The following is a 72,089-nucleotide window of genomic DNA, read 5'->3' as shown; positions in this document are numbered from 1 at the left end:
GGTGTAGTATACCTATACCTAACCTTAAATGGGACACATGTTAACCTATAAGTCACTCCTATGGCAGGCCTTGACAATCCTGAAGGCAAAGTGCTTGGTTCCATGTGAGATGGTGCTCTGGCATGAGCTGAGCCTGTCTGCAGTGGTCCGAACAACTTCCTTCTACCGTTTCCAGGTATCGTCATACCATATACTCTTAAGTGCATTATGAACCTCGCGGTTAAATGCTATCTTTGGTTTGGCTTTACCAAAACATGTCGAGTAAGATGTCATACGAATTGGAATACTAACCCCTCGCCAATTCTGGCGACGGGGTTAGCATTCCACCCTTCTAGAGGGACACGACATGTACAGTACCTGAAACCCGGGTAAAATCAGACATAGCCTCAGCTCCACAAAATGGACGCTGCCACCACCGACACAAGTCTGCCCTCCTGCTGCTGGGAGTCCTTCCAGCTTGGGAGACGTGGACAAAGGGTTTCCTGCCAGGGGAGGTGCGAGCACCACCTCAGACAGGATTTTGTGTATTGGTCAGGTAGGTCTTGAATAGAATCAGACATACCTGAGGCTCACAAGGAGCCTCGGTGCATATGCCAGTTCAAACCGGTCCTGGGGCACACCAGCCCCGGACCTGGGGCGAGCTGGACAAAGGATTGGGGGTGTAACCACCCCCCTTCCTGGTCCCACCCTTAGGGAGGGACCTAGCAGGTAGTCCGGCCCCTAGAATCCGCTTAAAGGTAGGAGCTGTGTCCTAAAACTTCAGACATCCTGGAATCAACTTACTACAAAGAAGAAGACGGGAACTTCGATGCTCTGCTGCATAGAGGACAGAAGGAAATCTCCCCTATGGTCAGGGAGTGACCATCTTGCTAACGCAAGCACCAACCAGCTACTCGACGTCTGCTTTGCCGCCCCCTCCTGCCGGAGCCCGAGCCCAGAGCCCAACAAGACCTGGACCTCCAGACCTCTCACAGCCCGATCCACAGTCCCTGCAAAGAAGGAACCCGTGGAGGCACCGAGACACGTGGAGCCAGCCATCTTGAAAGACCGACAACAAGCTGCAAGCGCGACAACAGAGGCTCCCTCCAAGTTGTGCTTTGGGTCCTGAGAAGCCCAACACCCGAGCAGCATCTGCACCAAAGGTGAGCCTCCAGCATCTCCACGATCTGCGTGGGGCCCCCCTGCACTTTGCATCTCGACGCGCCTGTCCGGTCCCTGGCTCGTTGGCTAGTGGCCATTTTGGCGACCTTGTTTGAAAACTACGATGCTGGTCTGGTTGCTCCAGACTGGCCCCTGCTTCCCTCCAAAGGAGCAGCCCCTCTGACCTTGCTGGTCCGAGTAAACAGCTTTCTTCATTCTTCATGACTTCTGCTTTTGCCAAGGCTTGTTTGCTTCCTTTGAGTCGCCAACACGACCGACAGTGAGAGCCTGCGAGGGACAGCTCGTGACCCGACTCCTGGATGTCGTCAACCTTCAGGGACCACGTGGCTGTGGAGACAAGCTACACCTCATCACCTGTTTGCACCCGACATCGCCTGGTACCTACCTGGTGCCACGCCGGTCACTGGCTAGTGACTGTGAACACTGTCCCCTCTGCTTTTAGGTCTTCTACAACTCCGATCCACCCTTGGATCCACCGCATCTCTTCTGGGCCGACCGCCTGCAACATCTTTGTCATCAGGCTCCATTGAATCGATAGACGAAACCCGACGCACTTCGAGACCTATGCACCCGCTTCCTGTGGGTGAGGTAAAGCTGGCACTCCCGTGCCCAAGTGTAGAGAAACATCTCTAGTGTCTGTGTTTTAAGTCTTAAGTTCGTAGTCCATTCAGAAGACCCTTCTAGCAGTAACTTTTGAACTTTTACGCACCCATTGAAAAACCTATGGGAGCCCGCGTGTAAATTTCCTCACTGCACACGCGACCCGTGGACCTCCTGGTCACTAACTGAAGTTAGCTCTTTGTAGGCCCAGCGATTCTAGAGGCGCTCGGCCTTTTTCCTTTCCTGTTCGTGGTATTTATACCACTATTTTAGTATATGGTTTGATCGGCCACCAGGGCCTATCCATATAAAGTGCAACTTCTGTATATTGTAATACTTTCTTGTTTAATGATTTGTGCTCCTGTGCTCATAAAGAGTCTAGGGGATACTTTGAGTAATAAATACATATATATTTTGAATATATATCTGTGTGGTGTCCTTTCATTGGTATAAAGGGGGGTTACATATGGTAAAACAGCTTGCTTAACACGCTTTAACGAGTTTAGCCTCAAAGACTGCTTAGCCTACGCTACCACTAGGGCAGCTAGTCCGAAAAGGTTGACTTACAACCACACCATAAGGGTTGCTTGGCATGGTACAAGGTGGTCACTTTAACTAGTGAACAGCATATACCAGGCCAACTTCTCACATTGGTGAGCAGCGGTTGGATTTGAGCTTGCTGTGTTTTACCTCTGTAATCTCTTTGTTACCAATTGAAAGATCATACAGGTACCTTTAGGTACATATAAAACAAGATTAGATATACTTAAGTTCTAATGAACTTAGTTGTTGTAGAGCAAAGGGAGTAGCACACCCTGACTACAACTACTAGATAGGTTTAGTAGGAAAACCCAAGTGTAGGTAGTTGCAACACATTCACCCACACTTAAGAGCAATGGCTGGGGCAGAGGGGTCCAATGTACCCATCTCTGTCGAGAGTGACCCCCAGAGGGCACCAACCATCTTTGCTACCCTAAACCAAAATGAGCTCAGGCAGTTGGCAAATATCAGGGGCCTTAAACAGCCCAGGAACCCTACCTCTGCTGAACTCAGAGAACTCTTACAAGCTGATGAAGATCAGAGAGCTCTCAAGAAAGCATCCCAGTTAGGCCCCTTAGGGACTGGAACAGGAGGCCCCCCTTCTGAAGATGCCACTGAGGTACCCCTTTCCAATAGTCACCCCTTAGATGAGAATCATACTACAGAGGATGAAAGTGATAAGGGTACTGATACAGATGGTAGTGAGGATGAAGGGAGAACTGGCCCAGTGCCAAGTGTTATACGTGGCCCAGCTAACTTAAGGCTACTGGGGACTGACAATGGGGTCACCCCATTGGATCTCCCTAGTGGACTTAACCAGGGGTTTGGGAGGCAAAGGAATCACTCAGGTGACTCTAATGCTTCTCATGCCTCTAGAGGCTCTCAAGGTCACTCCAGAAGAAGGATGACCAGCCCTCAGAGGAGGGAGCATGAGGCCAGAATGCAGGAAGCTCAGCTGAGAATCAGGAGACAGGAGCTAGAAGTAGCTCCGATGGAAGAGAAACTGAGTAAGGCTAGGCAACCTAGAGAGAGTGGGTCTATACCCACTGGTGGCAGCATTGTCCCTAAGGACAAAGATAGGGTCTTTGACAATAGGAACCTGTCCAAGGTTGTGCCCCCTACAAAAGTGGGGATGATATCCACAAGTGGATGACTGCTCTTGAGAGAGCCTGCAAAGTGCAGCAGGTTCCTGAAGACCAGTGGGCAGCAATCTTATGGCTCTCCTTTGAAGGTAGAGGCAGAGATAGACTCCTCACTGTTAGAGAGGAGGATGTCAGAAACTACAGAGCCCTGAAGAGTGTCCTAGTTGATGGGTTAGGCTTAACTACTGAACAGTACAGGTTAATGTTCAGAGACACCCAGAAGACACAGACTCAGGACTGGTCTGAATACATTGAATGTGCCACTAAGGCTTTGGAGGGTTGGTTGCTGGGAAGTAAGGTATCTGATTATACAGGATTGTACAATTTGATGATGGGAGAACAGATTTTAAATAACTGTCAGAACCAGCAACTGCATCAACACTTGGTTGACTCAGATCTGACCTCTCCCCAAGAATTGGGAAAGAAGGCAGACAAATGGGTCAGAACCAGGGTTAAGCAAAATAACCTTAACCAGGGCCCAGGGGGTGATCAGAAGAAAACAGACCAAAAGGGTGGAGATCAGAAATCCAAAGACCAGAAGTCTTCAACAGGGCCCCAAACTAGTACTAACGAGGGTGGGTCCCAACAACCTAAAGGGAAGAAGAAAGAAGGTCCAAAGAAACCCTGGTGCAAGTCTTGCAAGAATACAACTCACTGGACTAGTGATTGTAAAAAGGGTGGAGCCCCCAACACTGTTGCCCCTAAGGCACCTGCTCCCAGTACTACTGTTAGCAGTGTTGGTCCCCAGACAAAGGGTGTAGTGGGAATCACTATGGGAACTGAAGGAGATTCTGACTTAGACAGAACCCTGACACAGGCAGTCTTGATCTGTGATGGGGAAATGGATTTGTCCCTGACTGTGAGCCCCAGTAACCTGGGCAAGTACAGACAGACTCCTTTAATAAATGAAAAAGTGGCTCAAGCCTACAGGGACAAATGTGCCAGTGTCACTATGGTGACACCAGGCTTTGTGGACCCTGGACAGTACATACCAGGTGAGAATTACCTGGTGACCAATGCCAGCAATGCCACTACTTCACATAGTGCGGCTGTTGTTAACTTCTCATGGGGAGGGGTAACTGGCCTCAAAAGGGTTGTGGTTAGTGCAGACCTCCCAGTAGAATGTTTGTTGGGCAATGACCTAGAGAGTTCTCTATGGTCAGAAGTGGAGTACAGGACACATGCAGAGATGTTAGGTATATCACCACATGTCCTTGCTGTGACCAGGTCACAGGCCAAAAAGTGCCTTACTGAACCACAGGTCTTGGATCCTGGAACAATGGACCAAGCACCTACCAAGAAGAAGAACAGGAGGGTTAAGGCTGTGCCTTCCCCCCTGCCTCCAAGTGATGATCAGCCTTCCCAGGAAGATGATCTAGAGAACCCTGAAGGAACTGTTCCTGAAGAGCTTGAACCTGACCAGGTTGAGTTTCTGGGGACAGGGGGACCTTCCAGGGCTGACTTGGGGCAGGCTCAGTTATCCTGTCCATCTCTTGAACCCCTCAGACAGCTGGCTGCTGCTGAGGCTGCTGGGAATGCTCAAGGTACCCATAAAGTGTATTGGGATGATGGGCTCCTTTATTCAGAGGCTAGAGATCCAAAACCTGGTGCAACTAGGAGGTTGGTAATACCTCTGCAATTTAGGGGCTTCCTTCTTACCTTGGCCCATGATATTCCTCTAGCAGGACACTTAGGCCAGAACAAGACTTGGGACAGGCTCGTCCCTCACTTTCACTGGCCTCACATGAATGAAGATACCAAGGAGTTTTGTCGCTCCTGTGTGACCTGCCAAGCCAGTGGCAAATCAGGTGGCACAACAAAGGCCTCCCTAATACCACTACCTGTGGTGGGGGTCCCCTTTGAAAGAGTGGGAATAGATATAGTGGGTCCCATGGATCCTCCCACTGCATCTGGGCACAGATTTATACTGGTGGTAGTGGATCATGCCACCAGGTATCCAGAGGCAATTCCCCTTAGGACCACTACAGCTACTGTTGTGGCCAGGGCCCTGCTAGGAGTATTCTCCAGAGTGGGGTTTCCTAAGGAGGTGGTTTCTGACAGAGGTACCAACTTCATGTCAGGATACTTGACAGCTATGTGGAAGGAATGTGGTGTCAACTACAAGTTCACCACCCCTTATCACCCACAATGCAATGGGCTTGTTGAGAGATTCAACAAGACCCTAAAGGGTATGATCAAAGGATTACCTGAAAAGCTCAGGCGAAGATGGGACATTCTTCTACCCTGCCTTCTGTTTGCTTACAGAGAGGTCCCACAAAAAGGAGTTGGCTACAGCCCCTTTGAATTGTTGTTTGGGCACCCTGTGAGAGGCTCACTGTGTTTAGTGAAGGAAGGATGGGAGTTACCTCTCAAAAAGCCTAAACAAGACATAGTGGACGATGTAATTGGTCTCCGCTCCAGGATGGCTGAGTATATGGAGAAGGCATCCAAAAACCTTGAGGCAAGCCAGGCCTTACAGAAAGCTTGGCATGACCAAAAGGCTGTCTTGGTTGAGTATCAGCCAGGACAGAAGGTATGGGTGTTGGAGCCAGTGGCCCCAGCAGCACTCCAAGACAAATGGTCTGGACCCCATACAATCCCGGAAAAGAAGGGATAGGTTACCTACTTGGTGGACCTAGGAACTCCCAGGAGTCCCCACAGGGTACTCCATGTTAACAGGTTAAAGGCATATGTTGACAGGGCAGACATGGGCTTGCTCATGGCTACAGATGAGGGACAGGAGGAAGAGAGTGACCCTCTCCCAGACCTGTTGTCTCAGAAGCCTGAAGATGGTTCAGTTGAAGGAGTGACCCTTGGAGGCAACCTCACTGATCATCAGCAGATTGAATGTAGACAAGTTCTACAATCATTTCAGCATATGTTTTCACTGATACCTAGTCAAACTGACTGGTGTACCCATGTGGTGGACACTGGTGACAGTCTCCCTGTAAAGAACAAACTTTACAGACAACCTGACCACGTCAGGGACTGTATAAAGGCTGAGGTACACAAAATGCTGGAACTGGGTGTCATTGAGCCCTCAGAGAGCCCCTGGGCTAGCCCAGTGGTTCTGGTCCCCAAACCTCACACCAAAGATGGCAAGAGAGAGATGAGGTTCTGTGTGGATTACAGAGGACTTAATGCTGTCACTAGGACAGATGCACATCCTATTCCAAGGGCAGATGAGCTCATAGATAAACTGGCTTCTGCTAAGTTTTTGAGCACATTTGATTTGACAGCTGGCTATTGGCAAATCAGATTAGCTGATGAGTCTAAGGCCAAAACAGCATTTTCAACCCCAGGTGGGCATTATCAATTTTTGGTGATGCCCTTTGGTCTGAAGAATGCACCTCCCACCTTCCAAAGGTTGGTGAATCAAGTCCTTACTGGGTTGGATGACTTTTGTGCAGCATATCTTGATGACATTGCTGTCTTTAGCTCCACCTGGGAGGATCACCTGATCCACCTGAAGAAGGTACTTGAGGCTCTGCAAAAGGCAGGCCTCACTATCAAGGCTACTAAGTGCCAGATAGGGCAGAGTAAGGTTGTGTACTTGGGCCACCTTGTAGGTGGAGGCCAAGTTCAACCACTGGAGAGTAAGATACTATCCATCAAGGACTGGTCCCCTCCAACCACCCAGACTCAAGTTCGAGCTTTCTTGGGCTTGACTGGGTACTACAGGAAGTTTGTTAAGAACTATGGGTCCATTGTGACTCCTCTTAATGATCTGACATCCAAGAAGATGCCCAAAAAGGTTCAGTGGACAGTAAGCTGTCAAAAGGCATTTGATGACCTGAAGAAGGCCATGTGCTCTGCACCTATCCTGAAAAGTCCTGACTACTCCAAAGAGTTTATTGTCAAAACAGATGCTTCTGAGTTGGGTGTGGGAGCTGTGCTGTCACAACTTAATGTAGATGGTCAAGACCAACCCATTGCTTTTATTAGCAGAAGGTTGACCCCCAGAGAGAAGAATTGGTCAGCTATTGAGAGGGAGGCCTTTGCTGTGGTGTGGGCCCTGAAGAAGCTGAGGCCATACTTGTTTGGCACTCACTTCAAGATTCAGACCGACCATAAGCCCCTCTTGTGGCTAAATCAGATGAAGGGTGAAAACCCCAAACTGCTTAGGTGGTCCATTTCCCTACAGGGGATGGACTTTACAGTGGAGCACCGGCCAGGTACAGACCATGGGAATTCAGATGGTCTCTCCAGGTACTTCCACTTAGGACATGAAGACGAGACTGGTCAAGGCTAGTTTAATGTCCCTGCGTTTGGTGGGGGGGGTTGTGTAGGAGAGTAGGGTCTGCTATCCTATGGTCACCCCAAATTTTTGCTTTTTGCTTCACTGGTTTTTGACATATTGAGGCTGTGGGCCTGCTAATCAGACCCCCAGCCTGCTGTTCTCTCTACTAAATTGACACTATGCACTATAGGTGCATAACCAATTGGAATTGGATCACCCTGTGAGCCCCTGTACCAGTGTACACTAGGTACCAAGGGCATTGGTGTATCTAAGGCCTGCCAGGGGCTGAAGCATGTATTATGCCACCCCAGGCCTGGCCTAGCAATTTGACACAACTGGCTGATCACTCAGCTGGGGTAAGTTGGTGTAACCACCTCTTACTTAGGTGTAGTATACCTATACCTAACCTTAAATGGGACACATGTTAACCTATAAGTCACTCCTATGGCAGGCCTTGACAATCCTGAAGGCAGAGTGCTTGGTTCCATGTGAGATGGTGCTCTGGCATGAGCTGAGCCTGTCTGCAGTGGTCCGAACAACTTCCTTCTACCGTTTCCAGGTATCGTCATACCATATACTCTTAAGTGCATTATGAACCTCGCGGTTAAATGCTATCTTTGGTTTGGCTTTACCAAAACATGTCGAGTAAGATGTCATACGAATTGGAATACTAACCCCTCGCCAATTCTGGCGACGGGGTTAGCATTCCACCCTTCTAGAGGGACACGACATGTACAGTACCTGAAACCCGGGTAAAATCAGACATAGCCTCAGCTCCACAAAATGGACGCTGCCACCACCGACACAAGTCTGCCCTCCTGCTGCTGGGAGTCCTTCCAGCTTGGGAGATGTGGACAAAGAGTTTCCTGCCAGGGGAGGTGCGAGCACCACCCCAGACAGGATTTTGTGTATTGGTCAGGTAGGGCTTGAATAGAATCAGACATGCCTGAGGCTCACAAGGAGCCTCGGTGCATATGCCAGTTCAAACCGGTCCTGGGGCACACCAGCCCCGGACCTGGGGCGAGCTGGACAAAGGATTGGGGGTGTAACCACCCCCCTTCCTGGTCCCACCCTTAGGGAGGGACCTAGCAGGTAGTCCGGCCCCTAGAATCCGCTTAAAGGTAGGAGCTGTGTCCTAAGACTTCAGACATCCTGGAATCAACTTTACTACAAAGAAGAAGACGGGAACTTTGACGCTCTGCTGCACAGAGGACAGAAGGAAATCTCCCCTATGGTCAGGGAGTGACCATCTTGCTAACGCAAGCACCAACCAGCTACTCGACATCTGCTTTGCCACCGCCTCCTGCCGGAGCCCGAGCCCAGAGCCCAACAAGACCTGGACCTCCAGACCTCTCACAGCCCGATCCACAGTCCCTGCAAAGAAGGAACCCGTGGAGGCACCGAGACACGTGGAGCCATCCATCTTGAAAGACCGACGACAAGCTGCAAGCGCAACAACAGAGGCTCCCTCCAAGTTGTGCTTTGGGTCCTGAGAAGCCCAACACCCGAGCAGCATCTGCACCAAAGGTGAGCCCTCCAGCATCTCCACGATCTGCGTGGGGCCCCTCTGCACTTTGCATCTCGACGTGCCTGCTCGGTCCCTGGCCCGTTAGCTAGTGGCCATTTTGGCGACCTTGTTTGAAAACTACGACGCTGGTCTGATTGCTCCAGACTGGCCCCTGCTTCCCTCCAAAGGAGCAGCCCCTCTGACCTTGCTGGTCCGAGTAAACAGCTTTCTTCATTCTTCACAACTTCTGCTTTTGCCAAGGCTTGTTTGCTTCCTTTGAGTCGCCGACACCGCCGCCAGCGAGAACCTGCGTGGGACAGCTCGTGACCCGACTCCTGGACGTCGTCGACCTTCAGGGACCACGTGGCTGCGGAGACAAGCTACACCTCATCACCTGTTTGCACCCGACATCGCCTGGTACCTACCTGGTGCCACGCCGGTCACTGGCTAGTGACTGTGAACACTGTCCCCTCTGCTTTCAGGTCTTCTACAACTCCGATCCACCCTTGGATCCACCGCATCTCTTCTGGACCGCGCGCCTGCAGCATCTTTGTCATCAGGCTCCATTGAATCGATAGACGAAACCCGACGCACTTCGAGACCTATGCACCCGCTTCCTGTGGGTGAGGTAAAGCTGGCACTCCGGTGCCCAAGTGTAGAGAAACATCTCTAGTGTCTGTGTTTTAAGTCTTAAGTTCGTAGTCCATTCAGAAGACCCTTCTAGCAGTAACTTTTGAACTTTTACGCACCCATTGAAAACCTATGGGAGCCCGCGTGTAACTTTCCTCACTGCACACGCGACCCGTGGACCTCCTGGTCACTAACTGAAGTTAGCTCCTTGTAGGCCCAGTGATTCTAGAGGCCCTAGGCCTTTTCCCTTTCCTGTTCGTGGTACTTATACCATTATTTTAGTATATGGTTTGATCGGCCACCAGGGCCTATCCATATAAAGTGCAACTTCTGTATATTGTAATACTTTCTTGTTTAACGATTTGTGCTCCTGTGCTCATAAAGAGTCTAGGGGATACTTTGAGTAATAAATACATATATATTTTGAATATATATCTGTGTGGTGTCCTGTCATTGGTATAAAGGGGGGTTACATATGGTAAAACAGCTTGCTTAACACGCTTTAACGAGTTTAGCCTCAAAGACTGCTTAGCCTACGCTACCACTAGGGCAGCTAGTCCGAAAAGGTTGACTTACAACCACACCATAAGGGTTGCTTGGCATGGTACAAGGTGGTCACTTTAACTAGTGAACAGCATATACCAGGCCAACTTCTCACAGGGGGTATTCACAAGAACGTGTAATAACTACCGCAAGAGTAGCGTAACGCAACTTCCAATATCACAGCCCATTCCGGGAAAATAACCCTGTGTCAGTGTGGAATTCACAACAAGGCGGTTTCCCTTGCGATAGTCCGCCGACATGGCGGACAATGTCCGCGATACAACCACCACAACGGAGATAAAAACACAAACAACAACACCAAAAAATACGCAATGGGCCAAAGCGCGATGACGAAATCAGCGAATATGTCGGGACATCGTCGACAAGGTGAATGCTGTCGGAGAGCACAAGGGGACAATGGACGAGGTCAAGAGGCGATGGTATGACATCAAGTGGAAGACCAAGGAGAAACTCGCAGTCAACCAGAAGGCAGCAATGCAGACCAGAGGTGGGGGCCCAGCGCCACAGCTCGTGCCGGATGACATGGAGGAGCTGGTGTCGACAGTCATCAGTGTGGATACTGTGGCTGGAGTCGGGGAACCGGACACTGCTCGACAGGACACAACACAACCGCAACAGGGTGAGTGACCACCAGGTACTGGGGGGACGGGTGGAGATGGGCACGATGGCACACATGCACAATCAAGGACGGCACAGTACACACCCACAATGACCCTGGCACCTCGCCCAGACCCACAGACTGTCACAATGTACAATGCCATGCTGTCAGAATGTCAACCTGTACCATGCGGCTACATACATATGGACACATTGTAATACACCATCTCCCCATCATATCGCAGGGGCATCGGCAACACCTCCTGCAGAGCAGTCCCAGCCACTCTTCACTGATGATGAGGAGGACAACACCAGCATCGCCGCACAAGCCCTCCTAGACATTATTGACCTCATCCGCGACTCACCTCCAGGATCAGGGCAGCCCAGCTACATCGAGGAGACCCCACCCACCACCCAAACCACCCAGCAGAAGGCACCCACAGCCCCGGCACCCTCCCAAGTCCCCCAGGAACAACAAATGGCCATCCAACGTCGTGTGCTGGAGGGCCAGAGGGAGACAGCTGAGCAGGTGCAGGTGGGGTTCGAACTCATGGCTGCCAAACTGGACGCCATCCTTGGGTGTCTATGTCCGCCCCATGGTCTCCAACGAGCCCTGACTGACATCGCTGGAGTCATGACGCAGAGAGTAGAACACCTGTCCGCTCAGAGTGGCTCCAGTGACACCAGCCGTGAGCTGGCACACATGCAGAGGCTCATGAAGGACATGGTGCGTATGGAGGCGGAAAGGATGGCAGCCACCGCTGCACATCATTGGAATGTAGCTGGGATCTATCATGCCCTGCAGACCACCATCATGGCATTGCCGCCACAAGGCGTGGTGCTGATGAATGCTGCTGCCTCCACACCATCCACATCCCCGCCCCCTGGTGTGTCAGTGCCTCACAGTGCGGCAGACGTATCCACCCAGGCCCCTGATGTGTCAGTGGCACACAGTGCGCAGCTGGGACTGCAACACCCACAGGCGGGTCAGGGCACACATCCGGGGACGAGGACGTGGATGGGTTTGTGATCAGGAGGCACTAGCATTAATTTCCGCCACCTGGCCTGTTTCTGCTTGGTGCCGCAAATGGCCTCATGACCTTCCACTGACCCCAATACACTCCGATGCACTCACCTTGGACAGCGACATGGACTGCCAAATCCTGTACGATGACCAATGACACGGTGGACAGACTGCGGACTGTACCCTTCCTCTCCCGCAGTACATGTCATACCCGGATGGACTCTGGCTGGCCCTCCATGGGCCCATATCGTGTAGTGTGCTCGGTATTAACCTGTACCGCTCCAGCTGCATAACTGCACTGGATGTGCAAATAAACATCCAGTGACGCATCGCTGTGTCATGTCTTACATCATTCAGTTATCTATGTGTGGATGAATGTGGGGACAGTGCCTTCCCTTGCGTCAATGATGTTCATCCTGTGGGATGCGAGTCAGAGGGTGCGACATTGCATTTTGTGTACCTGGTCCCATAAAGACTACAACTGGGACACACGCATCAGTCACTTCCTTGTCGGGACATGGACTGGACCACACCCGGAGCCCACAAGTCATTGTGGCAAGCCCTGCGCTGGTCCGGCGTACGGCAGGCCAGACCACTCCGATGACGCACCAAGGGGGGCCATCATTGCAACCCGTCGCAGGCGTACTCGCTGGTGGTGTGCAGGTCACTGGTCTAGTCATCAGCATGTCACAGCCACTCCCTGAGGGCAGGTTTGCACAGACACCACCCCCATCCGGCACAGGCATCACTGGCCATCTGACTCCACCAACCTAAGGGGCCGACGACGTCACATTCCCATCTTCCAGCGGTGACTGGATGACGGCTGCACCACGCTTCTCATTCATAAAGGGCCCATGAGTTGTTGCGCACAAGATTGGTGGCATCTGAGGCCTGGTGCACGACACTGGCCTACTGCCACGTGGCGCTGACTGGGCTTGCACAGGGTTAGTGGCACCCGAGGCCTTGCGGCTGACACGGGCCTGTCACCACGTAGCACTGACTGGGCTTGCACAGGGTTAGTGGCACTCGGAGCATTGCGGCCGGCACAGGCACCCCGCCATGGGACGGTGATTTTGGGTGCACTAAGTCAGTGGCACCTTAAGCTGCTTATTGAGACATGTCCTCTGCCATGGAGTAATCAAGACCCAGTACCAAACTTGAGACTTGTTGGCCTGCGGAGCGTGGCTGCATGGTGTGGAGGGTGTCATGTCCGCGGGCCCCGGGCTTGTGGCTTGCAGTGGCATGTGGTGGGACCTCCTGTCTACGTGCCAGTGGCAGAATGTGAGCAGTGAGGCCTGGGTGTGCATGGGGAGGCATGCTCCGATGGGCAGCGGGAGGGGTTGGGGTGCCTCTGCCTAGGTGTGCATGGGCGGGCATGCCCTGATGGGTGGCTGGAGGGGTTGGGGTGCCTCTGCCTGGGTGTGCATGGACGGGCATGCTCCAATGGGCGGCGGGAGCGGTTGGGTGCCTCTGCCGGGGTGTGCATGGGCGGGCAGGCGATGTTGTCTTGTGCAGGTGTGTGTACTGTGCCAGTCATGTATCTGTACTCTGTTTCAGCTGGCGGCTCTGACTCAGATGTGTGACCTGGTGAACTGTGATACATACTTGCACATGGTTGGAGACACACCCGTGGCAGCAGGTGAGCAGTGTAGCCTGTGTGCGCAGGGGCAGCACTGTGTCTCTCTCCCCCCTCTCTTCTTCTCTCTCTACCCCTCTCTTCTTCTCTCTCTCTCTCTCTCCCCCTCTCTTCTTCTCTCTCTCTCCCCCTCTCTACTTCTCTCTCTCTCTCTCTCTCCCCCTCTCTTCTTCTCTCTCTCCCCCTCTCTTCTTCTCTCTCTCTCTCTCTCCCCCTCTCTTCTTCTCTCTCCCCTTCGCTCTCTTTCTGTCCTTTGGTGTGCGGAGGACACACCTTCTCATCATGATTTTTGTCTTTCAGGCTGGGACCTACGGATTGTCCCGAGGGGAGCGGCCATGTGTCTTCATTTAATTTCAGTGTTCATTTTAATAAAGTTTAATTTGTTGCTTCGAAAGTGAATGTGTGCTGCTCTTTTCTGTGTATGCATGTCACCAGTTGTGATTGTCAGGCGGATTATTTTGTGCATGTTTAGGTGTAGCTGATGTGGCATGTCTTTGGTCGGGGGGGTTGCCAGGGAGCAGTGGTCCTGGGGGTGGTGTCGGTAGGTGTTGTGGCCCTCTTGGGTGTCCGGGCCGCATGATGGGTGGCTCCATGGCTTCTGTTGCCCTTCGGGTGTGGCTCTGGGCTGGTCTCCCTTTTGTGGTGCAGGCTGCCGTCCGACTTTACACCAGGTCAGAGCAGGTGTAGATTTCCTGGTGCTAACGCGCCTTATCGCCTGTTTTGAGTTTTTATCGCCGATGTGGCTGGTCGTTGAGAATGTTGTGGAGTGATGTTGTTGCGGATTTGGCCACGGGAACGCCCACTCTGCATCTCATTAGCGATAGTTGCGCGGGTCCTCAGTGGCAATGTTTTTTGCGGCTACTATCGCGTGTAAACTGGTGCTGTGGGCTGTTAACACCAGCTTGTGAATGTGGCGATGGATTTATCGCAACTTTGGCTGCGATAAAGTGCTGTTGACTCGGCGATAGTTTCTTGTGAATATGCCCCTAAGTTTACAAAATAGATATGAGAAACAGCAATGCAAAATGTCCTGACACCAGTAGCGGCTGGCATCTAAGGGGAGTGGTGAGCGGGCAAATGAGTGGTGGGTAGTGAACTATCACAAGCGCGCGCCACAAATTAAAAAAATAATAATAAACACTTACCTTACACTGGCGACACAGCATCCTCCTGGCAGCACATCCTCCTCCTGCGGCAGTACGATGTTCAGGCAGGCACCAGACCACTGCATTAACCAATCCTGGCGCATCGCATCAGAGTGAGAACAGCGCAGAGATTGGCGGGAGCAGCCTCTCTTGCTGCTCCCGAGGACACTGGAGCCCTGCACCGGCTCTAACTCAGCTGTCTTAAGCCAGCTGGGTTAGAGCTTTCAAAGTGCGCATGTCTGGCTGGCCGTCGCAAGTTGGACGGCCAGAGGGGCATGCGCACTTTGAAAAGTGCTCAAGGCAGTCCATCCTTCTCCCTGCTGCTCTTACTGTGCAAGCCTCGCCCCGTCCTGACTCTTGGCTTGGGACGGGGGTGATGAAAAATAAAGTAGCAACAAAATAACTTTATTACCATTTTATTTTTCATCTAGTAGAGGCTTTTGGGGGCATTTTACTTGGCAGGGCGACGCTCCTCTTCTCTAACAGAAGAGCCACCCCTGCGTGACGCTACATAATACCACCTAGAATTATTCTTTAAACTAGCCATAAAAGTAATTATTGATATCTTTCACCGTATCTATAAAGGTACAGGATAAAACCAAATTGTTTACCGATTTTTTAATTTGTAAATCATGTGCTTGCATGACACAAGTCGTTACGAGGCAATGCATGTCCTAAACTCTGACTTTCTAAGTCACACAAAGCCACTTTGCATGGTTTGGTAAATACAAAGTAACGCAACACAGCATATAGTGCTGCCTTGCATTACTTTGCATTGAGTAGGCGTTACATGGGTGGAGCATGAGCGTTACCATACAAAAGCAAATTAACAAAATGGTGCGCCTACCCAACAGAGGCGTAAGAAGGAGAAATATCTTTATCATTCTGCAGCACACGTGGAAAGAGGAAATAGCCTCTAAGAATTGTTTTTGTGCAGGAAGGTGTCCACTCCTTCACAAAAACAATCCTGCCTGTAACGCAGGCAACCTTGCACTATTGTACCTGCATTGGCGCAAGGCAGCACACAGGGGCAAATTTACTAGGAAGTGGCAGAGAGGGAGTTAGCCACCTTGGCTTAATGCCGTTCTCTGCCACTTCTGCACCATATTTACAAGGATACGGTGCAGCCCTGAGTTTCCCCCCGCACTGGCGCTAATTTTAGCTACCTAGCGCCGACGGGTGCCTGCATTGTAGGAGAAGATTGTTTATGTGCAGGAAAGTGTCCCTTCCTGCACATAAACTATCTGAAATCGCATTTTGAAATTTCTATGTGTACTGCTTAGGCAGCACACAGGAGTTACAAAACCTCATTTTTTTTAAATTGATTGTTATGTGCAGAAAGGGTCACCTTTCTGCACATAAACAATCAGTGGCCTGTTGCTGTTTCTATGTTTGCTGCAAAACGCAAACATTTCTCCTTGTTGCACTAGTTTAAGACCAGGTTTTCACTGGTATCAATTTTGGCGCTGCCTCCTATTTACGCATCCCTTGTAAATATGGGGCAGTGTCAAAATCAATGGGTGTTTCGGTGGAATGCCCACCACAACACCCATTGCCCGCCCCTTTCACGCTAAGTATAGCGTGAAAGGGGGCATTATTTACAAGGCAGCGTTAAGCCACGTTACGTGTTTTAACTCTGCCTTGTAAATACGGTGAAGCCCATATCGCTACAGGAACGTCACTAACAGTGACGTTCCTGTGGCTATATGGGCATGTAAATGTGCCTCATAGGGCCATATTATCAAGTAATTGCGATAATGATTGCAAATCGAGCTTAGCGCATTTTTGTCTATCGCTGAATTACATCGCCGGAAAAAGCCTCATCGGATTGTTTTTGTGTAGGAATGTGCTCCTTCCTGCACGAAAACGATCCTGCCTGAAACTCAGGCACCTTTGCACTATGGTGCAAGGATGCCTGTGTTAGTGCTGAGCAGTCAAATGTTCGCCAGAGCAAAGAGAGAGCAGGAATGCGCCATCTCTTGAAAGATATGGTGCATTCGGGCCCGCTCCCTTTAACACAGTGCAGCAAGGTGTCTTGCTGCATTGCTTTGCGTGAAAAATTATAACTATGGCCCTGGATGTGCTTTTGGTAGGCATTACATGGGTGGAGCATGATCATTTCCATGCATACACCCATGGATAAAGATGCAAGCCCAGATTTACTAAAAGCCGTAATCCTGGGTTTGCACCAAGATGTTCCGCCTAACCGAGAGGCATAACAAGGAGAAATATCTTCACTTCTCCTTTTCACTTCCTCTTTTAATGTATGTCCCACATTCTGCAGCACACATCTAAAGAGGTATATTCCATTACAGGTTGTTTTTGGGCAGGAAGGTATCCCTTCTTACACAAAACAATTCTGCCCATAAAGCAGGCACCTTGCATCACAGCACAAGTGTGTCTGCGCTAGTGCTAGGCAGCCACAAGTGTGCCACTGCAGGGAGAGAGCTGAACAGTGCTATATTTTTTAAATATGGTGCTGCTCATATCTCTCCAATTCATTCAAAGCAGCACAGAAACTTGCCTTGCTGGGTTATTTTAGATCTATCAGTCGTAGGGTGGTCTTCCCCAAACATTTGCCTTACTCCTCAATTTTTTGGTTGACCTCGTTTCTGTTGACCTTAGGACCCTGTGCACTTTACCACTGCTAACCAATGCTCAAGTGTGTGTGCTTACTTCCTGAAAACATAGTAACATTGACTTACACCCAATTGGCGTATATAATTTACTTACAAGTAACCTAGTGAAGTGGTACTACATGTACCCAGGGTCTGTAAATTAAATGCTACTAGTGGGTCAGCTGCACCAATTGTTCCACACACTTAAGTAGCCTGTCAAACATGTGTCAGATCTGCCATTGCAGCCCGTGTGAGCAGTTTAAAACTGCTTTTTCAACCTGACAAGATAAACTTCTTGCCATCCCTAAACTTTCCTTTCAGTACATATCATTCACTCCTAGGGAAAGGTGCAGTGTATTTAATACATTGGACATGTATTTTCCAGTTTTACTTGTCCTTGTAGTAAAAAAGAACTCTTAAATTAGTGTTTCACTACTACACGACATACCTGTCCCACAGGATAACACTGTAATATGGTATTACATTTAATAAGTAATAACTTTTGATTGGGAGCAGAGAGGAATGTTGAGTTTGGTGTCTAAAGATTTATAATTTAAAATCCTCTTTAATGGCAGAGTTCTATTTTAAGTCACAATTCTGAAAATGGCACTTTAAGAAAGAGGCCATTTTCTTGTCCTAACTATTTGATGCCTGCAACCTGTATCCTGGGTCACATGACTAGTTGTAATAGGCAGTTGGCCATTGTGTATAACTCCCAGACAGTGGGACTAAGGGGGAATAGATGTTGGTAGGAAGGACCATCTTTGACTTGATAGGTGGGGGTGGAGCTGTCACCTACTTTACTTGCATATCACAAAGCTATGCCTCAGCACACTCACAAAGGATTTCACGCCAGTCTATTGTGCCCCAGACAAGCTGGGGCCAGAGCAGGGAGTTAGGAAATTCAAACACCTCTGGAGGTGGAAACCTTAAAAACCATCTCTTACTTCAAAGCTGGCACCAAGGATAAATATTGGACCCTCAGAACCAACTCTTCAGTACACATCTGGACCTGAGAAAGACTCAGAAGATGGACTGCTGTGCTGCTCTGCTGCAAGAATGCCTGGTCTTCTGCTGCCCTGCTACTCTGCTACCAGAGTGAAAGGACTGGACCTGCATCTTGAGCCCAGGACCACCAGAGTGACTCCAAGGGCTAGTTGGCTGTCCTGATCAGAACCCAAGGGACAGAAAAGGCTTCAAGCACCTTGACCCCAGCACCTGGACTATGTCTGCTGTGAGTCTTGCCCCCCCCCCCATGTGGTGCTACCCCAGTCCTTGACCATTGGAAGTAGGCCTGAAGGTGCTCTGCCAGCCCAACTGTGGTCTCTTGGCTAGAACCAACACAGTGCAACGCATCTCCTTGCAGCTCTGTATCAGAACCACCACTGCAAGACACATACCCGATGCAGGACTCCGCATCGCAGTTCCTCGGACTTGCCGCTGCGCAATGCATCCCAGACACATCTCCAATGTAGGACTTTGCTTCACAAACCCTCATCAATGGCATCCTTGATGCGCTTCGGGATGGGGCTCGGCTTTCTCCAACTGGCGGCTCTCCTGTATAAAGGTCCGACGGTGAGAGTGCGTACTGGCCCATATGTTTCAGAACCCATTAAGGTCGGACGCGGCACCAGACAGGGCTGCCCGCTGTCGCCTCTCCTGTTTGCGCTCGCAATGGAGCCGCTGGCGGCGACGCTTCGTAGGGACCTGGCAGACGGCATTCCGCTGGGGGATGCGGTGCACCAGGTGTCCCTTTACGCGGATGACCTCCTAGTCTTTGTTAGGGATGTGTCTTCTATCCCTGTAGACTTGGAACGAGTCTTGTCCACTTTTGAACAGCTCTCGGGACTCCGGGTGAATGCCGCCAAATCCTGCCTCTATGCATTTCGAGACGACACTCAGGACCCCGCTTACCAGCTTGGTGGGGTGCGAGTGCGGTGGCAGTCGGACACCTTTCGTTACTTAGGAGTCCAGATCTATCGCCGGCCAGAGGACCTGGTGGAGGGCAACCTGGGGCGTGCCGTGACGGCGCTTCGGACTCAGATGGCCTTCTGGAGTACGCTAGCCCTATCTGTCACTGGCCGTATAGCGCTGGTCAAGATGGTAGTGCTGCCTCGGTTGTTGTACTACTTCGCCAATCTGCCGCTGTACCTGCCGGCATCTTTCTTCGCAGGCCTCATGCGCTCCCTCCGGGATTTCGTCTGGGGAGCGGCACGCCATAGGGTTGCGTTGCCCAAGCTATGCCTTCCCGTTGGCCAGGGCGGGCTCGCAATGCCCTGTCTTGAACACTACTATTTGGCGGCGCAGTTGCAATGGATAGCCCGGTGGCTGGCGGACAGATGTCGGGAGGATACTGCAACAGCGGAGAGTCCTCCGATGGCGGTGGCGGAGCTTCTGCGGATCTTTCACCCGACGACGGGGGCTTCCCGGCCAGCACCGGCGCTGCTGGCGGTGGCGTGCAAATGCTACCGCAGAAGCCTCCGGCTCACCAGTACCAGGACCCCTTATGCCCCGGCTATGCCCCTGGAGGGTTCCCCTTGCGGCCGGGACACACTTGGGGCCGCGGAGCTGAGGGACTGGCATGCGGTGGATATCCACACATTGGAGGATCTCTACCGTGAGGGGGAATTGTTGTCATTCGCGACCCTTGCGGAGGAGACGGGACTGGCACAGGGCCAGTTCCTCCGCCATCGGGCCCTGGTAGAGACGCTCACGGGGTACTGGGGAGACCTACGGGAAGAGCCGGAACAACACTTGGTGATGCAGTACCTCCATGTCTCGGGCCGCGGGGGACACCTGATCAGGTGGTTTGCTGCGGCACTGCGCGCGCATGCTGTGCCGGGTCTGGGTGCACTGCGCGAGAAATGGGAGGGAGACCTCGCCCGCCCCATGACAGACAAGGAATGGGACAGGGTGTTGCAGGGGCCGAGGAGGGTACCTCGAAATATGAGATTTCGTCAAATACAATTCTTCGTCTTGCATAGGGCCTACCTAACGCCTGCCGCCATTAATAGGTATTTCCACCGTGTGGATGCCAGCTGCCCCCGTTGTGCGGAAGCTGATGCTGATCTGCTTCACATGCTGTGGGGCTGCCCGGAACTGAGTACATACTGGCAGGCGATACACGGGATACTCCGTCGGTGTACGGGACGGGAGATCCCTCCTGAGTGGCCTACTTACCTGTTGCACCTCTTTCATAGGTCACCCCCGGTCAAGGTAGCATCTCGTTTTATAGACCTGGGGGTCATAGTGGCAAAGCGACTCATCACTAAACGCTGGAAAGCAGACGCTGCGCCACAAGTACGGGCGTGGCGCGGCTCTTTTCTAGTCTGGGCCAAGGCGGAGGAGGTGGCACTTCGGAGAGAGGAGACGCTGGGTCTCCGGATGACACCGATCGCATCCCAATGGGGAGAGATGCTGCAGGTCCTGCTACAATCTGATGGGGTGACTCTGGCTGGGGTCGAGGGTGAGCTGCAGGACCCGGGTTAGCTGCGGGGAGGTGGTCCGATCTGACGGGGTGCCGCAGCGCTGGGGCTGATTTGCTTGGATTCTGGCATTCCTGCGCGTCGCAGCCCGGATGTTCCTACACATGACGTTCCTGGGGTGGGAGCCGGGGGGGGGACTCGACGGGAGGGGGGGTTTGAGGGAGAAGGACGCCTGGAATTGAGACAGGAGAGCTGCTGTTAGATGTTGTTTTCGTTGTTCTGTGGCAAGCAGGCCAGTTCCCCAGTTGCAGTATGGGTGCGCAAGGCTGTTTGATTATTGATCTGGGGGTACACTGGGCAGCACGCGTCTATAGTGAATAAGGCGGTGACTTGCTACTCTCAACTGACACAGTGACTGCAACAACACGCGTGATGGTAGTGGTCATTACAGACTCACGGGTCACAACTTTAGCCCATACTGATTGCTCCTCAATTGGCGTAAAGTGTTATGCTTATATGTGGCATACTACGAGTCCTTACTGTGTATCAGCTGTAATTATGCTTTTTGCCATTCTGCACTGCATTGTATAATCTTCTTGCTGCAAACTTTAAAATTCAATAAACAGATTTCTAAATAAAATCAATGGCATCCTTGATGATGACTCCGGACCTAGCATCGCATGCCCTGTTGGCGGCTTCATGGGAACCACTGATGCGCGATGCATCTCCGATGCAGAATCTTGCATCACAGCTTGCAACTTCTTTGGAACTGCAGCTGTGCAACGCACCCTCTTCCCAGGACTTAGCAGCACTCTGCAACCAGGATTTCAGGTACTTTGTTGATTGGGCCTATCTTGGGGGTATATCATCAAGGCCATGTGATAATTATCGCTCAGCGCTCTTAGCGCGAGGATAATTATCGCTGGTCAACTCAGAATTTTATTGTGGAGATAGCGTGCTAACAGCAACGCTTATCTCCAAAGCAATAAAATTCAGAGCGCAAGCTGGCAATTGTGCGATTATCGCTGGAAATACAGCGATAATCGCACAAGGTTTGGCGAAAGTTTGCTGATAGGGCAAGGCATACTTAGCCATGATATCCACCTTACATAGGATATCGTGGCTAAGACAGTTTTGAAGCAGGCGTAAGGAAAGTAGCGATAACAGAGGTTATCGCTACTTTGCTTGTCGCTCTGCAGGTTAGCGTGCCCATTGATAATTGGAGAAATGTCGCTTAGCGACATTTCTCCAGTTATGTCAGGGCAGGAACGCCCACTTTGCATCTCATTAGAGATGCAAAGATGGGCGTTGGTGGAAAGGGCGATAATGCAAAGATTCACGCGATAGCGTGACCTTGCAGATTAGACGATAAAAATATTGCTGCTTTCCGTCCGAAAACGGACGCTAAAGCGGTGATAATTTTATCTCCGGGGCTTGATGATATGCCCCTTGGTCCCTGAATTTGGCCCACTTTCCATCGCGGTCAGCCTGAACTTGTGACTTTGTGCCGGTCTGACATAACCAGATAACCACAATTGGTGTTTTGTGCGTCTAAACACTGTACTTAAATCTTTAAAATTGCATATCTTTGGTTCTACTAATTACATTTTTGTCGTTTTGGTGTCAAATTATTATTATTTGTTTTTACTAACTTTTTTTATTGGAAACAAGGCATGACTTATGAATAGTCAATTTACACACAGATCAGCAATAGTGTTATATTGCGAGTGGTACATTATCTCGAAATAAAAGTGACCTTTTCCAATCGAACATAATTAGGTCCCACTGATAATATCCTCTCCCGATCTTGGAGGTTCTCATATCCCACTTTGTTGGAAACCGGGCAACCGGGTTAGCAGTCACCAGGTTCCCAGCACAATGGTAGCTTGGCTCGAGCGGTTGGGGGTCAGGCACCGTGTTAAGCGTACGTCACACCCTCACAATAACCATGCGTTCATCCGTTCCAAAAACGACACTACACCGTAAAAATGATGCAAATCAAGTTGAAAATATATATGTCTTTATCTTATTTTCTCTTAGTTGCAGGTTTCATTACATAAATACAAGACAATAAGGTTTTCCTTAAAAGAGCAGGTCAAATAAATAATACTACATTGGAATTTCAATAAATAGGTTCAGGTCCTCATTAAGCAAAGAATAAATAGATGTGCAATAAATACAGATGGCAAATAAATACAGTCAGACAATAAATATAGTGCAGGATAAATTAGTGGATGACAATAAATAAAGCACCTTCAATAAATAAGGTAAAACAATCAATGACAGTTACAGTTCAAAACATTTTCATGAGGTCACTTGGTCTTACTTTGCCCATCCACAACTTCAGGACACTTGGATGGCATGGGGGTACCCCACCTAGATTGGTCAAGGCTGGGGCCTAAGCTGAGGCAGAACAAGAGTAATCTAAAGATCTGGCCCTCCAAACCACACAACTCTTTATGTAGGTCACTGTACCAGTCTCAGTTCACCCCTGGCACTCTCAGGCTGGTTCTAACACCCCTCTAGCCCCTAGAATGGTCTTTTAGGGCTCCACAGGGCCTTAGACGCCCCCTCTACCACTTACTGCCCTTTTCAAGATGATCGGCTTCGCTCGGCACCGCGTCGACGCCGTGTGGCGGCTCCGGTTCGATGTCGCTGGGCGGCCTCGCCTCGATGTCGCTGGACGGTCTCGACTCGATGTCGCTGGGCGGTCTCGACTCGATGTCGCTGGGCGGTTTCGACTCGATGTCGCTGGGCGGCCTCGACACGATGTCGCTGGATGGCCTCGTCTCGATGTCGCGTTCCGGTGTCGCAGGGACTCGGACTCCCCACTTCCTGGTGTCTCCGGAGTGCGATCTCCACTCCCGACCTCCGGCGTGCTTCACCTCAGTTTCCGGCGATTCCGGTGGGCGGACTTCACTCCCCCGTCGACGCCTCACCTCGACCTCAGGTGACTCCCGACTCGACCTCCGGCGCCTCTCCACGACCTCCGTCGGCGCCCTCACTCGACCTCGGGTTACTCCTTACTCGACCTCCGGTGACTCTCCACGACCTCCGTCGGCGCCCTCACACAACCTCTGGCGGCTCCGGGTACGACGTCTGCTTTCTGTCAGCGCCGCTTCTCGACCTCAGGCCTCCAGGCTTCTCGACGTCAGGACTCCAGGAGGACACTGCTGAACAGGTCAGGAACTTGCTGTTCTTCTTCTTTAAGGCCTGTTTCAAATATTCAGTCCTTTAAGATGGTTCTTCTGTTCTTGATCCCACACAGGGCTTTAGGCTGGGCTTGGTCGGTAGGGACTAGCATCAAGGGTGGGTTTCTGAACCCCACTCCAAGCACTGGTTTCCACCCCTGTTGCCTTACTCCGACCTCCTTCTAACTCTGTCCTCTCTCTTCTCCAGTCAGTTGCCAACTGCCACTCTGAGATGGCCTCCCAACATTCTAAACTGCCTCTCCCTGTCACAGGGTTCCAGAATGTTACGGAAGGTTCTAGAAATCTCCAGTGGGTTCTGATGATGTCACAGGTGACAATGGGTGGCCACCATTTTGTGTCTCAGGCCCTCAGACAGAGGTTCCAGGGGTAGGGAAAATGGCTCCCTGACCCTGCATCAACACTAAAAAGTCTGGTGGTTCCCAAAAAGGAAAAATTATAATAGGGTTTGAGGCAAAAGTGGGACAAAATAAATAATGATGAGGAGGGACCACCCAAAGGGCTGACAGGTCTAACACGCGTCCCCCCCAGCTGAAAGTGGGGAGAGCTACCCAACCCCTTGGGAGTTCTCATCACTAAGGCGGAAATACCTTGAGAGACCGTCTGCATTGGCGTGGTCCACTCCAGGCCGATGTTCCACCTGAAAGTCCATTCCCTGTAGGGAGATAGACCACCTTAGCAACTTGGGATTCTCCCCCTTCATCTGCATCAGCCAACGAAGGGGTCTGTGGTGGGTCTGAACTAGGAAGTGCGAGCCAAACAGGTATGGCCGCAACTTTTTCAGAGCCCATACCACTGCAAAGGCTTCACGCTCTATTGCACTCCACTTCTGTTCCCTGTGAAGTAGTCTCCGGGATAGGAAGACCACGGGTTGATCCAGACCCTCTTCATTGAGTTGCGATAACACTGCCCCAATGCCATGTTCCGATGCATCCGTCTGGACAATGAACTCCTTGGAAAAATCTGGGGCCCTTAAGACCGGGGCCTCGCACATGGCTTGCTTCAGTTTCACAAAGGCCTGCTGACAAGCCTCCGTCCAGACTACCCGTCGAGGTTGTTTCTTGGACGTAAGCTCCGTGAGGGGGGCCACAATGGTCCCATACCCCTTCACGAAGCGGCGGTAATATCCTGTGAGGCCCAGAAAAGCTCGGACCTCAGTCTGAGTCTTGGGGGGTTCCCAGGCCATGATTGCCTCGATTTTTGCCTGGAGGGGTTGCACCGCTCCCCTACCCACCAAGTGTCCAAGGTACACTACCGACCCCTGCCCGATCTGGCATTTACTGGCCTTGATCGTTAAACCAGCGTGTTTCAGGGCCTGGAGAACAGCTTGCAGGTGACGCAAGTGATCCTCCCAGCTGTTACTGAAGACGGCAATGTCGTCCAGATAAGCAGCAGAGAAACTCTCCATTCCGGCGAGGATCTGGTTCACCAGACGCTGAAACGTGGCAGGTGCGTTCTTGAGCCCAAAGGGCATCACGCAGAACTGGTAGTGGCCCTTGGGCGTGGAGAAGGCTGACCTTTCCTTAGCTCCATCAGTCAGAGAGATCTGCCAGTACCCAGAAGTAAGGTCAAAGGTACTCAGATATTGGGCAGCTCCCAGCCGGTCAATCAGTTCATCCGCCCTTGGGATCGGATGAGCATCAGTCTTGGTTACTGAGTTTAGTCCCCGGTAGTCCACACAGAACCTCAGTTCCGGTTGGGCCCCCGGTGGTGCAGCTTTTGGTACTAGTACCACCGGACTGGACCAGGGGCTGCTGGAAGGTTCAATTACTCCTAGCTCCAGCATCTTAGTGACTTCACTGTGAATGCTGGCCTTCACCTTGTCTGTCATCCGGTAGATCTTTGACTTCACAGGTGGGCTTTCTCCTGTGTCCACGTCATGGACGCACAGGTGAGTCCTACCCGGAACAAGGGAGAACAACGAAGAGTACTGCCCCAGGACCTGGCGGCAGTCCTCCTGCTGTTCAGGAGTTAGGGACGGGGAGAGAATCACTCCCTCCACCAACCCATCCTTCTCTTGAGACGCAAATAAGTCGGGGAGAGGCTCGCTTTCCACGTCCTCTGCTCCGTCAGTCACCATTAACAATAGGACTTCGGGCCTCTCATGGTGGGGTTTGAGGCGGTTGGCATGCAGCACCCGTAGGGGCTGACGAGGGATCTTCAGGTCCACCAAGTAGGTAGCCTTACCCTTCTTCTCCAACACCTCAAAGGGTCCTGACCAGCGATCCTGGAGGGCGCTAAGCTCTCCTGGTTCGATCACCCACACCTTCTGGCCAGGCTCCAACTCCACCGGGTGAGCATTGTGGTCATACCACGCCTTCATCACTGCTTGGCTGGCTTCCAAGTTGTCAGAAGCTTGCTTCCACAACTTAGCCATTTGGCTCCGGAAGGCCAGCATGTAGCTCACCACGTCCTGGGGAAGCTTCCTGGGAGTTCTTTCCCATCCGTCTCTCACCAGGCTGAGAGGTCCACGCACAGGGTGCCCATACAAAAGCTCGAAGGGGCTGAAGCCCACTCCCTTTTGTGGCACTTCCCTGTAGGAAAACAATAGACAGGGTAGGAGGACGTCCCATTTCCTCCGCAGGCTTTCAGGCAGACTTCTGATCATGCCTTTCAAGGTCTTATTGAACCTCTCCACCAGACCATTGGTCTGGGGGTGGTAAGGAGTGGTGAACCGATAGGTCACTCCACACTCCTTCCACATCGCCCGCATATATGCTGACATGAAGTTGGTCCCCCTGTCGGACACAACTTCCTTGGGAAAACCCACTCGGGTAAAGATTCCCATCAGGGCCCTAGCCACAACAGGTGCAGTAATGGTCCTCAGAGGTATGGCCTCTGGGTACCGTGTGGCATGATCCACCAGAACCAGGATAAACCTGTGACCAGCTGTAGTAGGCGGATCTAACGGACCCATAATGTCGATGCCCACCCTTTCAAAGGGGGTGCTAACGACAGGAAGTGGTTCCAGGGGAGCTTTCAGCTTCACCCCTGTTTTCCCACTGGCTTGACAAGACACACACGTCCGGCAGTAGGTGTCGGACGACACTTTCCTCTGAGGCCAATAAAAGTGTGGGACAAGCCGGGCAAAGGTCTTGTCTTGCCCCAGGTGTCCTGCCAAGGGGATCTCATGATCCAATCCCAAGAGAAAGGCTCGGTAACGTTGAGGGACAACCAAGGCCCGTGACGATCCGTGCATGGGTGCCTTGGGTTCACTGTAGAGGAGGCCATCCTCCCAGTAAATGTGGTAGTTCCCCTCAACGTTCCCTTCTGCCTGGGCTTCGGCCTGTCGCCTCAGTCCCTCAAGGGTAGGACACTCCTTCTGGCCCTTGCAGAATTCCTCCCTGGTCGGCCCTCCCTCCACGTGCCACTCGGCCGAGATGGGTAGGTTCTCCAGTTTGATAACATCCCCCTCCGCGAACTCCTGGTCCACCACCTCCGGTGGCCTATCTGTCACACGGGGCGCAGATGCCGAGGCAGGCTCCTCCTGCCTTCGGTTCTTCCCTTGATCGGCAGCCGGCGGTGCCTTTGTTCCAGGCTCCCGCCTAAACGAACTCCCCCTCCGGGTAGTCGCAGACCTTGTGCTGACACAGGCCCAGTCAGGTGTACCCAGCATCTCAGCATGAGTCCGGTATTCCACCTCCTTCCAAGCATTATGCTCCATGTCATTCCCCAGCAGACAATCGACTGGCACGGCAGGGCTTACGGCAACTCGAAGTGAACCTGCAACCCCTTCCCATTCAAATGGAACCTCGGCCACCGGATAGTGGCCCATTCTGCCGTCAGCCATCGCGGCAGGGTGGAGCACATGGGGAATCACCTGCTCTGGAGACACCAGTTGGCTACGTACCATAGTCATACTGGCTCCTGTGTCTCTCAGAGCCTCCCCTCTTTGGCCGTTGATGGTGACCCATTGCCCATACTTTGTGGTATTTGCGGGCACCTGGATCTTAGGAACCATCTCCCGTTCTCCCAGGGACACTAAAGTGACACCCGCCCACTCCCTTCCCTTTCCTAAGGGCATCTCCTCCCCGAGCACTACACTAGCTACTCCGGGGGCCTTTCCTCCGATGGGAGGGGGTGGTCTTTTCGGGCACTTCACATCTCCCTTATAGTGTCCGACACCACCGCACTCGTAGCAATGAACAACCCTTGGGTGCTGACTCTGGCCAGGATTAGGGTTTCTGGGTGGGTTAGCCCTAGGGGTGAATCCCGTTCCCTTCCCTTGGAAACTATTTTGGGGGCCTTTAGAGAACTCCGTTTTCTTTTCCCCTCCCTCTTTCTTCTGGGGGGCGCCCTGTCCGGTCTTTTGAGAGTCCCCTCCAGTCCCCCTTGTGGACACTCGGGTACTAGCCCAAATGTCCGCCTCCTCAGCAAGCTTCCGGGGATTGGTCAGCTTGCTATCCACCAGGTGTTGACACAGTTCAGGGAAACATGTTTCGAGCAGGTGTTCCTTCAACATCAAATCAAACAACCCCTCGTAGTCCCTCACCTCGCTGCCTTGTATCCAACCCTCCAATGCCTTCTTTGCATAGTCCAGGAAATCCACCCAATTCTGTGTGCCCAGTTTGTGGCTACCCCGGAACTTCTGTCTGTACTTCTCGGGTTTTAGTCCAAACTTCCTCACGAGCGCCACTTTCATGGTGGGGTAGTGGGTCTGCTCACCCTGCTCCAGGGCCAATAATGTATCCCTACCAGCTGGAGGCATGTATCTATACAATCCCCCTCCCCAATATTTCTCTGGAACCCCATGGACTCTTAAAGAGACCTCATAGGCTGCTAGCCACCTGGCGATATCAGCACCCACACTATAGCTAGCTACTATGTCTTTTGGCAAATAGGGTTTGGATTCCCTGGTGATTTCTCTTTCTTCGCTGCCACCACTAGGAACAGGGTGTGCCCCGACCCGTAGGATCTGGAGATCTATCTCCCTGAGCCTCAACTCGTGAGCCATCCTCCGTTCCTCCTTTTCGTTCTCCAGCTTCGCCAAATCCCATGTGAGCTGTCTTTTCTCCCTCCGGTCAGTGAATTCTGCTTCTAATAAGCCGTTGCTAGAGACACTGCTACCCTTCCTTGAAAGTGTTCTGGGCCCCGCTACTAGGTTCCCCACCTCAGGTTGGTACAGACCAGCCCCCTCGCTGTCAGGCTCTCCATCCCTGTCCTCCTTCTCAACCTTACTTTCTTGTCGTGCCTCCCCCCAAGCCCTTAAGCTGGTCTGGAGCTCACCCTTCTTTGCACCTTGGGGACAAAACACCCCCTCTCGCTCACAAAACTCTCTGAGTTGGGCCACAGTGTAAGTTTCCACATCTTCCAATACAAACTCCATTTTGCCCACTCAGGATAGAAGACAGTTGCTTACAGAAGCTATGCAGGGGGGTACCTTTTGTAATACCTCCTCCCACCACCAGAAGTAAATTTGGAAAAAACAAAACTCAAAATTAGGAAGTCCGCTTGGAGAAAACTCCCGGTGTAGGCCTATGGACTACCCACAGTTATTGTCGAGTGGACGCAAGCACAGCTCTATCCCACCGCTGAACACCAATTTTATGTTGGAAACCGGGCAACCGGGTTAGCAGTCACCAGGTTCCCAGCACAATGGTAGCTTGGCTCGAGCGGTTGGGGGTCAGGCACCGTGTTAAGCGTACGTCACACCCTCACAATAACTATGCGTTCATCCGTTCCAAAAACGACACTACACCGTAAAAATGATGCAAATCAAGTTGAAAATATATATGTCTTTATCTTATTTTCTCTTAGTTGCAGGTTTCATTACATAAATACAAGACAATAAGGTTTTCCTTAAAAGAGCAGGTCAAATAAATAATACTACATTGGAATTTCAATAAATAGGTTCAGGTCCTCATTAGGCAAAGAATAAATAGATGTGCAATAAATACAGATGGCAAATAAATACAGTCAGACAATAAATATAGTGCAGGATAAATTAGTGGATGACAATAAATAAAGCACCTTCAATAAATAAGGTAAAACAATCAATGACAGTTACAGTTCAAAACATTTTCATGAGGTCACTTGGTCTTACTTTGCCCATCCACAACTTCAGGACACTTGGATGGCATGGGGGTACCCCACCTAGATTGGTCAAGGCTGTGGCCTAAGCTGAGGCAGAACAAGAGTAATCTAAAGATCTGGCCCTCCAAACCACACAACTCTTTATGTAGGTCACTGTACCAGTCTCAGTTCACCCCTGGCACTCTCAGGCTGGTTCTAACACCCCTCTTGCCCCTAGAATGGTCTTTTAGGGCTCCACAGGGCCTTAGACGCCCCCTCTACCACTTACTGCCCTTTTCAAGATGATCGGCTTCGCTCGGCACCGTGTCGACGCCGTGTGGCGGCTCCGGTTCGATGTCGCTGGGCGGCCTCGACTCGATGTCGCTGGACGGTCTCGACTCGATGTCGCTGGGCGGTCTCGACTCGATGTTGCTGGGCGGCCTCAACTCGATGTCGCTGGATGGCCTCGTCTCGATGTTGCCTTCCGGCGTCGCAGGGACTCGGACTCCCCACTTCCTGGTGTCTCCGGAGTGCGATCTCCACTCCCGATCTCCGGCGTGCTTCACCTCAGTTTCCGGCGACTCCGGTGGGCGGACTTCACTCCCCCGTCGACGCCTCACCTCGACCTCAGGTGACTCCCGACTCGACCTCCGGCGACTCTCCACGACCTCCGTCGGCGCCCTCACTCGACCTCGGGTTACTCCTTACTCGACCTCCGGTGACTCTCCACGACCTCCGTCGGCGCCCTCACATGACCTCTGGCGGCTCCGGGTACGACGTCTGCTTTCTGTCAGCGCCGCTTCTCGACCTCAGGCCCCAGGTCTCCAGGCTTCTCGACGTCAGGACTCCAGGAGGACACTGCTGAACAGGTCAGGAACTTGCTGTTCTTCTTCTTTAAGGCCTGTTTCAAATATTCAGTCCTTTAAGATGGTTCTTCTGTTCTTGATCCCACACAGGGCTTTAGGCTGGGCTTGGTCAGTAGGGACTAGCATCAAGGGTGGGTTTCTGGACCCCACTCCAAGCACTGGTTTCCACCCCTGCTGCCTTACTCCGACCTCCTTCTAACTCTGTCCTCTCTCTTCTCCAGTCAGTTGCCAACTGCCACTCTGAGATGGCCTCCCAACATTCTAAACTGCCTCTCCCTGTCACAGGGTTCCAGAATGTTACGGAAGGTTCTAGAAATCTCCAGTGGGTTCTGATGATGTCACAGGTGACAATGGGTGGCCACCATTTTGTGTCTCAGGCCCTCAGACAGAGATTCCAGGGGTAGGGAAAATGGCTCCCTGACCCTGCATCAACACTAAAAAGTCTGGTGGTTCCCAAAAAGGAAAAATTATAATAGGGTTTGAGGCAAAAGTGGGACAAAATAAATAATGATGAGGAGGGACCACCCAAAGGGCTGACAGGTCTAACACACTTCCACAAATCACCCACCTTAGATATACCGATGTGGTCCCAACGATCGAAGCCCTTGAGCGGATCAGCCTGCCCAATTGCTCACTGTGCCAGAGTGGGGTGACCTGTGTGAGTTTCCCCTCCCATTCCAAGCTTTTAGTAGCCACTTTCCACACATGCACCGCATGTCCAGTCGGACCAGTCAGAGCAGGGTTCAACGACCGCACATAAAGAGCCCCTTCAAAGCTGCCACCCGGGAGGAGTAATCTGTCGATCTGAAAGGCCGGGTCACCCTGCGGCCTATACACACATTGGTTGATTGCTGCGAGGTGCGATGCCCAGTAATACTTCCTTATGTCTGGAAGTCAAATGCCCCATCAAACCACCCTAGAGTGAGTTTATGTGTTGCAATACTAGGTGGCTTACCCTCCCGCAGCAAGTCCTGTATAATACAGTCGAGTTCTTTAAAGTACGACAGGGTGTGGAGTGTTTTGCAGCGCATATAAGAATCTGGAAAGGGACATCATTTTACAGAGGGCCGCGAGTCCCAGGAGGGACAACGGGAGTGATTTCCAATGTAGGACATCCGATTTGAGTCGCACTAGATGCGGCAGGAGATTACGATCGTAAAATCTGGACTGATCTTTAGAGACCCAGATCCCCAAATATTTGAAGCCATCAGTGGCTTCCGCCAATTGATAGCCCAGAGGGAGTGAAGGCCTCTTGCCATAGAGGACATATAACACGGATTTAGTCCAATTTATCGAATAACCAGCAAATCTACTGAACACCTAAAAGATGTCCAGGACCACATTGAGGGATGCATTCGGAGAGGCCAGATAGAGCAAAATATTGTCAGCTTATAGCGATATACGGTCCTACCATCCAGACGTCCATTTGAGGCCCCCTTATGACGGGATCCTTGCGGACCCACATTGCCAGAGGCTCAAGGGCCAAGGCAAAGAGAAGCGGGGAGAAGGGGCAGCCCTGTCTGGTGCCCCTGCCGAGAGGGAAAGTGGAAGATTTCCTGTTGTTGACTACTACTTGGGCGAGCGGTTGTTGGTGTAGAAGCTGAACCCAACTGATAAATTTGGGGCTACTCAATGGTATCGAATGCTGAAGCAGCATCAAGGGATACTACGACAGGGTCTTCTCTGATTGAGTCGGCACAGTACCCCATGGAGGCTGCGCAAGTTGAGGGAGGTATTTCTAGCAGGCATAAATCTCGATTGGTCCAGCAGGACCACGCGGGCAAGGACCCTAAGCAGTCGAGAGGCAAGAACCTTTGCTAGGATTTTAGCTTCTCAGTTGAGCAACGAGATGGGTCTGTAGGATGAACACTTGTTGGCCGTTTTGCCCACTTTATGAATGACATCAATATTGGCGAGCCTCTGGTCCTCATGCAGAATACCCCCCTTCTTACTTTCGCGGAACATTTCGGTGAGATAAGGTGCTGTCTTGCCCGCCGATGCTTTTCCCCTGTGTAGGTCGCGGATGGCTTTTTCGACCTCCGCAACTGTGATATCTAGGTGAAGATCAGAACGCTCCTCTTCAGTGAGTGAAGGCATTGAGATATCGCGTAACAAAGTGAGGTAGCCTCTTCCTCCGTATACGGTGTGTGGGACGTATACGGTGCCTGATAGTATTGGTCAAATGTATCCGCTATATCTTGGGGGGCAGTGAGGCGGGAGTGGGAGTTTTTTTCTAATTCTACCACAACGCGGTGAGCCTGGGCCCTGCAATCTAGCCAAGCCAACAGTTTGCCAGCTTTGTGGCCAACGTCATAAATTCTGCTGAGCGTGGCCATATAGTGCATTCTGGCAGCCTCAATTGCCAGGTCAGTGAATTCCTTGACTTTAATTCGCAGTTTCTGTCGCACCTCTTCCGAGTCATGTATCCAAAGTGCTTCCTTTAAGTGTAAGATTTCCCCCTCCAGGCGCGTGACATCTGCGCCCTTCTCTTTACGCTGACCCGAGATCTGGGCCAAAGCCACCCCAGTATAACAACCTTGTAGGCCCCCCAAAGCGTTATCATCAAGTCTATCGACCCTTCGTTCTCCTGAAAGTAAAGGTCTGTCTCACTCAAGATCTTATCCCTGATTTGTGAAGTCGTAAGATACCAAGAGTTGATCGGGGCAGTTCGGCCAACCGTGTGGTCCCCCACTTCCAGGCGACACAGAATAGGTGAATGGTCAGAGATTCCCCTGGCCAGAAGCTGTATTTCCTTTACGCTGTGGAGTTGATGTGCTAACATCAGCACATAGTCTATACGGGACATGCTACGGTGTGTGGGCCTGAGTAGAAGGTGAATTGCTGCTCAGTCCGGTGCAGTCCCCTCCAGACATCCACTAGGCCCATCACTCCCAGAAAGCTGTGGATCTGCATGCTGGAGGGCGGCAAGGCCCTCTGGGGCCATCGATCGAGGGAATCAGAGACAATAGAGTTGAAATCACCCCCAATCAACAATCTGCGTCCAGCAAATCTAAAAGGAGATCCCCAAGGTCTGTGAAGGCCTGGGTGTGCAGTCCCGGCGGGACGTAGACAGAAAGGAGATTAAGTATGTGTCCCTCCTAGGTCCCGGAGGCAGCAACTAATCTACCTAGGACCTAGGAGTCAATTGTCATGGGGAATGACTTCCGGACCAGTATACCAACTCCCCGGGAGCCAGAACCGAAAGCCGAGTGTGCCACTAGCTGAAAACCCCATCGCGACATGGCCTTGCATGCATTCCCATGCAAGTGTGTCTCTTGCAAGAGGACTACATTGGGGAGTGTTGTTAAAAAATTGGAGCACTTTGCCCCGCTCGATCTTGTCACCCAACCCATTAACATTCCACGAAAGCAGCTTGAGCCCTTGAGTCATCATACCCATCGTGCCTTATTTCGTGTTTCCTCATTTGCAGGGGGAGTCCCCGGTGAGCGCCCCCAGGAGGAGACACCTCAGTAGACCATTTCCCCTTCATAGACCGAGATACCAAAAGCATGTAACCAGTAATTGCCCTTACACTGAGCCAATCATGTGTGAAATACCTGTGAAACAAAAAACACAATACAAACAAAAACTCCCCCCTACCCTCGCAGGAACCCCAAAAACATAAAACTGAGCCCCGTCCCTGCCTCCCTGCATGCCGATATTAGAACCGCTCGAACTTGCAGCGTGCCTATCGCCCACCCCTTAAACTTGTGGGTGCGTATGTCCAGCCGGGCACCAGTCCCAGAGACTTTAGCAACTGGTAAACTTATACTTTGATAAAAAACATAAGTATTAGACTACAATTCAATATCAAAAACACAGTGTGTCCATCATGAAGGAGTCCTGGAACCACAGATCAGTAACGGTTTGACCATTAAGAGGGCCCGAACCGCATCTCAGTCATGCAGCAAGTAAATAGGTCCCCAACCCACAAATAGAATAGCTTACAGACCAGTTATTCAGACCCTCCCATCGCCTCCTCCTGCTTGCCAGGCCGGGTGCCTCCGTTGGAATCGTCCGTGGCCTTCTCGCCCCTCGCTCCCCGGGTGCGGTTGTTTTTTCCACCTGCAGTACGCCATCTGTCCAACCAGTCCCCGGCCTCCTCCAGGGTGACGAAGCCTTTCCGTTCGATTCCACCCTCAGCTTAGCCGGGAAGAGCATGGCGTATTTCCCATCCTTCTCGTGAAGTGCCTTTTTAATGTCCAGGAATCTGCGTCGCTCTCGCTGCACCTTGAGGGTAAAGTCCGGAAAAAAGGTCATTTGACTGTTCTGGAATTCAATTTGGGGTGCAGATCTAGCCGCCTGCAGATTGATGTCTCTGTCCCTGAAATTAAAAATCCTAGCCAGTAAGGGGCGCCCGGCTTTGGTCTGCCGCCCGGCACTCGGTGTACTCTTTCCACGGAGAAGAAGTTGGAGAGCCCACTTGGTTTGAGGTAAGTGGTGACCAGTTCCTCTACAAACAAGTTTGCTGCCGGCCCTTCCGCCCTTTCCGGAACCCCCAGTATGCAGATGTTGTTGCGTCTTGAGCGCCCTTCATAATCATCCAGCTGCGCTTCCAGTTTGGTAATGTGGGCCTGGTGGCCAACCATCCTGCGCTGCAGTTCAGAGGTGTCTTTGACCAAGGAGCTTGCTTTGATTTCCACATCCTTCAGTCGCGTGTTCATGGAGCGCATATCTGCCCGAATAAAGGATACTTCTGTGGATACAGAGTCAATTCGCGACTCCAACGATGTGCGAACCGTCGTGATGGCTGTGAGAATGTCTTGCAGCGTCGGTTCTCTCGACTCCTCTCCAGACAGTTGCTTCTCCAATGTGGCCGCTCCTGCTTTCGGGCTTGCCCCAGGGTCCTTGTCCCATGCAAATTTCTTCAGCTTGGCCTGGACCGCCATTTTGGTGCCGCGACCCCCAGCCATGAATAAGCCGACTTGATCAGTGTGGGATCCGGGGAGAGGAGCAAATCAGTGCTGAGCAGCTGGTGATCAATACCAATTGCCAATGGAGCTTTTCCTGCGGGGCTCTGTATGGTGCTGTGGGCTGAGGGTCATCGGGGAACAGGTGACAGCAGCAGGCCGATATGCTACACCCCCGGGGACAAGGTCTCAAACCTTCTACCCAGTTCGCAGGCTAACACCTCAGCTTTTTGTAAGTCACTGGGCGCAGCAACTTTGCAGTAGTGATGATGGCGGCCAGGCTATGCCTTCCAATGACTCTTAATTCAGCCCCCGCCGCCCGCTCAGAGCACAATCTGGCTGCTAGGCCTCTCAGCAGCCTACCTCACCACTGCAGGGGGGGGTGAACTCTTCCTCTGTGCACCTTCTGATAGCGGCCGCTCCTGCGGCTTGTGGTGGTCTCAGACTGAGGCTGCGATCGGTTAGGAAGGTAGTAAGCGGGGCCCGGGCACTGAGGGATTCCTGAAGTCACGTCCTTACCCCTGTCTTCCACCCCCAAAGGCAGACAGTGCTCAGGACCAGAACAACCAGTCCCGGGGCGCTCAATGCACTTTCCCGCTTTGGGGCCCACTAGCCGGTCCCAGGGCCACTCCTTTGAAACAGTGGGGTGGTGGGCTTCTGAGCTTCCCTGATGGGGGCGAGCGCCCTTGTCTTCAGACGTCAATTGTCCCCGGCGCTTTAGTGGGTGCCGTGATGGTCAGCTCCAAGTGAGTTACGTGACGCAAGCTCCGAGGCCTGTGCGATGATCCATGTGGCAGCGGTGTAGCTCTTATCTCTGCCGGCCTCCGCTCGTCTACGCTTTCACCCAATCAGCCCCGGCACCGCAAGGAGGTGGAGATGTGGCCGTCTCTGGCAAAACCAACTGCCTGGAATGGAGCCCCAGTCGGCGGCTCGGGTTCCTCCGATGTGTGATCCCCGCAGTACCTCCGCCGGGCCACAAAGTGTGTCGTTGGGCTAGTAGCCGGAACCGCTACCTGGAATCAGCAGTCCTAAGGTTCTTTCGATTCATGGTGTGTTTCGGTGCCTCACAATGTCATTTTTGACCAGTTTGGGGATGGATATATGAGCAGATTTGTCCTGGAACGGGCGCGCTCGGTCTCTCGACAGTTGGCCACGCCCCCTTGGTGTCAAATTATTATTCTGTTTTGTCTAAGTTGGTGTGGGAATTTTCACTTTATCACTGTTTGAAGTGCAGTATAAATACTTTAGACATTGCCTCTAAGTTAAGCCTGACTGCTTTGTGCCAAATTATCAGAGGGTTCAGCACAGGTTAATTTGGGGTGTGCTTGTGTTTCACCCTGACAAGAACTGTGGTTGCAGCTTGAGTAGAGCTTCAACCCCAACCAGGCATATCATCAAGGACCGGCGATAATTATCACTAAGCGCACTTAGCGCAAGGATAATTATCGCCGGGTAACGTGGAATTTTATCGCTGAGATAGTGTGCTATTATCAACGCTTATCTCAAAAGCAATAAAATTCCAAGCGCTAACTGCCAAATGTGAGATTATCGCTGGAAATCCAGCGATAATCTCACGAAGTTTGGCGATAGCTTGATGATAGGGCAAGGCATACTTAGCCATGATATCCACCTTACATAGGATATCATGGCTAAGTCAGTCTTGAAGCAGGCATAAGGAAAGTAGCGATAACAGAGGTTATCGCTACTTTGCTTGTCACTCTGCAGGTTAGCGTGCCCATTGATAATTGGAGAAATGTCGCTTATCGACATTTCTTCAGTTATGTCAGGGCACGAACGCCCACTTTGCATCTCATTAGAGATGCAAAGCTGGGGGTTCAGAATACAGGCGCTAATGCAAGGTTTCATGCGATAGCGTGACCTTACTAATTAGGCGATAAAATTATCGCCGCTTTTCGTCTGAAAACAGACGCAAAAGCGGCAATAATTTTTTATCGCCTCGTTGATGATATGCTCCCAAATTACCTACAGGTTGCATGAACTTTTTGTAAACCTGCCTCTAAATGTTTAATGGGATAGGATGAACACTTTTTAGCAATGTTGTTGTATGTTTCATGAATAATATCACCAAAAAGAGAGCTAGAATCTCTCAGGAGGGTCTCTATACTTTTACTGGGACAGTAGATATTTTAACTGAAGTGTTGTCATACCTTTATTGGGCAGAACCAACACAACTCAGCATAGCTACTTTTGGTTTTAACGACAGTGTGGCCAGCCATAAGATGTTGGATGGTACCAATACTTCTCATCAGCGCTGCTATAGCTTTGATGGGATAGGTGCAACAGTTTTTAGCAGGACTAATAACACTTTTCATGGGCACTTCTTTACAGGGCTGGTTTAAGACATATGGCAGTGCCAATACTTCCCACTTCAGCTCCCATACTTTTAGTGAACAACTCCCACACTTTCCTGCAGGCCTGCCATTCATTATTTAGACAGTGCCAGCATAAATCATAAGGATGACATACTTTTGATGAAAACTACCAATAGCCAAGTCTGGTGGCTCAGTGAATGAATACATCTCATGTAGGGCTCTATGTTTAACCACATGCTCATAGGACTCAATTCTGGCACGCAGCCTTCCATCCTCATGAGGTGTATAAAAGAGTAACATTTAGGGGCATATTTACCAAAATGGTGGTGCAGGGCAGCGCAATAAGTTAATTTGCTGGACTGCCCTGCGCCACAGGGAAAGGGTAGGAAGGCACTGTATTTATCCAATACGGTGCATTCCTGTCCTTCCCCCTGCACTGGTGGCGTTTCAGCAGCCTAGCGCCAATGCAGGTACCCTTGTACCATGGTGCAAGGGTGTCGCCGTTACAGGCAGGATTGTTTTTGTCCAAGAATAGGCCCCTTGCTGTATAAAAACATTCCACAAAGGTGTTTTCCTCTTTCTGCAGCACTTATAGAGGAAAAAACAAGGAGAAATAAACAAATTTCTCCTTATTGCACCTCACCTGGTGAGGTGTAAGATTAATTCAAAACCAAGGCAAAGTGACTTTGCGTAGCTTCATAAATAGAATTTGGGGCATTACGTCATTCATGTATCATGTTGCATAGTGCAAGTATGATGCAAGGCCTTCGTAAATAGGCCCCTTAGTGGGGTAACTATAAAGTTATGCTACATGTTGTCAGGTCCATATTTATGATGCTAGTTGTGTCGCACTTGCACCATGCAATGTGGTGCATGTGCAACGCAACTCAAATATGAGAGTTATGAAGCCAAGCAAGGCCACTTTGTGTGGCTCTGGACGGCTTTATAAATCTGGATTAACGCAGCGTAAATCGCTGCATTACTCTGCCCTGAGAAAGCATTCAATGGGCGTTGTGAGGGTGTTCCCACGCAACTCCTATGGTTTTTGATGCATTCCCAGATTTACCAGAACTCGTAAACATGGGAATGCGCCAATATGCTACGCCTTCCCAGGAAAGGCGTAACGTGGAGAACTATCTTTATTATTCTGCAGCACACATAGAAAGAGGAATATGCCTCAGGAGATTATTTTTGGGCAGGAATGTGCCCCTGCCTGGAAAAAAATTAACTTTGCATGTAACACAGGCACCCTTGCACCATCGTGCAAGGGTGCCTGTGTTGGTGATAGGCAGCCAAAAGGGCACCTGCTCAAGGAGAAAGACAGGAATGCACTGTATTCTTTTAAATGCGGTGCATTCCTGCCCTTTCCCAGTAACGCAGAGCAGCAAGGTGACTTGCTGCACAGCGCTGCGTTACTTTCCAATAAATATGGGCCACAGTGTCCTATGACTTCTAGGGGTGAATGCTCACTTTCCAAATGCATATTATGCCAAGCTATGTTTGAGTTTTCCAATTCCACACAATGTTACTATCCTAATGCCAGTGTCCCAATCTCATTGCCCCTATGTGCGCATCTGTATGTTTCCCTATGTCTATTTTCTCATGTTTCTGTGACCGGGCCAGCATTCCACTGTCAGTGTACTTGTATATATTGTCACTGTGGCAGTGCCCTTGTGGTAGTGGCAATGATCACATCACCAAGTCACTCTCCCTGTGTCTCTCATTTTTTTGTTTAAATCTGTTTTTATTGCTTTTGTTTTGCATATTCATGAAAGGCAACGTACATTTGGATAGTCATCCATACATGGGACCGTCTACCGATAGGTGGTGTACATTACTTTTGTGTGGATGCTGAGCTTACAATGTGTGTCTATATCTTTGTTCAGGAGCAACTCCCTGTGTCTCTCATAGTCAGCCCGGATGTCTGTGCCCCTGTTAGCGTCAATACGCCCCCTGTAAGTGTTATCGCATTAGTGCCTCCTTGTCAGTGTTCACATATCTATTTCTCTTACTCAGTGTCTTGGTGTACCTACCCTTTGTTGATGTTCAGCAATATTCCAGTGACATGTGCCCTTACTACGTGTCCTGTGTTAGTGTCTCACAGCCTGTGTCCCATTGTAAAAGTTACATTGCAAGTAACCCTGTGTCAGTCACCCTGTGTGAGTCTTCCCTTGTTAGTGAGTCATGTTCATTTTATCATTGCTGCTGTATAGTTGTAAGTGTTCTCGTGTCAGAACTCCTTGCGTCAGTGTCTCACCGTGTCAAAGCCACTGTCAAGTTCCCTGTGCCATTGTTTCCTCATCCCTGTGCCTAGTGTTCCCATATCCCTGTACCATTGTTCCCTCATGCCTGTGCCTAGTGTTCCCTCATCACTGTGCCTAGTGTTCCCTCATCACTGTGCCTAGTGTTCCCTCATCCCTGTGCCTAGTGTTCACTCATCACTGTGCCTAGTGTTCCCTCATCCCTATGCCTAGTGTTCCCTCATCCCTGTCAGTGTTCCCTCATCCCTGTGCCTAGTGTTCCCTCATCCCTGTACCTAATATTCCTTCATCCCTGTGCCTAGTGTTCCCTCATCCCTGTGCCCAGTGTTCCCTCATCCCTGTGCCAGTGTTCCCTCATCCCTGTGCCAAGTGTTTCCTCATCCCTGTGCCTAGTGTTCCCTCATCCCTGTGCCTAGTGTTCCCTAATCCTTGTGCCCAGTGTTCCCTCATCCCTGTGCCAGTGTTCCCTCATCCCTGTGCCAAGTGTTTCCTCATCCCTGTGCCTAGTGTTCCCTCATCCCTGTGCAAGTGTTCCCTCATCCCTGTGCAAGTGTTCCCTCATCCCTGTGCCTAGTGTTCCCTCAACCCTGTGCCAAGTGTTCCCTCATCCTTGTCAGTGTTCCCTCATCCCTATCCTAGTGTTCCCTCATTCCTGTGCCTAGTATTCCCTCATCTCTGTGCCTAGTGTTCCCTCATCCCTGTGCCTACTACCCTGTGCCTACTGTTCCCTCATCCCTGTGACAACTGTTCCCTCATCCCTGTTCCAGAGTTCCCTCATACCTGTGGATTGTTCCCTCATCCCTGTGCCTAAGGTTCCCTAATCCCTGTGCCAGTGTTCCCTCATCCCTGTGCCAGTGTTCCCTCAACCCTGTGCCTAGTGTTCCCTCATCCCTGTGCCGGTGTTCCCTCATCCCTGTGCCGGTGTTCCCTCATCCCTGTGCCTAGTGCTCCCTCATCCCTGTGCAAGTGTTCCCTCATCCCTGTGCAGGTGTTCCCTCATCCCTGTGCCGACTGTTTCCTCATCCCTGTGCCTACTGTTCCCTCATCTCTGTGCCTAGTGTTCCTTTATACCGGTGCCAGTGTCCCCCCATACCTGTGCCTAGAGTTCCCACATCCCTGTGCCAGTGTTCCCTCATCCCTGTGGCAGTGTTCCCTCATCCCTGTGCCTTGTGGTCCCTCATCCCCGTGCCTAATGTTCCCTCCTCCCTGTGCCAGTGTTCCCTCATCCCTGCGCCTAGTGTTCCCTCATCCCTCTGCCAGTGTTCCCTCATCCCTGTGCAAGTGTTCCCTCATCCCTGTGTCTAGTGTTCCCTCATCCCTGTGCCTAGTGTTCCCTCATCCCTGTGCCTAAGGTTCCCTCATCCCTGTGCCTAGTGTTCCCTCATCCCTGTGCCTACTGTTGCCTCATCCCTGTGCCTACTGTTGCCTCATCCCTGTGCCTACTGTTGCCTCATCCCTGTGCCTACTGTTGCCTCATTCCTGTGCCTAGCGTTCCCTCATCCCTGTGCCTAGTGTTCCCTCATCCCTGTGCCTAGTGTTCCCTCATCCCTGTGCCTAGTGTTCTGTCATCTCTGTGCCAGTATTCCCTCATCCCTGTGCTAGTGTTTCCTCATCCCTGTGCCTTGTGTTCCCTCACCCTTGTGCCTAGTGTTCCCACATCCCTGTGCCGTATATCCCCTCATTCCTGTGCCAGTGTTCCCTTATCCCTGTCACAGTGTTTCCTCATCCCTGTACCTAGTTTTTCCTAATCCCTGTGCCTAGTTTCCCCTCATCCCTGTGCCAGTGTCCCCTCATCCCTGTGCCAGTGTCCCCTCATCCCTATCACGCTGTCCCCTCATCCCTGTCACGGTGTCCCCTCATCCCTGTCACAGTGTTCCCTCATCCCTGTCACAGTGTTCCCTCACCACTGTGCCAAGTGTTCCCTCATCCCTGTGCCTAGTGTTCCCTCATACCTGTGCCTAGTGTTCCGTCATCCCTGTGCCAGTGTTCCGTCATCCCTGTGCCAGTGTTCCCTCATCCATGCGCCTAGTGTTCTCTCATCCCTGCACCTAGTGTTCCCTCACCCCTGCGCCTAGTGTTCCCTCATCCCTGTGCCTAGTGTTCCCTCACCCCTGTGCCTAGTGTTCCCTCACCCCTGTGCCTAGTGTTCCCTCATCCCTGTCCTAGTGTTCCCTCATCCCTGTGCCTAGTATTCCCTCATCTCTGTGCCTTGTGTTCCCTCATCCCTGTGCCTACTGTTTCCTCATCCCTGGGCCTAGTGTTCCCTCATCTCTGTGCCTAGTGTTCCGTCATCACTGTGCCAGTGTTCCCTCACCCCTGTCAGTGTTCCCTCATTCCTGCGCCTAGTGTTTCGTCATCCCTGTCACGGTGTTCCCTCATCCCTGTCACGGTATTCCGTCACCCCTGTGCCAAGTGTTTCCTAATCCCTGTGCCTAGGCTAGCATTCCCTCATCCCTGTGCTAGTGTCCCCTCATCCCTGTCACGGTGTTCCCTCATCCCTGTCACAGTGTCCCCTCGTCCCTGTCACGGTGTTCCCTCATCCCTGTCACGGTGTTCCCTCATCCCTGTCAGTGTTCCCTCACCCCTGTGTAAAGTGTTCCCTCATCCCTGTGCCTAGTGTTCCCTCATACCTGTGCCTAGTGTTCCCACATTCCTGTGCCTAGTGTCCCCTCATCCCTGTCACGTTGTTCCCTCATCCCTGTCACTGTATTTCCTCGTACCTGTGCCTAGTGTTCCCTCATCCCGGTGCCAGTGTACCCTCATGCCTGTGTTCCCTCATCCCTGTGCCTAGTGTTCCCTCATACCTGTGCCTAGTGTTTCCACATCCCTGTGCCTAGTGTCCCCTCATCCCTGTCACGTTGTTCCCTCATCCCTGTCACAGTGTTCCCTCGTACCTGTGCCTAGTGTTCCCTCATCCCGGTGCCAGTGTACCCTCATGCCTGTGTTCCCTCATCCCGGTGCCAGTGTTCCCTCATGCCTGTGTTCCCTCATCCCTGTGCCAGTGTTCCCTCATCCTTGTGTCTGAATAGAGCTTCCACCGACTATACTCACCAGGCTGAACTTCTCTTCCTCTTATTGCAACTCAGGCCTTAATTTATTTTACATTTTGCAACTGACTCAACTCTATTTGTAAGGAAAACGTATATGGCTATAGTAACCTAGGATCAAGACCTTTTTAGTGGTGACACAGGCAATAATTTGGCTACAAGAAATGCTTTTTAGTTTGTAAATGAAAAGATAATGTGGCGGTTTGCATCAGTCCGTCAATACTGGGGACCACTTCAAAGTGGAGGGACCTAATTATAGCAAGTGGTTTGTTACAAAACCTAATATGTGAGAAAACGTGCTACTAACCACTAGAGGGCACTGTCTCCTGCAACATTCACGAAGCTGTCACCAAATCACGTCAAATACAGATAGATTAAACAGACCCAATCAAATCTAGCAAGAATCAAAACACTCACTAATATGCACTGCTGCTAATATGCCTAGAAATAGCCCTCGCAGAAGTTGCATAAAAATCCTGGGGCTTATTTATGAGAGGCTTGCCCCGCCAGTGTCTCTTTTTTTGACGCTCCAGTGACGCAGTGTGCTGCTTCATATATACATGGCCACGAGAAATCGTAAATCTGGAAATGCGTCAGTATGCTACGAGGAGAAATGTTTTCATTTCTCCACGTTTTTTCCTCTTTCAATGCGTGCTGCATTCTACAGCACACATTGGAAAAGGAAATCACCTCAATTGATAGTTTTTTGTGCAGGAAGGTGCCCCTTCCTGCACAAAAACAATCTTCCCATGACGCAGGCATCTTTGCACCATGGTGCAAGGGTGCCTGCACCGGCGCATGGCAGCAGTTTGTGCGCCAGCGCAGGGGGAAGCACAGAGATGCGACATATTGGTGTAAATATGACGCATCCCTGTGGTTTGAAACTAACATAGCGCAACGCAGCAAAATGACTTGCGGCACCGCGCTGCGTTCGTTTCTTGTAGATTTGACCCTGAGTAAGTAAGACAAAGCAGTGCAAGTTGCTACCTTGCCTTACACAACATCAAGGAATTTTCCATGGGCATTGCAGTGGGTTTTCCCACGCAACACCCATGGATTTTGATGCTGCCCCAGATTGACTTACTCACGTAAACCTGGGGCAGCGTCAAATTCTTACGCTTCTCCAGAGCAGGAGTAACGAGGAAAAAATATTTTAAAAAATCCTCATTTGTTCCTCTTTCCATGTGTGCTGCATTCTGCAGTACACATAGAACGAGGAAAAAACAGCCATGGATTGTTGTTGTGCAGGGAGGGGCACCTTCCTTCACAAAAACAATCCTACATGCAACGCAGACACACTGCAAGGGTGCCTGCATTGGCACTAGGCAAGAAATTGTGCGCCAGCGCAACGGAAAATGATAGGAATGTACAGTATTTCGTAAATATGGTGCATTCCTGCCCTATCACATTGGCGTAGGGCAGAGGAGCAAAATGCCTTGCGGCGCTGCCCTATGCGAATTCCCCCTAAACGAGGGCCCCTAATTTTTGCAGAAAAGTATACGTTGATTAAAGCCCAGATTTACAAACACTTTTCATTGGCTTTTTTTAAGCAAACCCGGCGAAACGTGTTGTAGTGGAATTTACAATACAAAGCAAAATATGATTTCTGTTGGATCGATTGTAACCCAATGTAACTCAGAGCTGCCCAATTCTCTACCTTGTGATACTTAGATACATATCAACTAGCAGGCGATAAAAAATTATCGCCGCTTTTGCGGCCGTTTTCGGCTGAAAAGCGGCGTTAATTTTATCATCTAATCAGCAAGGTCACGCTAACGCGTGAAATCTTGCTTTAGCGTCAGGATCCCTAACGCCCAGCTTTGCATCTCTAATGAGATGCAAAGTGGGCGTTCATGACCTGGCATGACAGGAGAAATGTCGCTAAGCGACATTTCTCCTATCAGCAAGCCTAACGCTATGAAACATAGCGCCCGGAAAAGTAGCGATAACCCCTGTTATCGCTACTTTCCTTATGCCTGCTTCAGGACTGACTTAGCCATGATATCCTATGGAAGGTGGATATCATGGCTAAGTTTGTGAGTCCCTATCAACTAGCTAACGTGAGATTATCGCTGGGTTTCCAGCGATAATCTCACGTTAGCCAGTTAGCGCTAGGATTTTTATCGCTGATGAGATAAGCGTTGCTAATAGCACGCTATCTCAGCGATAAAAATTGGCGCTAGCCGGCGATAATTATCCGAGCGCTAAGTGCGCTCAGCGATAATTATCGCCGGTTGTTGTTGATATGCCCCTTTCTGTCAAGGGGGAGTTCTCTGAGTGGTGCATCGGTGTTTATACGCAACCACCTATGGGTTTTCAATTAAGTTCCTAGTTACAAAGAATTTTAGCGAGGGATTTGTGCCAATATCCTATGTCTCTATGTTGCAGGTGTAGAACTATTTCTTTGGCTTTTCCCACTTTGCATGTGCGCTGCATTTTATAACGCAGGAAACACCTTAAGCCATAGACTTTTTAGTGGAGTAGACAGCTTCCACCACAAAAACTGTCTTTCCCACAATGCAGACACCCTTGCACTATGGCAGCCCAAAGTGCACCAGCGGAGGGGTAGAGCAGAAAGTGCAACATCTCACCATATATGGCACTGTTATGCTGTATCCCGGTCACACAGCACTGCGTAGCAATGTTACTTGCTGTCCTGCATTGCAGTCATTCAATGTAAATCTGGGGATATAAAGGCACTCATCACCGTGAAATTATGGGAGAAAAATAGATGGTAGAAGAGACATCTTGTCATTTGCAGAAAAAGCAGTTTTACCATGCTTGCCACAACCAATTCTAATCAGTTCCACAAGCACATCTAGGTGTACATTTACTAACATTTCATGCAACCCAGAGCAACAAGTGAAGTTGCTGCACTGTAATGTGTGAAAAGGAAAGAACAGATCTGTGCCATATTTTCAAAGATATGCCACTATTCTGTTCTCTCATAGCACAGGTGCAATTGTGGCTGCCCAATGCCAGTGGTGGCCGCTCAATTAGGGCATAGGAGTGCCATAACCCCCTGCCACCACCCCCATATAAAAAGATAATAAAACAGGTTTTAGACCCATTTTATTACTGTTTTATTTTATTCCCCCTGGACCCGCCCCCAGGACTCTGACGGGGCATGGGAGCAGGTCCAGGTGGATGACACTGTGGTGGGGGAGTGGCAGTGCTCTCCCTTGTCCCTTCTCTGCCCATGAAGCTTTCTCCAGCCTCAGCTACATTGCTGGAGCTGGAGAAAGCAGGCACAAGCTCCCAGTTTGCCTGGGAGTGCAGTCTCAGCGCTCGGGCCAATCCTGATGCTGCTTTCATGCAGCATCATGATTGGCCGCAGTGCAGTCTGGGAGCTTGTCCCAGAAGCAGGAAGAGCGCGATGGAGTATACGGGGGAGGTAGCGTGATCAGGTAAGTCATTTTTTTTTTAATTCTTATTTTGTCCCCTATCACTCCCCCCCTTCCGCACCACCCCCACCCCCAGCTCCCTCCTCCTGTCCGACCCGCCACTTGTGCAAGGGTGTCTGCATTGTGGTCAGGTTAGTTTTTGCACAGTAAGAGATACCTTCATGCACAAAAACTATCCTTTGAGGCTAATTCCTCTTTGCATGTGTGCTGCAGAACGCAGCACACGTGTAAAGAGAAATTAATGAGGAGAAATAAAGATGTAGCTACTCTTTAAGTCAGCCTTATGTAGACATACAATTGTGGTGTCTTTGTGAATATGGTTTTGTGTCCAAATAAATGGGTGGATGCACAGAAACGCCCATGCACCACCCATGTGACAGCTACCTGCTGCAAGGTAAGGCATGGTAGCGCTATGTGCTGCATTACCTTACTTTTTTTTTTTTTTAACTAAGCCATGCAAAGCCATGCAAATTGGGATTAGCATGATTTAGCAAATCCCAACATGGATTACGTGTCGAGGCTGAGCAAATAAAGTGACACAACCCTGAAGCAAAATCATAGTATGGGGCACATTTATCAACCTTTTATGCAATGCGATGCAGCACGCCACCTTCCTGTGTTGCGCTACGCCAAAGGGAAAGCGCAGGAATGCACCATATTTAACATTATATGGTGGATTTCTGTCCTTACCTAGTGCTGGTGCACTTTTGTGCAAGGGTGCCTGTGTTATAGGCAGGGTTGTTTTTGTGCAGGAAGAGACACCTTCCTGCACAAAAACAATCCTGAGAGGCATTTTTCTTTTCCTATGTGTGCTGCAGAAATAGGGAAAAACGTGCAGAATTAAGAAATTTCTTCTTGTTATGCCTCATCTGGGGGAGGCATTTCATTTTGATGCATTTCCAGGTCTACTACTAATAGTAAATCAGGGAATGCTCCAACATTCATGAGTGGATGCATGGGAACACCCACACTTCCTTCCTGGGGCAGAGTAACGCACTGCAGAGATTTGTGCTGGCTTGCTTTACTCTAGATTTAGCAACCATGCAGGGCCACACAAGGTGGCCTTGAAAGGCTTGACAAATCTCAGTTAGGTTTTGCGTCGCCCTTGCGCTCACTTGTGTGGCTCAAGGGCTACACAAAACCTTGATAAATATGGGCCTAAATCTGGGCCCTAATTTTCGCATTTGTCACCAAGGGGACTGGAGAGAGGTTGTCACAATCTATCTTGGGATATGAATTCAAGAGATAGTCAGAGTGTTGCGACCAAGATATTGTTTTATAAATGGAGGACCGCTGGGGAGAGGCAAGGGGCAGGGGCGTAGCTTGGTCAGCAAGATTGGGAGAAGGGGGGTGAGCTTGTGATTTCAAGACAACCACTAAGGCATAAAATGCTAAAATACATGATATGACAAGCAGGGCGCATGAGTGGGGCATACCAGGCAGTGGAAAGGGAGAGGAATGTGCATTGGTTGGAAAACACAATATTTAGTGAAATAATCAACCTTTTTTTAGGGCTTTCAAAATAGAGATGTGTGTGTTTGTGTTTTTCTCAGTGTGTGCATGCAAACATTCGCAGCGAAATCCGACGGACACCTCATCATACTCGACTGACAGTTCCTGTACCCTATTATTCATCAGAAAATACATGTATTAGGGGGTGTAACACCCCAAACAACCCCCTGAAGATAGGCCCCATGCGAGGAGCACAGTACAGGTCAGGCTAGTTAAGGATAGGTCAGTGTTGAGGTCTAGCGGGGGGGGTTTGGGGGGGGTTTAGGAATGTAAAGACTGGATCAAGGGCAGTTTTGGACCTCTTCCCTAGTGAGTGTTGATTCTCTGGGTGGGCTAGACATTTGGGGGCATATTATCAAGACAGGCGATAAAATTATCGCCGCTTTAGCGGCAGAAAACTGCTGCTAAAACAGCGATAATGGGATTGATAATATGACCTATGAAATTCCAATTGAAGCTCAGGTTAGATGTCCTTCACATCTAACATGGGCATCAATTGGAATTCCATAGAGCATATTATCAAGCCAATTATCGACGTTTTAGTGGCAGTTTTCTGCCGCTAAAACGGCGATAATTTTATCGCCTGGCTTGATAATATGCCCCTTGGCTCCTTGTATTTTTGCTTAAAGAAATATGGTGTGTCCGTTTTCTATACAGTGGGGATAAAAAAAACAAGAGGACATAATTCCTATTTATTCATGCTTTACAAACATCACCAGGAGTATCCTTTTCATGATGCACAGACACTCACCCACCTAGGTGGCATGTTTCATCATGGGAAGGGAAGGCGGGAGGTGCAATACCGTGCTGGTCCCTCAAATAAGAGGGCTCTTTGTGTGAAATCCTTTCTTGCCCATGTCTCTATAGGGTTGTGGTGAATGGGTGGTTATAGTGGGTAAAGTGAGACAATGAAAATAGCCTATAGCTAGCCAGCGTGCCATGCTTTTATTCTCTGAAGGAATTCTATGGCAAGGTTAACAAGCATTGGCATAGCCAATTGGCCTCGCCTTTGAGTTGCATAACTAAACAATTCAAATTGGTCCCAAAAGCGAGACCTATTGGCTATGCCAATGCGGCAGCAAAAGTGATCGCAATCGCGATCAAACATCAAAGCGGCCGCGAAAGTGAAAGTAATCGTGGTAAAGCGCGCCGCGCTTTACCGCGATTATGCACTGTAGCTCTAGGCTGGCCTGGTAGCACTATTTGGAGCCCTCACAAAATGTCTCGCCAGACCAGCGCATGCGCTGGGTCAGGCGAGACCTAAAAACGAGGATATAAAGGCACTCATCACCGTGAAATTATGGGAGAAAAATAGATGGTAGAAGAGACATCTTGTCATTTGCAGAAAAAGCAGTTATACCATGCTTGCCACAACCAATTCTAATCAGTTCCACAAGCACATCTAGGTGTACATTTACTAACATTTCATGCAACCCAGAGCAACAAGTGAAGTTGCTGCACTGTAATGTGTGAAAAGGAAAGAACAGATCTGTGCCATATTTTCAAAGATATGCCACTATTCTGTTCTCTCATAGCACAGGTGCAATTGTGGCTGCCCAATGCCAGTGGTGGCCGCTCAATTAGGGCATAGGAGTGCCATAACCCCCTGCCACCACCCCCATATAAAAAGATAATAAAACAGGTTTTAGACCCATTTTATTACTGTTTTATTTTATTCCCCCTGGACCCGCCCCCGGGACTCTGACGGGGCATGGGAGCAGGTCCAGGTGGATGACACTGTGGTGGGGGAGTGGCAGTGCTCTCCCTTGTCCCTTCTCTGCCCATGAAGCTTTCTCCAACCTCAGCTACATTGCTGGGGCTGGAGAAAGCAGGCACAAGCTCCCAGTTTGCCTGGGAGTGCAGTCTCAGCGCTCGGGCCAATCCTGATGCTGCTTTCATGCAGCATCATGATTGGCCGCAGTGCAGTCTGGGAGCTTGTCCCAGAAGCAGGAAGAGCGCGATGGAGTATACGGGGGAGGTAGCGTGATCAGGTAAGTCATTTTTTTAAAAATTCTTATTTTGTCCCCTATCACTCCCCCCCTTCCGCACCACCCCCCACCCCCAGCTCCCTCCTCCTGTCCGACCCGCCACTTGTGCAAGGGTGTCTGCATTGTGGTCAGGTTAGTTTTTGCACAGTAAGAGATACCTTCATGCACAAAAACTATCCTTTGAGGCTAATTCCTCTTTGCATGTGTGCTGCAGAACGCAGCACACGTGTAAAGAGAAATTAATGAGGAGAAATAAAGATGTAGGTACTCTTTAAGTCAGCCTTATGTAGACATACAATTGTGGTGTCTTTGTGAATATGGTTTTGTGTCCAAATAAATGGGTGGATGCACAGAAACGCCCATGCACCACCCATGTGACAGCTACCTGCTGCAAGGTAAGGCATGGTAGCGCTATGTGCTGCATTACATTACTTTTTTTTTTTTTAACTAAGCCATGCAAAGCCATGCAAATTGGGATTAGCATGATTTAGCAAATCCCAACATGGATTACGTGTCGAGGCTGAGCAAATAAAGTGACACAACCCTGAAGCAAAATCATAGTATGGGGCACATTTATCAACCTTTTATGCAATGCAATGCAGCACGCCACCTTCCTGTGTTGCGCTACGCCAAAGGGAAAGCGCAGGAATGCACCATATTTAACATTATATGGTGGATTTCTGTCCTTACCTAGTGCTGGTGCACTTTTGTGCAAGGGTGCCTGTGTTATAGGCAGGGTTGTTTTTGTGCAGGAAGAGACACCTTCCTGCACAAAAACAATCCTGAGAGGCATTTTTCTTTTCCTATGTGTGCTGCAGAAATAGGGAAAAACGTGCAGAATTAAGAAATTTCTTCTTGTTATGCCTCATCTGGGGGAGGCATTTCATTTTGATGCATTTCCAGGTCTACTACTAATAGTAAATCAGGGAATGCTCCAACATTCATGAGTGGATGCATGGGAACACCCACACTTCCTTCCTGGGGCAGAGTAACGCACTGCAGAGATTTGTGCTGGCTTGCGTTACTCTAGATTTAGCAACCATGCAGGGCCACACAAGGTGGCCTTGAAAGGCTTGACAAATCTCAGTTAGGTTTTGCGTCGCCCTTGCGCTCACTTGTGTGGCTCAAGGGCTACACAAAACCTTGATAAATATGGGCCTAAATCTGGGCCCTAATTTTCGCATTTGTCACCAAGGGGACTGGAGAGAGGTTGTCACAATCTATCTTGGGATATGAATTCAAGAGATAGTCAGAGTGTTGCGACCAAGATATTGTTTTATAAATGGAGGACCGCTGGGGAGAGGCAAGGGGCAGGGGCGTAGCTTGGTCAGCAAGATTGGGAGAAGGGGGGTGAGCTTGTGATTTCAAGACAACCACTAAGGCATAAAATGCTAAAATACATGATATGACAAGCAGGGCGCATGAGTGGGGCATACCAGGCAGTGGAAAGGGAGAGGAATGTGCATTGGTTGGAAAACACAATATTTAGTGAAATAATCAACCTTTTTTTAGGGCTTTCAAAATAGAGATGTGTGTGTTTGTGTTTTTCTCAGTGTGTGCATGCAAACATTCGCAGCGAAATCCGACGGACACCTCATCATACTCGACTGACAGTTCCTGTACCCTATTATTCATCAGAAAATACATGTATTAGGGGGTGTAACACCCCAAACAACCCCCTGAAGATAGGCCCCATGCGAGGAGCACAGTACAGGTCAGGCTAGTTAAGGATAGGTCAGTGTTGAGGTCTAGCGGGGGGGGTTTGGGGGGGGTTTAGGAATGTGAAGACTGGATCAAGGGCAGTTTTGGACCTCTTCCCTAGTGAGTGTTGATTCTCTGGGTGGGCTAGACATTTGGGGGCATATTATCAAGACAGGCGATAAAATTATCGCCGCTTTAGCGGCAGAAAACTGCTGCTAAAACAGCGATAATGGGATTGATAATATGACCTATGAAATTCCAATTGAAGCTCAGGTTAGATGTCCTTCACATCTAACATGGGCATCAATTGGAATTCCATAGAGCATATTATCAAGCCAATTATCGACGTTTTAGTGGCAGTTTTCTGCCGCTAAAACGGCGATAATTTTATCGCCTGGCTTGATAATATGCCCCTTGGCTCCTTGTATTTTTCTTTAAGAAATATGGTGTGTCCGTTTTCTATACAGTGGGGATAAAAAAAACAAGAGGACATAATTCCTATTTATTCATGCTTTACAAACATCACCAGGAGTATCCTTCTCATGATGCACAGACACTCACCCACCTAGGTGGCATGTTTCATCATGGGAAGGGAAGGCGGGAGGTGCAATACCGTGCTGGTCCCTCAAATAAGAGGGCTCTTTGTGTGAAATCCTTTCTTGCCCATGTCTCTATAGGGTTGTGGTGAATGGGTGGTTATAGTGGGTAAAGTGAGACAATGAAAATAGCCTATAGCTAGCCAGCGTGCCATGCTTTTATTCTCTGAAGGAATTCTATGGCAAGGTTAACAAGCATTGGCATAGCCAATTGGCCTCGCCTTTGAGTTGCATAACTAAACAATTCAAATTGGTCCCAAAAGCGAGACCTATTGGCTATGCCAATGCGGCAGCAAAAGTGATCGCAATCGCGATCAAACATCAAAGCGGCCGCGAAAGTGAAAGTAATCGTGGTAAAGCGCGCCGCGCTTTACCGCGATTATGCACTGTAGCTCTAGGCTGGCCTGGTAGCACTATTTGGAGCCCTCACAAAATGTCTCGCCAGACCAGCGCATGCGCTGGGTCAGGCGAGACCTAAAAACGAGTTAACCCTGGGCCCTTTTTGAGGGGCCCACTGGGTCTCGCGCCGCCCACCCAGCGTGGAGCACGACCCAATGAGGAAGGATGCCACCTAGGTGAGCATCCTGAAACGGATACTCCTAGTGATGTTTGTGAAACAAGAATAAAGAGGAGTTCTTTTCCTTTTGTTTTTTTAAATCTCCAATGTAAAAGAGGAACCAGTGGAAGGGCACAATTTTCGATAAGAAGTTCAGTTGGGGGAGTATATGTGATGGACTGCTCACACCCTCTTATTCCTCCTTCTGATCTTTCATGCTTGTGTTTTTGGTCAGGGCAGTCTTAGGGAGAGGGTTTTTCTTTTCAATTAATATGGAGCACAATGCCCCTCCCTGCAAAGTGCTGCACGTGCTGCACGCTGAGTGCAGCATGGGTTCGATTAAGCCTCGGGTGATGGACCCGGTGTGGGTAGGCCCTGCATGGCTTAAGAGGGGGCTGGGTGAAGGAGTGGGGGTGGAGGTATGGCGTAATTACCGTCCAGTGCTAGGTAAAAAGAGAACAAGAAGTGTGCCGATAGAGGTGTCTGGGCAGTAGGGACATCCTACAGGTCGGGAACAAATGCTGGGACCAGGGACCCCTCCTTACCTATGGTTGGCAGTGGCCAGGGAGACTTTGGTCCAGCCGTGAAGCCGGACTGGGGTACGGGCACGTGTGGGCTGCTCAGCTGGCTCTGCTCAGCCTGGCCAGTTACGAAGAGAAGAAACATAAGGGCATTTTAGTGAGAGGTGCCATTGATGGTAGGGCAAAGCCAAAGAACGTTTTATATTCAAAGACTGCCTGTAGACAACAAGCATTTACAATGCAATGGTCTCGGCATTGTTAAAGTTAGAGCTATTGGCATTGCTCATGACATTATTTTTTTGTTTTTAAAACATTTAAAGAAACAGCATTGTTATTTACAATGTCAATAGCTTAATCACTCTCAAATGCGAGACCTATTGCATTTGCACCCACACACAGAGCCACACACAAAAAAGCCACACACACAGAGCCACCCACACAGAGCCACTCACATAGAGCAACCCACACACAAATAGAGCCACCCACAGAGCCACCTACACACACACACACGCAGTAGCCCACTGACCTATTTACATTATGTGCACCTTGTGATCTGCATGGTACATGTTCTTTGCTGCAGGCACATTAACCCTATGTACTACCTTTCTAGGAGTCAAAACTTCCACTAGACAAAACTCCGATCTCTCTCTAGAAAGAACATTAAACACCAGAGTCATCATGACATTTTTATTGTTGCCGAAAATTGCTGGAGGCCAGGAAGGAGGCAGCAAGCGCTTTTAAAACCTTAATTTACTTGCAAACATAATGTCTCCACCCAAAGTCAGCGCCCGGTCACACCGGTTGCACTGCCCTAGAGCTGGCCCTTCTCAAGGGTCCTGTGACCTCAGTGACAGAGTCACTGTTGTCCTTGGCTGTGCTGCTTCATAGGCCTGCTAGCAAGACTGGAGGTGAACTTCAGTATGGATTGTGGTGGACAAACCTTGAAGGTTAACCCAGACTTGCCAGTGCTAGGGTCCACCTGCTGGTCCTAAGACACCAGCGCTTCTAAGGTCTTGCGAAGCCTTCTAAGGTCTAGCATGGGATTGTGCTCTCTCAGGATAGTCGTCTGGTGGACTGGTTATTAAGGCTGAACCTGGTTCCCCAGTTCCAAATTCAGCAGCTCTGGCCATAGTGCAACATCATCTGTCTCCCCCACTGAACACCATACCGTCCCACTGAGAAAAACTCACACTGCCTTCAACTACAACCCAATTGCTGCCGGCTATAAACACCTGGATGAGGCTCAATTTAAATGACGCAATAGACAAGAGCAATATGCCGCCTACAAAAAAAAGTAACATCATCCTGGAAAAAGCAAACACTCATAGGGAATGCAAAATTTAGCAAACCATGTGAAATGCAAGCAGGAACAACATTGTTACCTTAACGCTTTTACACTCACTATTCAGAAATCAGTGAGTGCTTTTGCCTGAAAGGGGCCTTGAATGGTCCCATTTCAATGTCCATTGCTGATATCCTTACAAAACGTTAGCAGTATGGTAAAAAGACCACATCCCTGGACGCAGAGCCGCAGTACACATTTTGTTTTCCAATCCACACTTTGCAGTACCTCCAGGATTGGTGCACTAGTTGCAAGGTAGGGAAAACAAAGACAAGAAAAAAAAATAGCACTTCACTGGCAAACTCTGTAAAAGTGGCGCTAATGTGTTTGGGTGTGAATAAAATCAATCTGGCCAGTTTGCTACCACTGTCTTACTTCATTTAGTTATTTTTCATATTTTTAACTTTTTATTCCAGCTGCTGCACCTTAGAATTAAAATACGACATTTCCAGCAAAAATGATTTTCTTTTTTGGATCCATTTCACAGGGGAGCAAATAAAAGAAAGTAGAGGAAAGAGAGTGAGAACCCCATCTTGAAGTCTAGGTTTTCAGTAAGAGAAGAACTGCTAGACAGAAAGAGAGGGAAGAATGAAAGAGTTGGGGGGGGGGGGGGGGGGGCAGCTGAAGCGGCAGAGCAGAAGCGGACACTGTATTTTTCTTCGCTAAGTAAGAAGGAAAAGACAGAGTCCTGTTACTTCTCTGCCGCCCGTGAATCACGGATTTTAAGAGGTCAGGATTCGTGGAATAGCTTTGATTTGTATGAACAAAACACATGGCAAATTATCATAGCTTTAGAGGGCTGGCAACTTTAGACCCGGGGCCTCAGTCTCCAGCACTTTAATCGAAGTTTCATCAGGTCGCCGACAAGACAGTTTAAGTTTTGTTTACATTGGAATCTTGTAATGTTTTATAAAAGAAATTCCGTGCTGGGAACAGCAGAAAGCCCCACTGAGAAATTCAGTGGGACAGGCTTTATTTATGGACGTGTGTTGAGTATAGTGCAGGCGGCGGGGTAGCCTTAATTGCCCGCAAAGACCTTCATTTCCAGATACTTGCAGTTGGCGTCACGACCCGCAGCATCGACGACCTCAAAAAAAGGTGGTACGACCTGCGGAAGCGTGCCAAAGAGAGGATTGCGGAGAGGCTCCGGGAGGTGAGCAGGACTGGAGGCGGACCATCCACAGCACCAGCCAACACAGCCCTGGAGGACCTTGTGGAAGGGATGATAGAGCGGGAAGCCGTCGTGGGGGTGACCCAGATGGACACGTCTGGCGCAGCCACAAGTGCCCAAGGTAAGATGCATGCCTGTGCCCACACCCAGCATTGCGTAAATCCATTTCCATGCCCCCAGCCCGATCTCAGTGTGTCTGCAGCTCTGGCACAGACAGCTTTACACATGACACCAGTGCATCTTGGGAGTTGTAGTCTAGTCAGCCCAGTGTGCATGTACAGGCGTAAATCCAATGACCATACACCACATCAGTTGAACATGGATGGAGACTGTTCATTTAGTGGACCACAGAGGGACTATGTAGTTGTAATTATCCCACTAACCATGCACTGTTTCACACACAGATGCATCACCTGGGGATTCGGACGACAGCAGCCAGCTGATCATCTCGGAAACACCCGTCGAGTCAGACCAGGAGACAGCGCAGGACGCGCATGCATCGCCAACACCTGCCACCCCAACAGCACCACCTCCACCAGCGCCACAAGCTACGGCACCTCCACCAGCGCCACAAGCTACGGCACCAGCGCCACAAGCAACGGCACCAGCCAAACAGGCTGTAGCTACTACAGCCACAATAGCGCAGAGGCGCAGGTCCCAAGTTGCGCCCTTGCAGGAGATGGAAACCCCCACCTCGCAATTGGCACCCAGCCAGCGCACATACACACCACCTGATGCACCACCTGGAGGTGCTAGACGCGCACGGCGGCACAGGGCTCGTCGCAGTTCCGTCTCCTCAGCCGAACAGGATGTCCCAACCACCTCTGCAATCGAGGAGAGGATGCTGCGTACACAGCGCATGCAGGGGCGACATGTGGCTAACATTAGCTGCAATATTGTGCGCCTTGCTAGGGAGATGCGCGCCATGACTGCAGCAGTCACGGACATGAGCAAGGCGGTCAGGGACATGACCACAGCGTTTGCAGAGGGCAATGCTCAGCTCAGGGAGGAGGTACATGAGCTCACCCGTGCCACGAGGGAGGGCCATGAGTGCCATGAGAGGAGTCACCGGCAGCAAATGTTGCGTTCCGCTGCCGCTACCAAGGCCATCACACGGCACAGCAACAGCCCCGCTGTGTTGGCACGCCGCTCAGTCGCCCTGCAGGTGGACCTTGGGCACTTCTGCGGGGATGTCGCAAAGTCACTAGGACACATCACCACTGCTGTGGAACACCTTCAGAGCAGCACATGCAGTGCTGCTGCATTGGGAGGGGATGACACAAGTGAGGCTGCCTCCAGTGTCAGCAGCGTGTCACTGGCAGAGGCCAGCACCAGGCGCCGCAGTTCGCGTGCCTCCGCGGGGACAGGCCGTGGTGAGGCATTGGATACACCTGAGCGGAGGCTTGGGGTACGTGGGAAGCGCCACTAGACAGTTGGACATGCATGCAGGACCATGGTGGGGTAACCATGGCCATCCAATCACTGTGTATGCACAGGCGTGACTTTAAGGCACCTTTTATTTACAATAATGCAATTGGAGCATGATTTACAATGCTAGTTTTGTTGCACGATCCTCAGTGCTACTGTGCATTAAACAGTTGCACCCCAAACCAACTTGTAATGTCTCATTTTCCCATGTTTCAAAAATGATTTTGCATTATGTATATCCGCCTCCTATGGCCCTCTGCTGTGTTTGGGATGTGTGCCTGTCGTTGTTGGGCGGGTGGTTGGTCAGCCCGGTGGTCGTCATCCCTGTCCACCTCTATGGGTATCCCCCTTCTGGTGGCAATGTTGTGCAGCATTGCACATACAGCAATTATCCGACAGCATGTTTCAGGTTGGTATAGCATGGCGCCGCCAGTCTTGTGGAGGATACGGAAGCGGCTCTTGAGAATCCCAAAAGTCCTCTCTATCACATTCCTCGTGCTGATGTGTGCAGCGTTGTAGCGATGTTCCTGCGGGGTTGCTGGATTTAAGTATGGGGTGAGTATGTATTCCCGCAGGGCGTCAGCACTGTCACCTAGAAGATAGAAGCATAGACTTAGCATTGGTGATGTACATACATGTGTGGTGTTGGTGTGGGGAAGCGTATTTCTACGTACCTAGCAGGAGTCCCTCTCCAAATTCTCCGTTGATAAGTCGCCTGTGCATTCCACTGTTGCGGAAGATGTATGAGTCGTGTGTGCTCCCTGGGAATTGTGCCACTAGGTCCGTTATGATGTTATTGGCATCGCACACAACCTGCACGTTGATCGAGTGGTATGACTTGCGGTTCCGGAATATGTGCTCATTTGCTGCGGGAGGACATATGGGGATATGCGTGCAGTCGATGCATCCAATCACATGTGGGAATTGTGCCACCTGGTAGAAAGCCTGTTTGGTGCGGTCCAACTGCTGTGGGGTTGTGGGGAAGCTGATGTGTGTGTGGAGCATTGTCAGCATGGCATCTAGGAATTTCTTGAAGAAGCGTGACAGTGCGCTTTGCGAAACACCTCCGGCCACCGCAATTACCCCCTGGAAACTCCCTGAGGCCAGTAGGTGCAGGCTGCATAGGACCTGAACGTGCGCAGGGATTGCATTTGTCCGGTGTGTCTGGTGCTGCAGTAATGGTTCCAGGTCTGCAATCAGGCGCATGATCATAGCGCGATTGAGGCGATACTTCTGGTACACCTCGTCCTCATTCTGCCCGAGCAAGGTTATGCGCAGTCTGAAAACTCGCTCCTGGACCCTTCTCCTGCGCTGTCCTGCTGCATTGATCCGCATCCTCCTTGCAAGCACGTAGAGGGCAGCCATTTTGTGGGAGCCAACAGGGTCTTCTGGGCCACATTTAAGGGTTTAGTGATTGCCTCAATCATTTGCACATGTAGAAGATTTTTTTGCATTATCTTTTTTTTTTTTTTGTAACTTTACCTCCAGGTTTTGATTCCCCTTATTTAGCTCTTGCAAAATAGCGATTTTTGGGATTTTCGTTATTAGCGAGTTTTGTTGCATTGGGGTGCGATTCGTTATTTGCTATTGGCACTTTCCGGGAGCTAATAGTGATTTCGGTAACTGATAATTCGGTATTTAGTGATTCGGTAACTTAGCATTTTTGGTATTACCGATTCGGTATGTTAGCGGATATTTATTTAGCGATTCGTTATTTGCTCACGTTTTGGGTTGATGCATTGGAATTGGGTATTTGGGACTCGCTACCGGGAGCTAATAAAGAATCGGTATTTTACCGACTGGATTTTGGCTTCATGCATGAGGCTGCTTGTCCCTTACTTCCATCCCCGCACTCACTAGAGAATCCCTGCTTCCCTTGCTTAGCCATGTCAAGTCAGGTTCTCCAGTTGACATCTGCCCGGCACGTATTCTTCGTCAGATCTTTGCCGAATGTCCATCCCCTGTCCTTACCCTCCTCAACGACTGCTTCACGCATGGCCTCGTCCTTGCCCCTTTTAAGACTGCTATAATCTTCCCCATACTAAAAAAACCGGGGGCAGATCCTTCCTCCACGACAAACTACCGCCCGATATCCCTTCTCCCCTACTTGGGCAAGATAGCTGAGTCCCACGTCACCCAGACACTTAGCACCTTTACTGAGGACAGTAACTATCTTGCACCCTGCCAGGCGGGCTTCCGTCCCCGCCATTCCACCGAGAAGGTGGTTATTTCGGTCATGGATCAACTCAGGGAGGGTCTCGATACCAACACTCCTCAGGCCTTGGTCCTCCTGGATTTGTCCGCCGCTTTTGACACGGTGGACCATTCTATTCTCTTGTCCCGTGTCGAGGCGGCGGGCATAGGAGGACAAGCACTGGCCTGGATAGGCTCCTTCCTGGCTGACCGCACTCAGGCCGTCCATCTGGCCGAATTGTCCGCTCCACCCCGCAGGGTGCAATGCGGCGTCCCTCAGGGCTCCTCTCTCTCCCCCTTATTATTTAACCTTTATATCTTCCCCCTTATTTTCGCGCTGCAACAAATGGAGGTCACAGTCTACAATTATGCTGATGACCTACAACTTATTTTTAATTTCTCCTCCCGCTTACTAGCTGTTACTGCCTTCCAGTCCGTCATGCTGTTTATCCGGGATTGGATGAATGCGAACCATCTCAAACTCAACCCGGACAAAACAGAGTTGATTCTGACGGGTGGCAGTGGCAACCCTTGGTCTTCTTCCTTTTGGACCCCCTCCCTTGGCTTACCCCCCACACCCTCCTATTCAGTCAAGACCCTTGGTATCACACTTAATCATCATTTGACACTCCACTCCCACATTAGTTCGGTTGTTTCTTCCTGTTTCTTTACCCTGCGTATCATTAGGAAAGTATCCCGGTTTTTCTCTCCCTCTGCACTCAAATTGATTGTAATGGCCATGGTTTTATCCAAGATCGATTATGGGAACATTATTTATAATGGTGCCCCCGGTTACGCACTTCAACGTCTTCAGTTGGTGCAGAACCAGGCAGCTCGCCTGGTACATGGCCTATCTAAATTTCACCATTCGTCACCCCTTCTCATCGCCCTTCATTGGCTCCCCATTAAGCAACGGGCCCTGTTCAAACTTGGCTGTCTTACCTTCCAAGCCCGGATGGGCACGGCCCCTGCCTTTATAAATTCCGCTATTATCAACTATTGCCCTTCCAGAGTTCTTCGTTCATCCACCAAATCCCAATTAGTCATTCCTCGCTTCAAGAAGCAAAGATCAGGAGGCCAGAAATTTGCGGTGCTTGCGCCCACTTTCTGGAACACCCTCCCTTTTTATATCAGACTTTCCCCTGAGGTTCTGGACTTTTTAAGAGTCCAGAGGTGTCAGGGAAACAACACCCAAAGACCCCTGAGTTCCTTCCTGCCTTGGTGCACAAATAAACAGAGACACGGGCTTCTCAATGGTGGCGTCAAAGACCAAGGTTTATTTACTGCAGGGACACAGAAGTCATAGGAACCACACAGAGGCAGAATCTACGAGACTGTTCAAATTGCAAGAAGTGGGTTGCTCCTTAAATACACGAAATATGGGGCAGATTTATGTTTCCTGGCGCATCCCTGCAAATCAGCAAGGATGCGCCAGGAATGATGCGTCACGCAAGTTTACCCTTGCGCCACACATGATGCGCCGCATTTACAATGCGGCGCATCATGGCGCAGGAATAAACAGATGCGTGACGCATCTGATGGCGTAAGGTTGGCGCAGTGCTTCAGTTGCGTCGCAAGCGCGACGCAACTCCAGCACTGTTCCAACCTACCCTATCCCTAACATGGTGCGTCAAGCCTTACGCCTGCTTCAAGCAGGCGCAGGGTTTTGGCGCATCAGCGTTGGGAAAGTGACTCAGTCAAATCTTATAGATTTGACTGTGTCACTTTTCAGGGGCGTTCCTGCGACGGAACGCCCCCCCCCCTCTGTCGACACGCCCACGTGAAACCTGACGCAGGTTTTACGTGGCGCAGGGCTTTACATCGTGACGCATCTCCATAGATGCGTCACGATGTAAATATGGCGCAACGTGGCGCAGGGTTTACACCGCCGCTGCGTCACAAAAGTGACGCAACGGCGGCGTAAAAGTGGCGCATCTCCAATATAGATCTGCCCCTTAGTCTTTAGGCAACATTACACGAATATTTCTCATGCCCAACCCGGTATCTAAAACAGACAATAAACATACATCAAACAATAATTAGTCGTAGGTTTTCGGTATTCGATCAAGTCTCTTTGTCAGTTTTCCATTCTTTGCCCGATCCACCCCATCATAAAAATCGTATCCTCCCCATTGTAAAAGCCCAGAAGGAGAGGAGCAGAGCCAGGTGCAAGGGATAGAAAAGTAGGATAAGAGGTGTTTATGGATCGTAAACGGGCATGGCTACCGTATTCGGCCTCTCAATCAGGACAATGGACACGAGAACCAGTATAGCAGGATTGGCCTCAGGCAGGGGAGGCAGCTTGATTCTGCCTGGTCATGCAGCGTCAGCTTTTCTCGGGGTTTGAGCTTACGTGTCCTTAACGAGGTGATTCTGCCGGGGTCATCGCTCGTCCATTGACTATGTAAGGGCAAGAAACAAAATGGATGCCGTATCTAAAATGGATGTCATGATTTAGCAACAGAATGCCCTATTTCTCAGTGAATTCATGCTCGTTGCGCAGCGAAAACACTGTCATGCATATAATGGATCATTACCGGTTCATTGGTACTAAAATCGTGCCAGTACTACGATACCGAATACACGGGTTCGGATCGCTACAGAACCTCAGACCGTCCTTTTGCCCTTACATAGGCAATAGCTCACTCTATATCAGAGTCCATCTCTATGTTCATCAGGTCGCTGATATGTTGTTGGAGCATTATTCTATCTCGTGGCGTATCTTCAAAAACAGGTAGTCTTCTTACGCATGTTGAAACACAAAGGCCACACAAGGCAGGACCACACTGAACAATGAGACAGCATGAGAATAAAAATACCAATGCAACACCAGTGACTATCAGAACCTTCCATCCCCATGCAGATAACAGGCTCCAGAACCATCCCATTAGTGACCAGTTACCTTCCTCTACATGAATAGAGTCAGAGATTTTGTGTAACTTAGAAATAGCCTTATATACCGTTGGCGCATTATCTGGGATAAAAACACAGCAACTCGATTGGATCATCTTACATACCCCACCTCGATCTGCAAGTAATACATCAAGGACCATACGATTCTGTAACGTCATGAGGGGATCCGCTTGAAGCTCAGCTGTCAGGTTACTAAGGGCACCCGCAGTTTTGGTAATAGTGGATTCAACTACCCGTGTTAGTTGACGTAAGTTTCTGCTGTTGGCCATAGGCCCCCAGAACGGAAGGAAACCTTTGAAGAAGTCTCCTGCCTCTTGGCAAGCAGTATCTTCCTTATTGAAAACACCTCTCACAACTCTAGTTTTGTGATAATCCGGTGCAGCAGTGTATGTCGGAGGCAACAGTTGAGCGATATAACATGAGCCTGAAAAGTCAGCAGGCAGCCATGTATATGCTCTGTCTTGGCAAACAAAATAGGTGCCCTTAGCAGCTAAAAATGCAGGGGAAGACTGTGACGGGGAAACGTATGTTTCGGTACAGTCGCTCTTCCCTAGTCGAGCTTTCGGATTCCTCCCATTTCCTTGCAAACAGACCTGACCTTGGTGGGGTACGACCCAGATCGGAGTCGAGCTTTTACGTTTGTTCTCACCCAAAGTAATGCCATATTCCGTAACGTTCCAACCCATGTAAACTTGCAATTCATCCTTGGGAATAAACGGAGTGTTATTGACATCTCTAACCATGTCAGTAATTCCCTTTACCAAGGCTCTATGAGCGGAGTTATACCTAGTGGAACGTGGAGGTCGTGGGGGATAGGTCTCTAGGGCATAGGCGAACATGGTCTGAAATGCCCAGAATGATCCATTATAACTAAAGGGCAGAACCAGATAAGGGATACCCTTGTCCATGGTATGTGGTATAAAGCCACACACCCAGCAGTTTGTTGTGTTAACCACTAGTTGATGTTGGTGCAAGAGCTGAATGAAAGTGTTATTTATAAACTCGGAGCGTCGAGCTTGCTCATGGGCAGGAAAAGGATGGAAAGAATGAAGAGAAAAACAGTCGGAGAAACAGAAACATGGGGAGTTACTGTAGATGTAACAGGTGCAAAGATCAATTGAATACCAAAAATGATTCCGCCTACCAGAGTTATTAAAACAATCAGAAGTGTCAGAGCACATTGCATTAGAAAACATTTGCTATACAATATTTCATATAGTTGTGTCTTGCGAGCATTTATGACGTAAGCCCGTCGCAGTTCAGGAAGCTCCATCTTCTACAACCGTTCGCAACGGATGGTTTGTACCTGTTAAAAAATTGCCTCTGTCTACCCTGGGAGTTCCCAAAATAAACAGAAGAAACCGACCTAGTGTCTGGTTCCCTGCAAGTTAAAACAAGGCACACGTTACGACCCTACGGTAACCCAGATGGCAAGGTGAGGGAACAACAAAAACAAAAAGGATAAAAATTATAGAGCGAACTTCATGACTGATTGGAATGCGATAAGATCAAAACAGTTTTCAAATAGAAAGGTAATTATGCAATGTTATTGGTTCATAGAATGAGAACGTAGGTTATATCTGTATTTCCCGGGTCTTGTCTGATCTTGAAACAATTGTTCTATAGCTACAGTAATGTTCGAGTCCACAGGTGACGAATGTTCGCCTTGTATGACACTCTGTTCAGGGTTCGAAAACACAGTTCCTGGTGAGGTATCAGAGTTCTGTGTTTCAGTTCGTTTGTCCGTTATGTACTCTGCATCACTGAAGGGAATGAGCCTAGGAACAGGTTCTGTCTCGGATGCACCAAATCCCTGTCTAACCCAGTTGTCGTAGGGGAGTGGGAGAGGGACACGCTTCGTATGGCTAGCGTGCACCCAATTCTTCCTTCCAGCTAGGCGTACAGCAGTTCTTGTTGCCAGGAGCACTTGGAACGGGCCCACGAATCTTGGCTGGAGGTTCCGGGTTCGTTCAAAATTCCGCACCACAACTTGATCACCGGGTTTCAATGTGTGGCCTGGACTCTCTGGCTGTTTAGGCAAGGATTCGAATACCTGTTGATGAATAAGGCTCAATTTAGCAGTCAGATCAAAAAGGTAATCAATCAACATAGGATATTCGATCTGTTTGAATTCCCTTGGCCTAGGGACTCCCCAAACATTAGCAGGACGACCGAACACAATCTCATATGGGCTAAGCCCTACTCGAGAGTGTACAGTCGCTCTGGTGGACAGTAAAGCTAAAGGCAGTGCGTCTGGCCAAGATAGACCAGTGGAAGCTTGAATTTTAGCAAGTTTCAGCTTCAAGGTACCATTGTACCCTTCAACCAAACCTGCTGATTGTGGGTGATTCGCACTGTGGAATTTCTGGACGATTCCCAGACCTGCACACACACTCTTCATAACTTTCCCTACAAACTCACTTCCATTGTCCGACCAAACAATCCGTGGCATACCATATCTGGGGAAGTACTCTTTGAGGAGGATTTTGGCAGTGGACATAGCAGTGTTATCCTTTAATGGATATGCCTCAATCCATCTTGAAAAGGCACAGACTACCACTAGGACATATTTAAGATTGTTACACCTGTCCATGTGGATAAAATCCAACTGAATCACTTCAAAGGGACAAGAAGGGGGAGCAAAATGACCAGTTGGGGTTGGGGTTCCCTTGCCAGGATTATGCATCAGGCATATCATGCAATTTTTCACTACTCTTTCCGCACATTTAGTAATTCCATCATTCTTCCATACTGGAGCTAACAGTTTACAGATCCCTTTCGAACTAATGTGCGCCGATCCATGCGCCATCGTGACTACCGCAAGCACATACGCATCAGGTAACATCCAACGTTGATGTTCAGACAGATCAACCCAACATCCACTCGAATCCATTTTACCCGTTTTCTCCCTCCATGCATTTTTCTCATTTTCAGTCGCTTCATTCTGGATTGCCTTCACACTTTCAATCGTATTCTCACACATTCCTGATTCAGCAATCCATCTTGTAGACGTTTCAACGTACATTCGGCTCATCATGTTCTTGGCCGTCTCTTTGGCGACCTCATCAGCAAACGCATTCCCACGGCCAACATCATCCGTAAACTTTCGATGTGCACTGCACTTCACAATCGCAACTTCATTCGGTAGGGTCAGAGATTCCAATAGATCACTGACTAACTGTCCATGTTGGATCTTAGTCCCATGAGACGTGAGAAAACCTCTTTCTTTCCACAGACGTCCAAAGCTATGTGCTACGCCGAAGGCGTATTGGCTATCAGTAAACACATTCACTCTCTTTCCCTCAGCTAAAACACATGCTCTTGTTAGTGCAATTAATTCTGCAGCCTGAGCAGAATTCTGACTCACTCTTGCGGTCTCCACAATCGTACTCAAAGTCGTAACTGCATACGCGGCCGTCACATCACCATTCTGTAGTTTAAAACATGACCCATCGACGTACAAAGTGCCATCTGGATCTAGTAACGGAGTATCTTTTAAGTCAATCCTACCTTTTGTCTCTTCCTCAGTTCTAAAACAACAATCATGAGGCTCTGAATCACTCGACTCTTGGGTAGTCGGCAACAGCGTTGCTGGATTCAATATGTTGCATCGCTTGATCTGAATGTGACTTGCCAAAAGTGTCAGCTCATAGCCTGATAGTCTAGCACTGGTGAGGTGCTGAGTTTTCGTTCGATTCATGAGTGTGTCCACAGCATGTGGAACCATGACTACTAACATGTTGTTCATGACTAGTCCAGCAGACTGTCGAATAGACACTGCAGCTGCTGCTGTAGCTCTCAAACAACTTGGCAACGCTCTGGCTACCGGATCTAATGTGGATGAAAAATACGCACAAGGTCGCTGTTTGTCACCAAATTGTTGCGTCAAGACACTCAACGCACAACCTTCTCTTTCATGGACATATAGTGTAAACGGCTTACTGTAGTCAGGAGTACCCAACACAGGAGCTGAACACAGCGCATCACGTAAGTCGGAGAAGCTCTGTTGACATTCATCCGACCATGGCAAAGGGCTCGGAACACCTTTTCCAGTCAGGGCTACCAATGGTTTTGCCATGAGAGAAAAATTTGGGATCCATTGCCTGCAGTATGATGTAATACCCAAAAACGCACGCACTTCTCTCTGTGTGCTTGGTACAGTCATCTGTGAAATTGCTTTGATTCTCTCTGGGGTCAACCTTCTTCCCTCCTTTGACAAAAGATGACCTAAGTAGGTCACTTCTTGGCAACAATATTGCAGTTTAGAAGGGGAAACCTTGTGATGTAAGTCGGACAAATGACGTAATAAAGAAATTGTAGCTGTTTTGCAAGTTTCCTTGTCATCGGCGGCCAGTAAAAGATCATCTACGTATTGAATCAGAGCAACACCAGGAGGAAGTACAAGAGCATCTAATTGACTTTTCAATGCTTGGCTGTAAATTGAAGGGCTCTCACAATAGCCTTGTGGAGCGTGTTTGAACCTGAAACTGTGACCTCCTAAGGAGAAACCAAAAATGTCTCTACTTTCCTCGGCTATCGGAATGCTGAAAAAGGCATTCTTCAAATCGATCACTGTAAACCATGAGGCTGAGGCAGGAATCAACGTCAATAATGCAGTGATATCTGGTACCACAGGAAACTGCGGAATCACTATTTTGTTAACCTCTCTGAGGTCAATCACAAATCTGTATATTGGAGGTTTGGAAGGGTCCGTGCGTTTTTTAAAATCGGCAGAACAGGACTATTGCAGACATTTCCTCTAGTTTCCTCTATCACATCTTTCTGTATTAAGTCTTTCACAATCAGTAAAAGTGCACGTTCACCTTCATTTGAAATCCGATACTGTGGGATTCGTGGGAATCTAACATTCGCTTTCAGACTTACCACATAAGGGGGAATTTCCAAAAGACCTACATCATTAGGACCAGTCGCCCAAAGAGTATCAGGGAGAGAACGCAGCTCCGGTGGGAGCTTATCCATCGACATGTACATTGGAGAAATAACTCTCTTGCCTAATGTGAGCTGTACTCCCGAAGGAGAACAGTACAGTGTCGCATGCAGGCGTTTCAACAGATCTAAACCAAGCAGATTCTCATTACAACCGGTTGTTAGGATAAGGGGTGCTTCTAGTTCGCATGGCCCAACAGAGATTGACAAAGGACTAGAAACAGGATTGTGAACAGGGGCGCCTGAGAAACCTACTGAAGTGTTCGTTAAGCCAGACAAAGGTGCGCCAGGGGGTTTCGCATGCATAATTGAACTTTTTGCCGCACCAGTATCCAACAGAAACGGTTCGACCACACCTGATGTAACTACTGCGACATAAGGTCCACTCTGATCAACTGGAACTGATACTACTCCCTCTCTTTGCCTGTGGCTGTCCTAGTAATCACTTCTCTGAATCTCTTCATTATTTTCGTAGTAATCCTCAACATGATACTGTGAAGATCTACCTAGTTGCGTAGGTTGTACATTCCGCTGATCGAAATAATTTGGTGGGCGATCAACTTGTGGAGTCATTGTACCACGTCCTCTACCTCTAGGAGCTTGCATAAACCCGCCATTACCTCTCTGAGCTGGGACACCACTGGTCTGCGCGTGGAGTATTGGACACTCGTTCTTATAATGGCCCTCCTTTTTACAATAGGCACACTGATTCCATGCTAACTGTTGTCGAGGGAATCCATAATTAAATCTTTGGGACGTCCCTTGTTGGGATTGTGGCTGGTGCTGAAACTGGGGTCGTTGCTGTGATTCTGACTGATTCGGGCGAGGCGGATACGCTTGTTGCAATAGTACTTTAGTCTTCAAATCTTTTGTCTTCTTTTCTGACTTTTCCTTTTCTTCTTTCTCTCTATTCTCGTAATACTGAGCAGTTGCGAGTATCTGTGCTGTCGTCGACACTGCCCATGCACTCTCAGAATCCTTTAACTTGTTACTAAGCTCAGGTAGTAAATTAAACACGAACTTGTCGACAAACAACCTCTGACCTCCCTCAGTACTCATATCTTGCCCACTGTGATCTACGAAGGTCTCTTCAAATCTAGTGAAGAAGTCAGAGACGCTTTCGTCCTTCTTTTGCTTGCATGCTGATAGTTTATCCCAATTGACCCGTAACGCTGGCATCAGCGTTTTCATCAAATTAATTATTCTACCAGGTAAAGCAGCAATCAGAGGCTCAGGTTTAGCACCACCAACTTGTTGCGCGTCTGCCGCTATAATAGCTGGCCAATCACCCCCCAGGGCGACTGGGTGGTTCTCTTGCCGAATCTTGGCCCATATAGGTTGTGGCACTACATTGCCAAATAGCATTTCAATGTCTGCCAAATTCATGACACACGCTTGAACTGTCTGCATTAACTCTTTATAATAACCAGCAGGATTTTTACGCGGGTCCGGCAACGCTTGTTTTACTGCTAATACTTCGGCCCGCTTCCAAGGGATGTGTATCCACACTCTATGGAAATGTGCCGGAGCAGCTGCAATACCATTAGCCGCATCAGCTTGGACTGCATCGCGCCATATGGGTGGAACTTCCCTCATCGGATATTGACCTCGTCTTTTCCTAGTAATCGGTGAACCATCAGAGGCCCTTGGTGCTCGAAGAGGGGAATCATCCCTATAAGCTAAAATCAGTTCTAACGCATCCCTTACTTCTGAACCTATCACCATTCCTGCGGCAAACTTTTGTCGAATCTAACATTTCTCGTTCCTGGGGACCAGGAAGCTGGCTACGTCTCTGTGTAGAGTCAGAAACGGGGGTCCCAATTAAAGACCTGTAGAGAGGAGTTAAGATATTAGTTACAGAATCGGTTATTTTCCGACGAACAGAAAGCGGAGTCAGAATGTTTACAGGGTTCGGGAACAGGGCAGCTGGAGCAGATGTAATAGTAAGGGTGGGAGTAGTAGGTAAAGCAGTTTGCGAAACGACAGGCAAAGGCGGAATAGGCGACCCAGGAAGAGGGGGTGCCGAGGGAACATTAACCACGGGAAGGACAGGAGCTGGAATCAAAGGAAGTGGAGCACCTATTCCAGGCTGACCAGCAGCTGGCTGTACAACAGGTAGTAACTGTGGTGCTGTAATACCCTGTGCATACGGTGGAGGTGATCTCAACAGGTAAGACAACAGAGGATCCTTTTCATGGTCCTCTATCGGCTTAGCAGGACAAGATGGCAATACAGGGTAACATTTATCAATCGCCAAATTATGTTTTCTATTCGCCATCTCCATTGCTTTCTCAGTCTCGTTGACATGCAACTGCCTAGCAGACTCCATTAAAGTCAACCCTTTCTCTTTCTGTTCCTTCTTCGTCTTCCTAATTTCTCTCTGTTTGGCTTCTTTACGCCACACGCGAAAAGAATCAAACATTGCCGGCCGGGCTTTCTTTTTAAACAACTTCATTTCTAGATTGTCTAGAATTTCAACTTCAAAGCTACCATGCGGTGGCCAACTAAGGACACCATCTTTTCTGGTATAACGGACCCATACTTCATTATAAGCAATAGGACCTACACCATGTTTACAATAGAGCTCATATGTAGGAGTTCCAATCGGAGGAACCGAACATGAATCCTCCAACCGGGAATTCCCGTTGCAACTTAACCAGGACAGGAAACAATTACTACTGTTAGTCATTATAAACTAAGGACAAATTCCAACCAAAATGCGCAAAGAACTTAGGCCTACCAAATGAACCAATACCAAGACAAAGATTATCTTAACAAGAGCAACCAATGATAATCTACTAATTCAAAAACAAACGTATCCAGAGAGCAAAACAAGAGCAAAAAGGAACAACCAAACTGAGCGCAACCCACTTAATACTTAACTGAAATGTGGAAGACGTCACCAAGGAGAACCCGTCTACGTCTCGCCGTACTAAGGTCTGCACCTCGGGTCCAAGACAGGGCGACAGTCAGGGCAGCGGTCCTCTGTAGCCGTCTGGGAACGGGAACCCTCGTGGAAGAGATCGTCGGGCCACTTTTACGACATACAGGGATCGATGAAGCGGGGTACCTCCCTCCGGAATCTACACACGAAGCTCCTCGAACTTTTCAGGTTTTGGACCGGTACCGGATGACGTCGCCCCACGTTGGGCGCCAATTTGAGGTTCTGGACTTTTTAAGAGTCCAGAGGTGTCAGGGAAACAACACCCAAAGACCCCTGAGTTCCTTCCTGCCTTGGTGCACAAATAAACAGAGACACGGGCTTCTCAATGGTGGCGTCAAAGACCAAGGTTTATTTACTGCAGGGACACAGAAGTCATAGGAACCACACAGAGGCAGAATCTACGAGACTGTTCAAATTGCAAGAAGTGGGTTGCTCCTTAAATACACGAAATATGTCTTTAGGCAACATTACACGAATATTTCTCATGCCCAACGCGGTATCTAAAACAGACAATAAACATACATCAAACAATAATTAGTCGTAGGTTTTCGGTATTCGATCAAGTCTCTTTGTCAGTTTTCCATTCTTTGCCCGATCCTCCCCATCATAAAAATCGTATCCTCCCCATTGTAAAAGCCCAGAAGGAGAGGAGCAGAGCCAGGTGCAAGGGATAGAAAAGTAGGATAAGAGGTGTTTATGGATCGTAAACGGGCATGGCTACCGTATTCGGCCTCTCAATCAGGACAATGGACACGAGAACCAGTATAGCAGGATTGGCCTCAGTCAGGGGAGGCAGCTTGATTCTGCCTGGTCACGCAGCGTCAGCTTTTCTCGGGGTTTGAGCTTACGTGTCCTTAACGAGGTGATTCTGCTGGGGTCATCGCTCGTCCATTGACTATGTGAGGGCAAGAAACAAAATGGATGCCGTATGTAAAATGGATGTCATGATTTAGCAACAGAATGCCCTATTTCTCAGTGAATTCATGCTCGTTGCGCAGCGAAAACACTGTCATGCATATAATGGATCATTTACGGTTCATTGGTACTAAAATCGTGCCAGTACTACGATACCGAATACACGGGTTCGGATCGCTACAGAACCTCACCCCCTCCTACATGGAGTTCCGCAAGGCCCTCAAGACTTTCCTGTTCAAGCAGGCCTTCAGCATATAGTCCTCCGCACTCTTCTTGCCCAGGAATCCCTCTAGCGCCATGAAACTGCATTGTGAATGTGCGCTTTATAAATTTTTGGTTGGTTGTAACATTGTGTGGGAGACACAGCTGCTCTCTTTCTATGACTTTATCACGGCGAGGAGCATGTCCGAGCTACACAGGTGAAGTCAAGCATTCTTTCTAAATAGGTGACATTAAATGCTCATCGGTGGGATAAAGTGTCACTCAACGCC

This window comes from Triturus cristatus, chromosome 2_1 (genome assembly GCF_964204655.1).
Source record: "Triturus cristatus chromosome 2_1, aTriCri1.1, whole genome shotgun sequence".
Lineage (NCBI taxonomy): Eukaryota > Metazoa > Chordata > Amphibia > Caudata > Salamandridae > Triturus > Triturus cristatus.
Note: the sequence above shows the minus strand (reverse complement) of the source record.